We start from the raw sequence: 72,089 nt of genomic DNA, 5'->3' as shown, positions 1-72,089 counted from the left end.
GATTTTTTCGCCCCTTGCTTGATGAATCAACCATGGGGGTTGCATACAACCCATAGAGCAGGCATTGGTCCCTCATTCCCCTCTGTATGCTGATCTTATCGCCGTCCTTCGCCCGTCAATTGATGGCCTGAATGCTGAGATAGAAAATCAGTCTTTCTCTCTCCTCCCTCTCTTTCTTCTAAAGGCAAGTTCATGTGGGAAGAAGAAGGAAGAAGAAAGAATGGTGGAGGCTTGTCCGGCATGGATCGGATTGCTCCACGGGCTGGAAATGGTGATTTGTGATCGTCATGAGCATGAAGTGCTGCTGATTTTTAGATTTGCAGCCATGGACATGAAACCCGAAACATGCAAATAAGCGGTAATTCAAAATTTTCAAAGGAAATTTGAGATTTCATGGCTTTTGATTGATAAAATGTTGTTCATGTGGGCTAAAAAATGTTTATGTTGCTGTTTTCCATGAGTACTTGTTGATCATAATTAAAAAATCAGAAAAATATGCATCTTGTGGGTCAAAATAATACACTAAAACACGTAAAATATGGAAAATCAAGAAAAAATGATGTTTTTGGGCATAAAAATGGAAAAATGAATAGGAACACCAACTAAATTTTCATTTTTGCTGCAAGAAGGAACTAAGGGCCACAACCCATAATCTATTTTGAATTTTTAGTAATTAAGTAATGTAGAAAATAAGGAAAAATACAAGGAAAATAGAGAAAAATCACTCAAAATAGGGAAAAAATGCATATTGGGTGTGGAAAATTAATGAAAATTAAGAACAATGTTTGTGAATGTTTGTGGGGACTGAAGCATGAGGATTTTCCTCAGTTCATCCTCACCTTCCTGTTCTAGTGTGTTTTTCCCGCTTTCTACACATAAAATGATGGCAAAATGCCCTATAAATCCATACCACAATGCAACATTTGATCGATGGGAGGGTAGAGTGGTTAAAATGTGTCCAAATGTGGAGTCAAATGATGAAAAGACTGCTGTTTTGTTTGCGTGCCATATAGGTCAGTGAAAATTTATAAAATAAGAGCTTAGTAGCACGAGGGTTTCCTTGGTGCTAGGTTTGTGCAATGCCGCATAAGAACAGTAGTTGAAAATCATTGAAAATAATGTTTTTGCACATGTGCACAATATTGATTTTATAATTGTTTGAGCACTTGGCATCCACACTATGCATAAATCATGGAAATATTTAAAGGTATCAGAAATCCTGGATGCACAGCAATTGTTTTCATTAGGACCTTGACCCACGTTGAGTGAGAGACAGGACACCCTAAGCCATAGGCTAGTCGTGGGGTCTAGGGAAAAGAGAAGTAAGGACATTAGTACATTTCTGTATACGATTAAATGGTACCTTGAGTGGATTTTGTGCGAAATGTTTATATGTTGAGCGACGCATCGAGGGGCCAATCCCCAAGGTGTAGGAGAGTCACAGAGGGGTGGTGGCACTCAGCCGTTGGAGGACCCTCTATGTCTGTGCTTCGTGCCATTAGGCAATGTGTAAGGGAATCCCTTTGAGGAGTAGTGGGTGAGAGAAAAGTGGACTACAAATGACGTAATACAAACGCAAGACATTTAGGAAGGCAAAGTATGTGTCATCAACGCTCCTGGCCGTGAGGCCGTGGGGTTGTTGAGCGCGTGAGATAGAGGTCCGGCTAGTGTATGAGCCAGTGCTGGCCCGTTTTTAGGTCCATTAAAGTCGTACCCCAAAGATCAATACTTCATGGCATATATCCAAGACATAGGCCAGACCCAATAGGCATAACCCAAAGCATGTAAAATAGCTTCAGCCCGCTTTTATTACAGCATGAAATGACTGTAAAAATTGAGAAATTTCAGTTCCAAATAAGTGCCAAAATGATGGCGTAACATGTGCAATCCATCCCCAAGTCAATCGGCATCTAATAGGCATCAAACCGGTTGACTATGTATGCCTAGACAAGCATAGCATTTACTGTCAATGTAGCATCAGCATAACATGACTGTGAATTGCTGTAAACAGTCCCAAACAGTGTTTGAATCAACCCCAAATCAATGTCCAATGCTCAAGCCTACAAGACCAAGCATTAAGCATGTGCAAATGCCTCAAATGAAGCTTGTGAAAGTGCCCAATGGCGTGGAGCTTGAGGAGGACCGGTGTAGAGCAGATATGGATCAGCCTAAAACAAGCGCAAACAATGTGTTGCTATCTTGGGGGGCTTGCAGCCCACGTGGTATACCTGGGGTGGAGTAGAGGCTCAAGTAGGTGCCCAAGGAGGCACACACCAAGCCTCAATGGTTCTTGAGCAGGGGCAATGAAGATGTGAAGCACTGGAGCTTCAATGGTGGCTGCCCCAAACTGTTCACAGCCTGTGTGACCAGAGAACTGAAGTAAAAACCTGAAGAAAATGATCAAATACCTCTGATGTAATGCCCTAAAGGTGCCCAACAATGTCGGAAAGGTGCTCGGGAAGCCGGGGAGTGAGGGGAGCTCGAAGGAGTCGGATATGGCTTCTGAGAAGGAGACCCAATGCAAGTAGGGAGTTGATGGGATGCTGAGAATGCTGCGAACCAAGCTCAGGAGTCAGAAAGCAAAGCTCTGATACCAGTTGAAAGGGAGTGATGGATCGAAGGTTGGACTCGAGAGCTATGGCGGGAGAGCAAGAGCAAGAAAGGGAGAGACTAGAAATGGGAACTCCAACCATCACAATGTGTGACCGGGTCTTCCTTTATTCAAACTGTCACTAAAAGAATAAAGAATAAAGTGATGGTGATGGATGCCCGCCACCTGCAGTGTGCAGTGGCAGTGACTATCATGTCAAGATTGTGGGAGAGAAGGAAGGAGTCTCACTTGTAGCTTTCTTGCTTGCACAATGGGGGAATACACACAAGGGTGGACGCTGAAAACAATTTTCCTCTTCTTAATTGTGTAAGCCAAAAAGAACTCACGTACATAGAAATAGAAGAATCCTATATATGGGTCTCAAACCAAACTCAACTAACTAAGGTGGCATACTAACTGGGCCATGAACTAGAGTAGATAAGGATAGCTGTCATCTAGCTATTATTCATGGGCGGTGTACCAACCGCATCTACAACTGACAAGTCGGTGACATAAATACACAACGGTCACCCTGGCGTATCACGAGTGGAGCTCGATATCTCAACACTCCCCCTCGAGTTCAATCCCAATTCCTGCACACCAAACAGGTCTATGAACTTGCGCAGCTTCTCTATGCCCAATGCCTTCGTGAATATGTCAGCTACCAGATCCTCTGTGCTGACATAAACTAGATCAATAAGACCTAGTAAAACCCTCTCCCGCACATAGTGATAATGCACCTCAATGTGCTTTGTTCTAGCATGATAGACTGGGTTATTTGCCAAGTGTATACTACTCATGTTGTCACAATAAATGACAACTGGCCCATCTATAGGCTGATGCATATCATAAAGTAGCTTATGCAACCAAGCTACCTCACATGCAGCCATTGCTACACCCCTGTACTCAGCCTCTATGCTGGACAAGGCAACTGTAGGCTATTTCTTGCTGCTCCAAGTGATTGCAGCACTCCCAAAAGAGAACACATATCCACTGGTAGATCGTCTATCAAAAATGCTACCAACCCAATCAATATCAGTGTATCCATGCAACTGTATTTGAACCCAATCTCATAAAATAGTCCATACTGCAATGTGGACTTCACATACCTGAGTATGCGTCTAGCCGCATCCAAATGCGGTTTCCTTGGAGCTTGCATAAACTGACTTACCAATCCAACAGCATAGCTCAAATCTGGCCTGGTAATAGTCATATAAATAAAGCTTCCTACTATGCGTCTGTACATAGTAGGGTCTTCCAGAAGCTCACCTGCATCTGCGCTCAACTTCACATTCTGCTCCAAAGGAACTGAAATAGGCTTACAGCCTGTCATCCCATATTTGGATAGCATGTCCAATCCATACTGCCTCTGCAAGAGCTGTATCCCACTTGGTGATCTAATCATCTCAATGCCCAAGAAATAACGCAGCTCTCCCAAATCCTTCATCTCAAACTTCTACTTCAATAGCATTTTCACATGAAGGATATCTTCATCACTATCACCTGTCATAATCAAATCATCAACATAAATGACAAGTAGCATAATACCTTTCTCTGTTTTTCTCACATAAAGTGAGAAATCTGCCTTGGAAATCTGAAAGCCAATAGTGACAAGATACTGTCCTATCTTGTTAGACCATGCTCTAGGTGCTTGCTTCAAGCCATACAAGGCTTTCTTCAACCTGCAAACAAACTCAGGATGAACATCATGCACATAACCTGGTGGCTACTCCATATAGACCTCTTCTTGAAAATCACCATGCAAGAAGGCATTCTTTACATCCATCTGATGTAAAGACCATCCCTTTGATGCAGCCATAGCAATGACTGCTCTTACGGTTGCCATCCTTGCAACCGGACTGAATGTTTCTTCATAGTCAATGCCATATATTTGTGCATACCCCTTGACTACTAATCTTGCCTTGTATCTGTTCACAGAACCATCTACATTGTGCTTCACCTTATAAACCCACTTACAGCCAATTGCATTCTTACCTTTAGGCAAAGGTACCAATTCCCATGTAGCATTTGCTTCCAAGGTATCCATTTCTTCATCCATGGCTTTCTCCCATTTTTCTTTTCCCATGGCTTGCTCAAAAGAAGTGGGTTTTGGTTCCTGTATCACTTTGACCATATATGCATAGTGAATGGCTATAAATCCATTATATTTTAGCCTATCCACAGGATACCTAGCTCTCGTAGACCTGCGCAAAATAGGTTCACTCCCAGGTGCTCTCAAAACATCCCTGGTCTTCCTTACTCCAGGTGTAACAATAGAAGGAATACCCAACTCATCATCAATGCTCTGTTCTGAGCCACTGGATTCACCATCCACATAAGAGTGACCTGCATTCACATCAAACATGGGCTGATCAACCTTCTCTTTTCCTTTTCGTGATACCTGAATACCGCTATCTGCATTGCTTTGAGAAGATTCTCCTGATCTCAATCTGCCTGTCCATGGCGAAGAATGTGAACCACTGCTAGAGGACGCTCCAGGTCCACTAATATTTTGTGACTGCTACTGTGAATTCTGTGCAGCATTACCATTTTGTGCATCTACATCATCAATCACATTTACTGGTTTATACCAGCTACTCATCTCATCAAAAACAACATCTCTGCTCACTGTAAACTTACGAGTAGAAGGATTATAGCATCTATACCCTTTTTGCTGCAGAGAGTAACCAATAAAGATGCACTTCTCAGCTTTTGGATCCGACTTGGATCTCAACTCATCTGGCACATGTACATAGGCAATGCAACCAAAAATTTTCAAATGAGAAATATTTGGTTTCCTACCAGTATACCTCTCCTCTGGAGTCATCCCATGTATTGCTGCAGTGGGAGTCCTGTTCATTATGTAGACTACTGTAGCAACTGCTTCAGCCCAATAAAAATCTGGCAGGTCTTTTTCATTGAGCATGGCACGAGATACCTCTCCAATATGCTTGTTTTTCCTTTCTGCAATTCCATTTTGTTGTGGGGTATGACTGCATGAATATTGCTGCTTTATGCCATGCTCCTGCAGGAACCTTGCAAACTCATTTGAGAGGTACTCTCCCCCTCCATCTGACCTTAGGTATTTTATTTGCAGGCCTGTTTCTTTTTTAGCCATAGCTTTAAGAGTTTTGAAATGCCCAAAAACTTCACTTTTCTTTTTCATAAAATATACCCAAACTTTTCTGCTATAGTCATCAATAAAAGTGACAAATTAATGACAGCCTCCAAGAGATGCAGCTTTAGTAGTCCACACATCAGAGTGGATTAATTCCAATGGCTTCTTACTCTCTTGAACATGTCTAGGAAATGGTTTCCTTACCTGTTTTCCAAATTGACAGGCTTCACATACCTTATGCATTTCTGCAACCTTGAATTTAGGCAATCCAGCAACAATATTTTGGGCCTGCATTGATTTAAGTCGTTGTACATTAACATGACCAATGCATTTATGCCAGATATCAATATCTGCAACTACACTGGTCCCATGTGCGATTGCTGCACTCAATTCAGGCATGTCTGCATCCAACATAAACATTCTGCCCTTCTTCTTTCCTTTTGCTATCAAGCGACCTTTATTTTTCATATCCTCAACAAAGCATCCATGAGGATTAAATCTGACCTACAAGCCCTGCTCAACCATTTGACCAACAGAAACCAGATTCTTGGTGATATTCGGGACATGAAATACATCGGACAGGTATTTCTTTTTTCCATCCTACATAGACAAAGGAATTTTTCCAATCTGCACAATAGGATGTGCAGTATCATCACCAGTCTCCACAAATCCTGGTTTTTCTATTTTTCTTGCATCCTCCATCCATTCTGCATGACCTGTCATGTGGTTTGATGCACCTAAGTCAACATACCATACATCATTGCTTTCTTCTGCACTTGTCACAGAATTGTTCATGTGCTGCACCATAAACAAATGCTCATTTCTGTCATCACCCTGTCTACTAGAAGATGCATAATTCCCTTGTTGCAATTTCCCATTCATGATGTCATTCTGCTTTTTATAGCAGTCTTTAGCCATATGACCCATTTTACCACAGTAGTAGCATTCAACATTGCTATTTGCATTTTGGTCTCTTTGCCATCCACCACGACCTCTTTGGCTCCCCCTGCCTCTAGAGTTACCACGTCCTCCTCCATAGGACTAGTTTTTTTGAGTTTGCTGCATATTCTGATTTCTACCATGGCCTCGAAATCGGCCTCCTCTACCTCTGCCTCTACCTTTCCCTCTACCTCTTCCAGCATTTGAGTAGAAGACAGCTTCTTTTGAAGTTCCTCCTGAAGAAGATGCACCACCATTTCTCTGCTCCTCAGAAATTAGAAGAGCAATCAACTCCTCAAAATTAGGAAATCTTTCACGGACAGAAATGGATGTTCGGAACTGTGCATAATCCTTTCATAGACCATTCAAGGTCACAGAAACTAAATCATCATCTTCCACTGGCGACCCAATGGAAGCAAGTGCATCTGCAATCTTCTTCACCTTCATGTGGTAGTTGTTGATGCTCATATTTTCTCTTTGCACATTGTGAAACTCTTGCTTGAGCTGCATTTTCCTGGCTTGCGTATTTGTGCTATACATTTTTGACAAAGTATCCCATGCCTCCTTTGGCGTACTTGCATCTTGAATATGCACAATCATAGAGTCTGAAATGCTGATAGACAGTCAGTACATAACTTTCCTGGCTCTCTCATGCCATGCTTTAAATGCCTGCATTTGCTGTTGATTGGGAACATCAGGAAGAACTCTTCTTCTTCATTTCCTGCAACAAATTCCCAATATCCTTTTCCCATAAGGAAATTTGTCATTCTAAACTTCCATGCTTGGAAGTTGTTCTTGTCAAGATTTTGAGTGACAATCTGTGAAAGAGAATTAGATGCCATTACAGAACACTGTAAAAAATTCTGTCATTGCAAAGAACACAGCTTCAGTCTCACAAGGGCGAATCTGCAAAACTGGTGAAAGTGGTATTTGACCACACAGTCACTTCCTAGTGACGATTTTGCATATACAGGAACCAAGGATGGTTCTGTAACTCCCAATGTCTCTGCACACGAGCATACGATGCAATATCTGTGGTAACTTTTCACTGACCTGTAAACAGTGGTCGCACAGCATAAAACGGGTCTTTTTCCTGAGTGCGTGCAGAAAACTTTCGCCTCCAAAACAGGCCCCGAAATGGCCTCAAATAAAAAAAACAAGCATATACTACCCTCTTGCTTCACCGCGAAGGGCGTCTCAACTTGAGACAATGCACTCTTGCAATTTTCGGCTGTGCTGCCTGTAGAGATCTGCTCCCAAAACAGAAAATGAAAGCAACACTGGTCCTCTTACCAGAACACCGCGAGCTTGGCTTGCTTTCTTGAGCTCCTTACCACAAACAAGGCTCTGATACCATGTCAAGATTATGGGAGAGAAGGAAGGAGTCTCACTTGTAGCTTTCTTGCTTGCACAATGGGGGAATACACACAAGGGTGGAGGCTGAAAACAGTTTTCCTCTTCTTAGTTGTGTAAGCCAAAAAGAACTCACGTACATAGAAATAGAAGAACCATATATATGGGTCTCAAACCAAACTCAACTAACTAAGGTGGCATACTAACTGGGCCACGAACTATAGATAAGGATAGCTGTCATCTAGCTATTATTCATGGGCGGTGTACCAACCGCATCTACAACTGACAAGTCAGTGACATAAATACACAACGGTCACCCTGGCATATCACGAGTGGAGCTCGATATCTCAACATATCAGTGTAGTAATACACGGGCGGCTAGGCAGAGGTGCCTTTACCCCCAACACCTTGATCTCATTAGGTATGTTTCTTTAATAATATTTTTGAAGAGTCACAAGATTTTTGGTTGTCCTTGGTAAGATTTTCTTCTTTAGGCCAATTTGTCCTAGGATTCTTTCAGTAGATTGAAGTGGTCCTTTATCACGGAAACTTTGTTTCTAAATTGTCCTCTTTTTAGACCTGGACTGAGGTCCATGGTCAATTGGCTTTGCTTGTAATATTAAAGAATACTTCCAAGATTTGACATTTTGGTAAGACCCAACCCATATTAGTTGATAAGAAATGACTTAAGAGAAATTCATTGCAAGTTATAAGAGTCATTCCTTGTTAGAGTATCACTAATCATTTTCAAGTTTCTAGGTTCAAAATAGATACAACTCATATTACTCAGGTTAACTGAGGTTACAATAATAAATTTTATTTCAATACAAGTTGGGTTACATGTTGGTAGAACTTCTAGGATTTCTAATCATCCTAAAGGCATATAGTGGGCTCTAGGCCTTCGTCTTCATCTGACTCCTCTATATATCCATAGACTACACTTGTGTAGCTTCATTTCCTTGGGGGTTCAATCAATCCATAGACTACACTTTTGTAGCTTCATTTCCTTGGGGGTTCAATCAGCTTGGATGTGTCCTAGCTCATTGCAATGGAAGCATTGACGGTAGGGACACCTCCTATCGATGTGCCCTATTTCTCAGCACGTATGGCATCTCTTGTCTTGATCTTGGGAACCATCTTTGTCACAATTGTCTGAATTAAGTTCTTGGATGATTGGCTTTGCTCAAAGTAATGCATCTTGCAAGTCCGTTGGATGCATTGCTTCAAGATGGTGGTTTAGAGGAGTGTTCAAGCCATGGTAAAATTTGGATACTTGCTGCGTAATATCCATAGGTGATGCATATTTTAGTAGGGTTACAAACTTCAAGTAGTAGGCTTCCAAGGTTAATTATAGCTGCTTGACCTTGAAGAATTCATTTATCTTCAAAGTTTGGTAGGTTGGCGGAAGGTATCGTCCATGTACAACATCTTTCAGCTGAGTCCAAGTGACAGCGGCTTTAGAAACACCTTGATCTTTGCACCATTGCTTCCACCATAATCAAACCTGGCCAACTAACTTAAGTTTGGCTATCATTGCTTGATTGGTAGCAGCAGTTTCTGAAGTAGAGAAATAATCATCCATCATTGACTCAATCCATATCTATGCCTTTGCTGCGATGTCTATCCCTTCTCCATCAGACTCCAGTGCCTTAACCTGCTTGAGAAGGAATTTCTTTTCTTGCATGTCAGAATTCGTAGGTGCAAAGGTGCTTGACAATCAAGCCATGCCACTTAGGTTATTTTGTTTTAGGATATGTCTACGAACCATAAATTAAATCAATCCCATATTATTACGAGGTTTGCCCTAATATAAACTTTAATGTGCCCATATTGGCTATCCAAGAACATTTTTGGTGGTCCATTGAGAAACAAATCTAAGCATCACAGCCCAGCACTCCCATGGAATGTTACGAGGTTTGTCTCCTAGGGTTTCTCGAGTCCACCTCACTCGCAGCTAAACCCACTAGGATTGACCTAAAATCTACCCTCCTAGGGTCAAGATCTCTTGACAGTATTCTAGCATTGGATTCTAGAAATCTCATTTTACATAGAGGTACCCAATCCGAAGTAGACCCACGTCACACTTGGTTCAAAGAAAATGGGAAATGAGAGGGATGCACCGCTCAATCTCTTTGCCCATAGGTCATAGTCCCATTCCGGTCCCCTAAAATGGCATGAATCAAATTCTAACTTAACAATACCTAACGGTCGAATGATGGTAAAACTTTGTGAGAAGCCTCCTAGCTCTCTGGGACCACCCTGCTGTGTAGGATGGACCCATTGGGGTTCCGCCCATTAGTTTCCCTTGATAGCTTTAGTTGTCTAATTAGGTCCTATTACATTTATGTTCGACATTGAAAATCAGCTTCCTTAACTAAGCCTTTTAGGGAATAGGGTTTGTTCACATAATTTACGACACAGATGCAATTACAGAGTAAGCAGTCTTTTGACAAATAAGTTCCTTAACTTATCTCGAGTTAATCTTTGTCTCTTGCCCATACAGGAGAATTATATATCCCCTTTTGTCCAACAAAAGTACCCAGTCCAAATCACATGGCACCATAATTTCCATCCTTTATCTAGAATAGGATCTTCCAATGCCTTACACGTTGAACTCACAGCAGTCCACAACTCCATTTTGGTCTAGGAAAGGGGTGTCCAGAGCTCCATTGACCCTAGGTGACCTAGAAGTGAGACACAACTTTCCGTGGTTGGCCTTTTCACCACTCGACCTTCGACCTGTGAATCGAGAAACGCCCTCTCGGGTTGAAACACAGCGTGACCTTGGAGATAATCCACCAGCGCAAAATATCCTTCCTTAATTAATCCAATTAAGAATCAAACACAATCAAGGCAATTAACCTAATATCATCTTCCAAGAAAACATTCATTTATTTCCCATGGCAATTTGTCATTATTGACCCCTGCCATGCATTTACCATCAAATATAAACACTTGGAATAATCATCCAAATCACATTCCACAATCAGTTTTAATACAAAAGCATTTAGGATGTTATTTGATCAATGGTTTCCTTTTCCAAACATTACAGAAATAGTCACGATAACCTTTCCATCATGTATTTGCTCTCCCCCTTGGGATCTAAGCAATTCCATGTAAAACCCTCCACTTGGCTAGGACATATGTTGAAGTTGCAACATTTCTCAAGACATGAGTTCTAATAATCCCTTACTTTGATTGATAACTGAATCTTCTTCCTAATGAGTACAAAAGCATCGATTCTTTCCTTTGACTTAGGGTTTCCTAACCCTTGAGCTCTTCATTTGCCTTTGAGGCCTAGAGTTATTTGTATCTATTCTAGTCCCTAAATAGGATTGATAGCATCATAGCTACCAGATGGATCTCAAGGCATCTCAGTTTTAGCCCTCATGATTGTCATTTGTGTTAACTACGCACAACATCAAGACTCCCAATCTATCAAACATAAGCTATTAAAACAAGAGCTTGGACAACGGTCTAGAGCTTCGATAATGATTCTTTTCTAGACTAAATTGTTTGCCATGCAATTCTTCAGGCATGCAAGTTGCAACATCTACCTTCAAAGTGAGAAAAACATACCTACTATTGCGAGGACATGCTTGAAGCCTTAAATGTTGTTTATAAATTCATCACATGGTATCTAAATACAAATGACTTCTTTGGTCACGTGCATTTGGAAAATTCAATCCTTCGAACACTTGGAATGAAATTTATCATTTTTAATGCCCTATTCTCATATGGCATAACATGGGTCTAATGCATCTCATGCAGGAATCAAAGTAAGCATTTATCAATCTGGAAATATGTTACTTATGACTGGTACCGCAGTTGGATGGGCAGTGATGTCCTCGCACGGGGATATTGCTCGTTGTGGGGTTTCCATCCATGCATGTTATTTTCCACTTAGGGGCCATTCTTAATCTTTGTGAGTCACACAAGACTCCCACACCTTATACTCGATTAGTGGGGCCAATTGGGGAGAGAGTTGAGTTTGCGAGTGGGGGATGTGACTACAGGGGAAAAAAGAGGTGCGTGAGGCCACCCTCTTTGAAGAGGAAGGGGAAGAACTCTCTCTTCCTGTCTCTCTCTGTCTTTCCCCCTTCTTCTTCTTTCTCTCTCTCTTCTCCTCCTTCTCTTCTTCTCTCCTCTCTCTCTCCCTCTCTCTTACTCTTCTTCTCCCTCTCTCTCCCTCTCTTCTTCTTCTTCTTCTCTTCTTCTTCTCCTCCTTCTCTTCTTCTTCTCCTCCTTCTCTTCTTCTCTCCTCTCTCTCTCTCACTCTCCTCTTGGTAGCAAAAGGGGGGGAATAAGGTGGCTTTCCCTTCTTTTTTCCCTATACATGGGGGGGTGTTGAGATGACAAGCTCAACACATGCGGGCATTGATGGTGGACCACCTAGTTAGATGGGTTCACACATCTACACTTAGCATGTCGGTGGTCATTATGACTCTCACATGGCCATTGACTCATTACTTATTATATTTAGGTTGTTACACCTATTTTACAGCTGGCATAGTTATAACACCAATCGATTAGTGTAGTCGATTATGCATTGTTTGACTTAGTGGGCCACTTTCCTTTATGTTGTATCTTATCTATACTTTGTGTACATTGTAAAGAGGGAAGAAGAAGAAGAAGAAATCAGCAAGAAAACGTTTTGGCCTCCATCTCTCTTCTTGTCTCTTGAGTGAGCTTCTCCTTGTGCATTTTGTGTGTGTTCGGTGCAGTATCTTGAGCAAGTCCCCCCACCACGCGATTCTTGACATTGTGTTAGAGCCACGCCACTAAGAGAGGCTGATTTTGAAGGTTGAAGTGAAGGAAAAGAAGCAAGGTTTGAGCAAGCAAGCCACTAGTAAGAAGCTCTTCCATTCTTCCACTCTCTCTCTTGGATAGTGCCTGTGGAGGCACCGGAAGCAGGGTCGAGCAAAAATCTTAGATTGCAATGAGATTTGGTGTGCACGAAGAGCGCTGTGTATTCTGCAGATTAGCCCTTTGGGCTTCACCACAGTTATTTTGGGAATCTGAGGCCGTTTCAAGCCCCGTTTTAGAGCCGCAAGGTTGTGAACAGTAGGTTCAGGGTACACTATGATTTCGGTTGTTTTGACCGAAAGCAGGTGTGCAGGTTACATATTGGGAATCTGTGATTCTTGAAGTGTTTCCAGGAAGAAAACATAAGGTTTATCTGCAAATAGGTTGCAGATTGCATGTATTGTTGAGCAAACAATGAAAAAGGCTACCTAGTGTATTGCTGTGCACTATAGGTCGAGGGTTGTAGAAGATCTACTTGTTGTTTGGTATTAGTTTTGTGATAATGGCAGAGAACTGTGGAAGCCCCATCATTGAGAAGCTCGACAAGAACAACTACCCTTCATGGAAGTTCCGTATCACGAATTTCCTTATTGGAAAAGGCCTCTACGAGTTTGTTTCAGGTGAAGAAAAGGAGCCGGAGGTGAGTGATCCTCCAACTGCAGAAGAGACAAAGGCACGGAAGGAATGGGATGCAAAAGACAAGAAGGTTATATATTGGCTGTCTGCAGTAATTGACAATAATATGCTAGGACATATTAGAAATGCAGAGAAATCATATGCAGCTTGGACCATACTTGAAAGTATGTTTTCCGTAAATACAAAGGCACGAAAGATTCAACTCAAGCAAGAGTTGAATACATTGAAGAAAGGGAAGATGTCTATCAATGAGTATGTACTGAAGGTAAGGAGCATTACAGATGCATTGGCAGCGATTGATGTAATGCCCGATGATGATGATTTGGTGTCGTCTACCTTGGGTGGACTTAACAATGAAAAGGCTTGGAAGTCTTTTGTAACTTCTGTATATGTTAGAAAGCCATTTCCAGATTTCGATGAGTTGGTCTCCCTTATGATCACTGAAGAGATCAACATGCAGAGTGAGACATCTGAAAGAAGTGGTGAACAGGTTCAAGCTTTCTACTCCAGTTCAGGAAGGGAGCATGGTAGATTCTCTTCAAGAGGCCGTGGTACAGGACGTGGTAGTGACAACCAGCAAAACAGATTGAATCAACAATTTGGAGATATGCAGGTTTCAGGAGGTTGTGGTAACTTTAGAGGCAGGGGGAGCTTTAGAGGAAGAGGTGGATGGCAGAACAGAGGTTCTAACAACTCTGGTATTGTGTGTCACTACTGTGGCAAAACAGGTCATATTGCAACCCAATGTTATGCTAAGAAAGATGATATTCGCAGTGGTAAGTTGCAGCAAGGAAACTATGCATCGTCTTTACGTCAGAATGAGGAAAAAAATGAACGTCTATTTGTTATACAGCATATGCTGAATGCTCTTACAGGAAAGGGAACACATGATGATGTTTGGTATGTTGATTCAGGTGCATCTAATCATATGACCAGCCATGCAGAATGGTTTGGAGAGATGCAAGGTTTGCAAAATGCAGGTTATGTGCAGATAGATGATGATTCATGTGCAATCTATTACAAAGAACTTGGTGTCAGTCGGTCATATGGTAGAGCAAGGACTGCAAGTCAGATTTAATGCAAAGGGTTGCTTTGTAGAAGACTTCAATGACAAGTGCAGGTTGGTAGCAAAGGGAAGTAGAGTTGGACGTATGTTTACTCTGGATGCTGGAATTCCTACTATGAATGCTACTATGTATGCTAAAGGAAAAGGTGTTGTTGTAGATATTGAAATTTGGCATAAACGCATTGGACATGCAAATGTACAAAGACTGAAATTAATGCAATCCAAAGGGTTGGTTACAGGTTGGTTACAGGTTTGCCTACATTTAGAGTTGCAAAATTTCACAAGGTATATGAAGCATGTCAGTTTGGTAAGCAGGCAAGACAGCCCTTTTCACATGACAGAGATGTAAGCATAAATATCCTTAATGTTGTGCATACAGACATTTGGGGACCTACACAAAATGTATCTCTTGGAGGCAGTTCATACTTTGTCACATTCATTGATGATTGTTCTAGAAAGTTGTGGGTATATTTTATGAAGGAAAATAGTGAATTTTTTGAGCACTTTAGAACTTTCAAGGCTGCAGTTGAAAGAGAAACAGGCTTGAAAGTAAAGTGCTTGAGGTCAGATGGAGGGGGAGAGTAACTCTCGAATGAGTTCATTGATTTTCTGAGGTCTCATGGGATAAAGAGACAGTTCACATGTATATATACTCCATAGAAAAATGGGGTTGCAAAAAGGAAAACCAGGCATATTGTAGAAGCTGCACGCACCTTGATGGCTGAAAAGAATATGCCTAAGCATTTTTGGTCTGAGGCTGTTCATACCGCTATTTATATTATAAACAGAACTCCCATAGCTGCAATCCATGGGATGACTCCTGAAGAATGTTTTATAGGTAATAAGCCTGATGTCTCACACTTGAAAGTGTTTGGCTGCATTGCGTATGTTCATGTGCCAGATGAGTTGTGGAAGAAACTGGATCCAAAGGCTGAAAAGTGTGTCTTTATTGGATACTCTTTAGAGCAGAAAGGGTATCACTGTTACAACCCTATTACATGTAAGTTCAGAGTGAGCAGGGATGTCATCTTTGATGAAATGAGAAGTTGGTATGCATCTAGTGGTGATGCATTGGATGATGATGATGATCATGACACTCATGTGCAGGCTGAAAAGCAAGAATCATGGACTCTTAGTGGACTAGAGACATCATCTGGTAGTCCTTGGTCTGGGAGACTAAGAAGTAGCTCTACATCTTCATGTGCATCTAGTAGCACTATAGGTAAAGACAAAGGAAAGAATAAAGTGTCAGATGGCATTGATACAGTTCTTGATGGAGACTCTAGTGGCTCAGAGAGCTTGGATGATGAGCTTGGCATTCTTTCAGTGAGGACTCCAAGTGTGTAGAGAGCACATGTTAATGCAAAGTCTCCATTGAGTGATCCAATGGTACGCAGGTCTAGCAGGGTGAGATATCCTATTAAAAGATTTGGTTTTGAAGGTTATGCAACTCACCATTATGCTTATATGGTGAAACTAGTTGAGGATGTTGAGCCCACTTGTTTTGAGGATGTCGTTGGTCATACTCATTGGGATGCAGCAATGGATGAGGAGATGGCTGCATTAGAGGCCAATAAGACTTGGGATCTAGTATCATTGCCAAAGGGCAAGAAAGCTATTCGATGTAAGTGGGTTTATAAGATTAAGCACAATGCATATGGTTCTATTGGTAGGTACAAAGCTAGGCTGGTTTTGCAAAAGGCTATGCCCACACATATGGCATAGATTATGATGAAACCTTCAGTCCAGTTGCTAGGATGGAAACTATCAGATGTGTGATTGCTTTGGCAATAGCCAAAGGTTGGAGGTTGTAGCAAATGGATGTGAAGAATGCCTTCTTGCATGGTGATTTGCAGGAAGAGGTGTGTATGGATCATCCAGTAGGTTATGAAGATTTAGAGCATCCCACGTATGTGTGCAGGTTGAAGAAGGCGCTCTATGGGCTCAAGCAAGCACCTAGAGCATGGTTTGACAAGATCAGAGAGTATCTTGTCAATATTGGCTTTTATGTTTCTGATGCTGATCACTCACTTTATGTGAGAAAGGGAGATGCAAGTTTGGTCATCATAGTCATCTATGTGGATGGCTTGATTATTACAGGTGATAGTGATAGTGGGATTGTTGAAGTCAATGACTTTTTGAAGAAGAAGTTTGAGATGAAGGATTTAGGTGAGCTAAAGTACTTCCTTGGCATTGAGGTGATCAGATGTGATGATGGTATATGGCTGTCCCAAAGACAGTATGGCTTGGATATGTTGTCAAAGTATGGTATGACAACATGCAAACCACTTTCAATTCCGTTGGAGCAAAATGTAAAGTTGAGTGCTGATGTTGGGGATGAGATAGAAGACCCTACTATGTTCAGGAGGATAGTGGGGAGTTTGATCTACATGACCATTACAAGGCCAGACTTGAGCTACGCTATTAGTCTTGTGAGTCAGTTTATGCAAGTACCTAGAAAGCCACATTTGGATGCAGTCAAACGTATATTGAGATATGTGAAATCCACATTACATTACAGAATTTTCTATGAGGCAGGTACAGATGTATAGGTGTTTGGATACACAGATGCAGATTGGGCTGGTAGTATGTCTGATAGAAGATCTACTAGTGGATACATCTTCTCTCTTGGTAGTGGAGCAGTTGCTTGGAGCAGCAAAAAGCAATCTACAGTTGCTTTGTGGAGTACAGAGGCTGAGTATAGAGGTGCCACCATTGCAGCATGTGAGGTAGTATGGCTGCAAAAGTTATTGGTTGATTTAGATGTGCAGGTGGAAGGTGCAATTGTCATTTATTGTGACAACATGAGTAGTATACAGTTGGCTAGGAACCTTGTGTTCCATGTGAGGACAAAACATATTGAGGTACACTACCACTTTGTAAGAGAGAAGGTACTAGCAAGTGAGATTGACTTGGTGTATGTCAGTACACAAGATCAGATAGCTGACATCTTCATGAAGGTATTGGGTACAGAGAAGCTTCAAAAGTTTTGAAGCTTACTTGGAGTTGCAGAGATGCAGTTGAGCTTGAGGGGGAGTGTTGAGATGACAAGCTCAACACATGCGGACATTGATGGTGGACCGCTTGGTTAGATGGGTCCACATGTCTACACTTAGCACATCGGTGGTCATTATGAATCTCACATGGCCACTGACTCATTACTTATTATATTTAGGTTGTTACACCTACTGGCATAGTTATAGCGCCAGTCGACTAGTGTAGTCGGTTATGCATTGTTTGACTTAGTGGGCCACCTTGCTTTATGTTGTATCTTATCTATACTTTGTGTACATTGTAAAGAGGGAAGAAGAAGAAGAAGAAATCAGCAAGAAAACGTTTTGGCCTCCATCTCTCTTCTTGTCTCTTGAGTGAGCTTCTCCTTGTGCATTCTGTGTGTATTCGGCGTAGTATCTTGAGCAAGTCCCCCCACCACGCGATTCTTGACAGAGGGGACCTCTCAGCAACAAGGGACAGGGAATTAATGTCCTATCCTCCTTAAGGGGAGGGGGGAGTTTTATAGGGGGGAAACAATAAGGAGGGGTTTAATGGAGGCCCTCTCCTTGCCCTCCATCTAGGTAGCCGGATTAGGCATGTTGCCATGCATTTAACGTGGGGAAGAAAGAGATAGTGGAGGTGTGGTGGTGGCGGTGACCACCACCTTTTGCATGGCAGCGGTGGCTAGCAGCCTCCCAGCTAGCCTTGTTTCTCTCTCATGTCATCGCTTTCATCATCCACGCTGTCTTCTTCTTTTGTGTTGTCATCATCATCTACTTCATCATCTTCTCCATTGACGACTACTCCTTCCTTCTTGTCATCTCCTTCTCGACTTCCTCCCCTACTGGCATCATTTGTCTTTCCTCCCTGCCACCTATCGTGTTCCTCCCCTCGCCACCTGTTTTGTTGGTGACGATCAGAGGGGGGAGTTCTTAATTAGTTGTAATTAAAGTAGGGGGGTTTTCCTATGGAATCTAGATGTTACACATAGATTGAACCATATAAACATACATCAATAGGAGAGAGAGGGAGGAGAGAGAAAGACTAGATTCTAAGATCTCAAACTGGGCAGCCATTTCACACGTGGAAGGTGGTGATGGAGAGAAAAAAATTTAGCAATTCCATGGCATTGATATGTTGGGTGGCTTGCTTTCAGTCCCCAAAATAAAAATTGTGATGGGAGGGGTAGTGTTCACTGATCGACGTTGTTTAAAAAATGCACCTCCCCCAACCAAGGCCATGCCTGTTTAAATTTTGCACTAGTTAGATGGTTGAGAAGTCATCTTACTTCAATTCGACAGTCAAAAAAAGTATGAAAAATCCACAACCATTGCAACATTTGAAATTTTGCACTCCTATCTTTCACTATCACTTAAAATTTTTGAATCCTTATCTTCGGGCTTTGAATTCTACGTAAAATTTGCATTTTTTTGCACCTTTCTGACATGTCTTGGGCATTTAAATTTTGCTCTAATTGGCAACCACACGGGATAGCGTGACTCAGCCCGTCAAATCCATGAACTAATCTACACAAACAACAACCATAAAAAGAATCAAGTTGCCACAAAACAAAGTACACAACAAAGCACAAACATAGCTCTCACCCTACCCCTTAACAAGATCAAGGCATAAAACCCCAAGGGATAGGTCCAACATAATCTAATAGAAATCTAGAGCTAGTTGCTAACCAACTACTCCAACATAGACTAGCTAAAAAGAACTATCAAAGAAGTCATCGTAGGTGGCAGCCTGAACTATCTATCCAACTTAGGACAACTGGACGAGGAACTCCTACTAGGCGAGAACTCCTATAGCCTAGTGAGTATATATTTCCATTTTATGCCATTTTTCCTTCAAATTTCCATGCTTGGGCGTGTAAAAAGGAGGGAGCCGAGTGTAGTGACCCAAGGAGAACAAGGCATCAGCCTCAGGTCATCCTTACTTTGTATCGAAGAACCTACCAAGCTCTCACAAGGCGACACTTAAATCTTTGTTTCTTCTACTCACTTTTATTTTTGCTTCAACCTTTCTTAATATTTTTTCAGCTAGATGCCTACCAGGCCTTTGCAAGGCAATGATCAACTACTCTTAAGATTTTTTTCTTTTTTCCCTATTCTATGTGAGGGGTTAGAACCCCTTTTTACACATCTCTGTACTTTTATATTTCAAGTATATTAAAAATTTTCTCCTCTTTTTAATTTGGTAGCATTCTTTAACTACCTCACTACTAATAAAAGATCTTAGAAACATTTGCCTAGCAGGCTAGCAAAACAGGGTCGCTAGTACTACCTTCTAAAATAGTTCTTAGAATGCCTGACAAGAGGCATGCTCATACCTCCCTCAGACACACCTAACCTAACCCTGGGACTTCATGCAGCGATTGCCCCAACAAAAGAAAAATTCCCTGCAAGTACATAAACACAATTAGCACAAAGTGAAAGTACTCGTAAAGAAAAAATATAACCTCGACTTGTTCACAAGAAGCTTTTGTGCAAAAACCAAATCCCCTAGGTTTTATTGAATCTATATAGCACAGCATTAAAACAAAACCATTAACTGCACCTCCGAGAAGTTACTATATGTATATCCTCTACATCACGTGCGTTCAAGGCCTATTTATAAGTATCCTTATTTATTTATTTTTCTTGAATAAAACATAATCCTTTTATGTTCAATCTATAAATAATCCCTACATAATACACCCTTTTGTATGTAAAAAATGCATAAAAATGGTATTTTTAAAACACCTTATTTTGAACCCACATGATGTACACATATATTCATGAGTAACTTACCCGAGAACTACACCCACACTAGATAAACACTTAGCTCTCTTGGCCTAATGCTATATAGCACTTCACTATAGAATAACTGGTCCTCTTGGCCTAATGAAATAATTCATGAAACAACTATTTAGTGGTCCCAACATAACTCTACTAAAGCATAAGACTAAGGTTGAGGGCTCCTCCAGCCCTACACTAAGTGCATCAAGTTGTTGGCTAACCCTTCTACATAAATAGCAAGGGGTGTCCAACAAATATGGCGGTAAATGATCCTGCATCCATGATAGAATAGAAAGATGATCAACCACTACTTGACTCAGAATCCATACTAACCAGTGGCCAAAATAGGATGTGTTAGCAAGAAATCCCCAAAGTAGCCCTAAACTAATATTAGGAATCACTTGTAAGAGCGCCCCAAGACTATAATTAAAAAATAAATCCTTTAAAAAAGCATAATTGACTAGGGATTCTGCAAAGCAATTCCACTTTCGGGGAATAAGTTGGCAAGTCACTTCCTCAAAAATATGCATCATATCCAAGGCTGCATGGTGGTACATCCATAGAATAGGATCCCTCACACTATAGGTCCCATTCAATTGATTAAGCACTAGCTGCGAGTCACGTTACACTAATAACTGATGGATACCACCATGTTGGGCTACATTCAGTCCCATAATTAAGGCCTTATATTCTGCCAAGTTATTGGTAAAAGCAGTGCCAAGATCTGCTCCCATTTTCATAACAAGTCTATGTGGGGGATCTTATAATGAATAGATCAACACTCCCATGCTTAGCGGGCCCTCTAGAAGCTCTGTCAAAATACAAAGTATAGGCCCAACCTTCATTGATAGACCACACTATACTAATCAGCTCACTCCTACTTATGATAATCAAAGTTGAGCGGAGAGAGAGGATGTGTAACAAGTACAATCTCTCCTTCCTTGCTGAACTCGATAGGAATACTCATAAGAATCCTTTGACAATGGTGGCATTAAACCTTAATATCCCATGTGAAAGATCCGTCTTGCCACTCAATAATCTGATAACCTTTACTCCACTAGATCACTCGACCTTGGTGGTAATGCTACTCTAAATACAGATGGTCAAGATAAGGAATGATTCTTCCCATCCGATTGTCTTGGTACCTACTACAAGTTAAAGCTAAATCCTAAAGGACCTACACAAGCACCAAGCCCAATGTCAGCCCTTATACATAGTAAGGCTTCAACTCATTAAAGTTTACGTTAGTTTTAAACTCTACCCCCTACAAGTTTGCTAAAATGACTTTAGAGCCATTCTTTCTTATATGGACTATTTTACATGTTCCATCCCATTTGGGTTCTAGTTTACCAAGAAATAGCTCACAATGAGCAACATAGTACAACACCACAACTAACTCTTCACAAATTTATATTTCTTAGCCCGAAAGTCATAAAGTACTTTCATTATCTTTTTCTGTACCTCTTGATGTAATAGAGGCTACAATCGAATTTCATCAAGATGCACAAGAGAAATAAATCTTTCTTGCAATGCTTTTTCCTCACCCAATGAATGATTGTACAATGGGTAGCTCTATTTCCAATGGTAAGACACACTCTTCCCCATATACCAGATTAAACAAGGTGTATCCCTGTAGCTCTTTTAAATGTTGTATTATAAGCCCAAGCCACTACATACAATTTCTTTTCCTAATCTTGCTTACTTTTAGACACTATCTTGGATAAGATCCCTATAAGCTGCTTATTCATACTCCCAACTTGACCATTTTCTTACGGATTATATGGGGTGTTTTTATTGTGCTTAATCTTCAAAGATTTTGTTAAGGCTACTATAAACTTATTCAGAAAGTGTGTCCCTCGGTCAAACACTAATTTCTTAGGTGGACCAAAACGGCAAATAATTTGCTCCATAATAAAACTAGCCATCTCCTTAGTATTATCCTTCATCATTGCTTGAGCTTTAGACCACTTTGAAAAGTAGTCCATTGCTACAATGATATAATGCTTCCATGTAGTCGATGTGAATGGTGTATTGGTCTAACAAAATTGATACCCCATTTTTTGAAGGGTAACGTAACTAAAATAGGATTCAGTGGCCGCTTATGATTCTCCCTAGCATCATGTCTTTGATAGACATCACCATGCTTAACATAATTGAAAGCATCCTAGAATTTCGATGGCCACCAATATCCAACACGTAGAGCTTTCTGGGCAATAAGCTACCCTGCAAAATGTCCCCCACATGATGAATCATGGCATTCCTCAAGAATAAATAGTACCTCATTAGGTACTATGCATCGGTGATAAATCTCATCTACACCTTTCTGATACAAGATACCTACTATAATTGAAAAGTGTAGTGAGCAGGCACTTCCTCTTCTCAAACTTTGATAAAGTAGGCACAACCTCTCCTATAGATAGATAATGTGTTATAGCGACATACTAGGAAAGGATGGAAGTTGTATCAATTTTGAATAAACCTTTGATGTCACTTCCTTTAGCTAGAATTTCCTTTGGCTCCCTGAAATCCACAAGACATTCTACAATGCCATGTAGCCTTGCTGGCTTACTCCTAATCTCATAATCAAACTCCTACAAAGTGATTAACCACTTTGCTAAATGGTCAAGTGGATGCAACTTGTTCATCAACATTCTAATTTCTTCTGCCTTCGTAAAAAATACCAAAATATAATGCCTAAATTTATTTGTCATGAAAACCATTCCAAGGCACAATTTCTCTATATAAGTATAATTAATTTCAGATATCCCCAATTTATGGCTAGCAAAGGAAATTGGATGATACCATTTCTCTATTCAAATTTGGGCTAAATAGCAGCTAATACTATGCATTGTTATTGCTAAAAATATATAGGATACCTCACCTCTTTTGGGTGCTTTTAGGATTGGCACTTTCACTCATTTCTACTTAAAATCCTTAAAAAAAACTTGACATGCTTTAGTCCAATTAAACAGATAGTTAAAAGATAACATGTTTGTCAATAGCAATGTTCTTTTTACCAATGCATTGATAAATCTTTGATAATATTCCACTGATGATAGAAAGCTATGTACCTCTATTAGAGTGTGTGGTAGGCTCATAGCGACTATAACCATTATCTTGTCAGGGTTGGTCGCAATACCAGTTGAACTAACCACATGGCCTAGTAACAACCCATAGGGCACCCCAAAGATGAACTTTCATGGATTAAGAGCAATGAAAAACTATTAGTAACACTCTAAACATTGCATTAAAATGGTCAACTATCTATCCTTTATGGTGGTTGTCCCCAGATCATCGATGAAAACTTTTAACTCCTATAGGGAGATGTTACCAAAAGTCTTATCAGCTATTCATTGCCAAGAATTAGGCACATTGAATAATCCAAAGCCATCATGTGATATGCAAAGGTGCCAAAAATAGTGATAAACGTTGTTTTCAACTTATCTTCCTCTACAATAGCCATTTGGTTGTATCCAACAAAGCAATCCATAAATGAACAGATTTTTCTTCTCGCTAATTAATCTAAAATTAGATCAATGAATGAAACAAACAGTAATCCTTAACTGTTTGCTTATTAAGCTCCTTGAAATCTATACAAAGCTAAATTTGATTATTCAGGATAGGAGGAATACTCTTAGCTCGTCAAGCAAAAATGTCACGAAATTCCTAAATCAAGGACACATAGTCCTTCCTTTCTTCCAAACTGAGCATGGACCCTAATTTAATTGGCCGTGAATCATTCATTGTCCTAAGGTATAACTTAATTATGTTTGCGTCTCTTATCCTATCCTCAACCCCTATTGGTTCATTCAAAGTTATCTCATAGATATCCTCAATAGTAGTGGACCCCTCATTGGATTCATCACTTGATGACGTCTCACTAGCAAATGGATCATCTAATGTATCTAACCTTGATGAAGATAAAGGAACTCTCTCACTTTGAGGATATTTAGGATAGGCATCTACTACTACACGTTTGGTACCTTTAGCAAAAATCAATCAACCAATGAGTATATCAACCTGACAGTCCACTTGTAAGATCCATGGGCTACCTAACAATACTTGATAGCTAAGCCACCCTGCAAACCTAATAACCCTAAAGTCCAAAATGCATTCCACATTAACGATAGTCACGTGGACTTTAGTGATGAAACCTTCAAGTTTTCTTAAATTGTCATCAACCATTTGGAGAATTGTAGAGGCATCGTTTTGGATTTCCAACCCTAGCCTCTTCATCAATTCCAAACTCATGATATTGACAGACAATCCCGTATCTACAATAGCATGTTCCACTAATATTCAATCAACATATGCTGCTACCCTTGGACAATGCTTTTTAGCATGCTTAAACCAATCATCCCCTATATGTGATATGCCCAAGGGCTCCACGATATACCTAGTGCATAGAATCTTCTTAAACTCTTTACGCACTCCTAAAGACAGCTTGATCAATTGTAGGAGACTTGAAGGAAAATTGCTTATTTTGTGTTTAAGCATGTTATTCTTTCCAAGAAATCATAATCAATTCCTACTTACCTTTCATCAAGAAATTACCTTAAGGACACTAATGGTGAACTATGCTATTATGGTAGGTACCCACAATGGTAGGTCAAGAGAAAAGCAGTAAACTTCCATTATCAAAGGAGAAGCGGGTGAAGTACAACCTCTTGTTGGAAACGAGGGCTTACAATCAATTCAAATTAAGGAATATTCTGAATTTAGAAGACATAGTCATGGAAGAGCCAGCCATCAAGCAATTGGTAAAGCAGTGCAAGCTACAAAAGTATGTGGAGAAGGTAGGCCAAGTCATCAACTATGAGAAGTGCACCAAATTCCTTTAGACCTTCAACAGGAACTACGGCACTATCACGGTGCACCTAGAGAATGAAGCCTACAAAGTAGAAATCAAGTTGATCCCTAAGTTGGTACAGAAAGCACTGGGCCTACCAAAAAAAGTGGAAAGACGACCAAAAAGGGATGTGTACAACATGTTGGGAATGGACAAAGTGATAGTCCACACCAACAATGGCATCAGCCTAGTTGACATCCCAAACCCAGAGGTCCAAATTCAAGCCAAAATGGTGCATGCCCTATTCTATAGCCAAAGGTATAATGCATTGATGAATAGAACCAACATGCCAATGCCAGAGAGCATCAATGTGCCCAGACGAGGTAAACCTAAATGGCTTCATGAGGAAGATGATAGAAACGTCAGAAAAAGCATTGGCCACTGGTGGAAGACCCGTGAGGGGAGAGTCCTCGGCCTCAAAATCCAGGAAATCGTCATCCTCAAAGGCCTCCACGATTTCGTGATGGCCATCGTAAGAGAGGCAATGGGAAAATCACAAGAAGATGAGGCAATCGAAGGCAGGTCCCCTCTACACCAAGGATAGGAGAAATCTAGCGAAAGGACTGTGGGTGAGGAAGAAGGAGAGCGAGAGGCACCATCGGGCCAAGGAAGGGCCAAGAAACCAAAGAAAGAGACTACAAAAGAAGGCCAGAGAAGAGAGGGAGAAGGAAGAGAAAACAGACCTACACGGAGCCCAATGTAAGTCTAAAGCTCAAAAGAACAAAGAAAGAGAGATAAAGGGATGAGGCAAAGAGAATAAAAGAGAAATCTAGGAAAGTTGAGGAGGAAAGAAAGAGAAGAGCTGAGGAGGAAGATGTGGAGGTCAGGAAGAAAGAGGAAGAAGACATAGCCCTAGCTATCCATCTCTCAGTGAAGCAACCTTCAAGGCAAGAAGAGTTGGCAGCCATGAGCCCACCCAAACACTAAAATCCAAGCACCAGATCCAAAGCACCCAAAATCTTGCCACCTCGACTGAGGGAAAGGGAAAGGGTTTGATCAACCCCATCCCACGCGTCCTACTAGTAGCCTGCCACCCTAGTCATTGCACCCACCCAAGTATCCTCTACCATGGTGGATGCCAGTAATCTTGTGGCTTGGGTGTAGTTCCTGGTCAAAAGAGGCAACTCAAGGTTCAAGTGCAAGAATCCATGTGATGGGAGAAAAAATATAGGTAGCTATAGATTTGGAATCCAAACAGAACCCTAAAAGGCAGAAGATAGAGGCTTCTACAACCACTGGTCCAACTGCATTGAGCATTAAAACCTAGTATCTCAAGTAGGCTAAGCAAAGTTACTTTGTTCATGCCTATTAATACATTTGTTGACTTCTTTTCTAATGCTGAAATAAGAAAATAAAAGGTGATGCTTTCAGTGAAGAGACTAATACATGATCATGTTATACAATTTGTTGATGAGGGATAGGACACTAGGATAGAAGGGAAAATTATATGTAAGATAGATCAAGACTCTACAGCTTGTAAATATATGATTACTACTCAAAATTTCATCCTTAGCTTTTATTGCAGTAGATGGCATTATGTTGGCGGTAGTTTGGTTGCTTTAGATCAAAATCTTGATAATTTTAGCCAAGATCCTATAGTAGTGGATCTTGATGTTTGGTACAATGAGGACATTATTGCAATCCTAAAGGTTAGATCATCATGTACTCTACATCAAGTGAGGATGGATTTACAGAATGAAGATATTGAACTACTAGATCGAGTAAGTTACTCATCAATATATGTGTGCATCACGTGGGTTCAAAATAATATATTTTTAAAATACCATTTTTTACATATAGAAGGGTGTATTATAAAGGGGTTATTTACAAATTGAATAGAAAATGGTTATTTTTTATTCAAGAAAAATTCACAGATAAAGATATTTAGAAATAGGCTTTGAACGCACGTGATATAGAGGATATATATATAGTAACTTCCCTGAGACTACCATACCCATTTGTATTCCAACAAACGAGTAAGTTTTTATTTCATATTATGTTCATTTAGGTGCGTATCTGATTGCACTTCTTGATTAATAAACATTTGTAACATTTTTTTTTACAGATATCAACGAGGAGAGAGAAGAATATACAATGCAAGGATATTGAAGAAAATATCTCTTTACTATCAATATAAAATACATGTACAAATTTTTATTAGCCATCTCCTTGACTTATACACGAGGGCTTACAATCTGAAGCAAAGCTACTTCTTTTGACAAGGAACATCCTTTCTAGGAGTCCTTTTGCCTATCTTTGATGCTTTGGTTGTTGAAGGCATAGCTTCACCTGTTGTAGCTACATGCACCTCCTCTCCTTCAATGTCCAAGTCCCCCCGAGAGGTCCACTAGGGTTTACCGTATGATACCACGTGAGTGTAAGGGAGGGGGGTTATTTAAGGGAAGGAATGTACATTTTATAAGATAAGGTCCCATAAATAGGGGGTAGATAAGGGGTATTTTCATATATTTCTTGCATGCAGGTGATGTCTCTTTATTACTACTACTAAATCCCCCATGCCAAGTCCCCCACTTCTTATCGGTTGTATACAATTGATCATTATGTACTTCAAGAGCTTTACTCTTATATACCAAACGTGCTCACTTGTATAAAAATCCCTTGTAAACTTCCATACATTTGTAAAGAAATATTTTTAGTTTATTGTTATTTTTTACAATGGACTATTTTGCAATAAAAATCTATCTTAAAGTTTAGTACATTTCACATTACCTTTATAAGTTTATCATCACTAAGATAAATAAATTGAATCAATCTTCTAGCATTTACAATTACTCTCCAGTTAGAGTAACTATCATCCTATCCTCAGTGCAATCAACAAGAGTAACTTGTTTATGGTAGTTTTTAGAATAAATTTTCTTAGTATGTTCCAACCATATTAATCAAGAACTTACCGCAGCTTGTCTATATTGCATTGTTGCAAGTTTAGAAGGCATGGGAAGCCTTTTCTTTAGCACTTCAATCAATCTTTTGCAAAATCTGTACCAAAAAGGAAATACAATGTAGAGTTATTACAAAAGAAAGATCAAAATATTTAGATTACATGTAGCAAAAAGATCAAAATATCAAGAAGACCCTAGATTCTATAACTTACAACTTGGCATTTCCATGGCTTCCTTTTATAGAATTGATGAGGAAACATTGCTCTCCACACAATCTATTCCAATTAGGCTCCAATGAGAATTGAAAACAAAAATATTTCAATGATCTAGCAAAACAATATCTTATAAAATCTTTAAAAATATGAAATTACTTATTTTTCATTGTATGGAATTAGTAGAAGCTCCAAAGATTCAAAGTCAATTGAATTGAACCAGTGGTCAAAAGCACTTGCATCAAGCTCACTCCTCATATAGTATGAGATGGATGGATCAAGAACCTCAATCTTTTGTTGTATATTGAAGGGGAGCTCATGTATTACACACCTAGCAAAGGAATGAAGATAGTAAGTATCAACATGAAAGTCTATTGCTATAAAAATATGGTGAGTTTACACAAATTTTGGTAAACTATACCTCATCCCAACAAGAAGAATCGAGTCATTTACTTCTCTCACTTTATTTTGGAGAATTTGAACACAATCAGAGTCCAAAAATATCATATAAGATCTCTTGTTAATATTAGCAGGTAAAAAGCAAGAAACATTGAAGCCCTTAGGGTCAACTTGATGGGACCTAAAATGGGCTGACAGTGGCTATAGCACTAGCTGGACCTCTAACATGCACAAGACAACCCCACAGCCTCGCAGTCAGGAGTGTCTACAAGACACATTGCCCTGCCATCGTACATACATTTTTCATTTGTATCGTGTTTATAGTCTAACCCTTAACCTTCTCAAACTCCTCAGAGGGAGACCCTACACATTTTGGTGTAATTCACCACGTAGAACACCATAGGAGGCACCCCTTAGGCTGATTGCCGCAGCCCCACTGCGACCCTCCTACACCTTGGGGATTGGCCCCTCGATGCATCGCTAACACATATAACACATACGAAACAGACTCCACACTTGGTACCAATATTATATCGTTCCAAGAATGTACCAGTCCTCACTACTTGTCCCCTTGGACCCACTGTCTAGACCTATAGCTTGGGTGCCTTACTCTCTCCAATGTGGGTCATTTATAGTTCAACCAATTGCTATGCATGCTTGGAATAGATATCATGTGTATGATTCATGCAATGGTGTATGCCTTATTATGCATAAACAATTATGGTTTAAAATCAACTTATGTGTCGTGCAAAAATAGTCCTTTTAATGAATTTTTGCTAATATATAATGCTTCCTTGTAGGGACCTAGCACCAAGGCGAACCTCGTGCTACTAGATCCATTATTTCTAACTAAACCGCATCCTAAATGTTATGCATGAAGAAAACAATCAGACTTGTTATTATTTCAACATTTAAACAGTTGTATAACATCATCCTCTCCCTCACCGTTTAATTTTTACTACGATGCATAGGTGTAGAGGTTTTTTAATGTCATTTTTTGTATGTAAAAGCAATAAATACGCACTTTATCACAAAGGAAAAGGGAAAAACTGATGCTTAGCCTCATGCTTCAGCCCCGTTAGACATTCACATACATAGATATTATTTGTCCATTTTTTTCGAACGCAAGAAATCCATTTTTTCTCATTTTTCTCTATTTTTTTAATTTATTTTTAATAGAAAATAGCTATTTTTTGGTTTTTTTCTAATGACTGATCATTGGAACTGAAGTTCAGCATTTTTCCTTATTTTATCCCATGTCCACTCATTTTTCCCCACTCAAAATCAAAGAAACTATCAATTTCCATCAAAATTTGTGTTTTTTCGGGTTTTCAAAATTTATAATTGCTGTAAATCAATATTGATTTTGCATAACGATGATTGCAACCCTCAAACATAATGCAAGAAACATTCAAATAAAATTTCAGCCCATGTGTACACCATTTATACCATGAACGATAAAAAATAAGCAAATTCTTTTATAAAATAGAGCATACCGCCTTTTTGCATGTTTCGGGTTTGTGGAATATTTAATTGGGACTATGTATCGACCAATCAGCCATGGATTTTAGCATACATCTTCAGCCTTCAACCTCCTTAGCCTTTTAGAACAATCCGGTGCCTCTCGGACAAGCATCCATCACCCAATTTTCTTCTTGATTCTTGCCACATGAAGTGCCTCTATGCAGGAGAGAGAAAGATTGAATTCTGATCTCCACAACCACGCAGCCATTTGACAAACGGAAGCAAGAGATAGGGAGCAAAGATTTAATGCATCTTAGGCATGAGATTAGTTGGGGGGGTTACTTTTAGGCTCTCAAAACCCCCCCTCCCCCCCCCCCCCCCCAAAACGGATTTTGAGTTTGTTGGGCTCCCAAAGGGAGCCCCCAAAAGTTATGACTTTTGGGCCCCATAAATCCTATTTACACTTGGCCTTTTGGGTCTTGGCCTCCCGGGCACTCCCTCTTCCGCGTTTGATGTCCAATTTGTGTAAAATAGTACACGGCGCAGTGAACAGAATCTGAGAAAGAGATAGAGAGTGCACAACAGATAAGAGGAGAATCAGTAAATTCTTTAACTTCAAACAACTGATACAAAGATGGCTTTGTCCACCCGTGCGCTTCCACTGTGTGAAGCTTAGATGGCGATCTAGACAGAAGATAGGTGAAGAGCTTAAGGCTAGCTGGAACAACAACTCTGACTGGGTGAAAGATAAGTGAGTGATGGCTACGAAGGGGTTTAGCTTTTATCGCCTGCGAAGGTCGTTAGGTCGGCGACCTACCATATGAGCCTCCACTAGTCGACCAAGGAATATTCCAGGGAATATTCCCTTTACCATCGGGCCGGGGGCGCTGCCCCCGGACCCCACAATAGGGGCCCCTTTTAACTCCCTTACCACGCAACTCAATGCAATGTGCCTCGAGTTGCTACCAACTTAACCTCTCCGTCTAACCCAAAGATTAGACCCACAATGGTCACCTTTTTGCCATCCAGTCACATAGACCTCATCTGATATACAAGTCAGGACTCCACCAATGTCCAGGCTCACACTTGGCTTCTCCTCATAATGGGGGCCTTACAACTTTGAGCACCATGGATCATTGGTAGCACCTAATGAGGGTGGGGCATTGATCATATCTAACACCCCTCCTCAATGTCCACCCATAGGTGAACTATCTCCTCGCCCCAATGCCGAGTCTCTGAAGATGAACTTGAAGCAGATCCTTCGTAAGAGCTTTGGTGAAGATATCTGCTCCATTCTCCTCTGTTAGACAGTAGACCAATTCCACTATCCCATCCTCCATCAAATCATGCACATAGTGATACTGGATCTCTATATGTTTGGTGCATGCATGAAACACTGGATTTTTGGCAATGGCGATGCAACTTTGATTGTCATATCTCAGCACAGTTGGTTCTTCATCCTACACTCCCATATGCCATAGAATCCTTCTCAACCATACGGCTTCACATGCAGCAAAACAAGCTGCCTTGTACTCTGCTTCGGTAGAAGACAATGCCACTGCTGGTTGCTTCTTATTAATCCAAGAGAAAATTCCTGAACGCAAAAAGAAACAATAACCAGAAACAGATTTCCAGGAATCAATGTCTCCTGCCCAATCTGAGTCACAATTCCCCATAAGAGAAGTTCTGAAACTGTATGTGATACCATAGTCAAGAGTTTTCTTCAAGTATCTAAGCACCCGCATCGCAGCCTTCCAATGACTCTCATGAGGTTTGTTTGAGAACTTGCTCAAAACACCAACAGCAAAACTGATATCTGGTCTGGTGTTACACAAGTAGATCAGACTGCCGACCAACCTCCTATACCTCCCAATGTCTGCTAGTGCTGATGTATCCTTGATGGATAACTTTGCATTCACCTCCATAGGTGTGGCTATCTCCTTGCACTCGGTCATGCCAAATGCCTTCAAGATCTCCCATGCATACTTCTTCTGAGAGATGAAGATCTTTCTTGGCTCTTGCCAGACTTCAATCCCCAAACAATAGTGCAGCAAGCCCAAGTCTGTCATTTCAAACTCAGAACTCAAAGCCTTTCGAGTTTGGTTGATCATATCTTCATAGTCACCTGTAATAAGAAGGTCGTCCACATATAGGACAATCACTATAGACTTTTTACCATCCCTGTAAACATACAAATTAGCATATGAGGCACATCTTTTGAAGTTTAGGTTTAAAAAGAACTTATCTATCCACTGGTACCATGCTCTGGGGGGGTTGTTTCAGCCCATACAATGCCTTCTTCAGCTTACACACTTTGTTCTTAGAACGGGGGGCCTCAAACCCTGGTGGCTGAGCCACGTACACCTCCTCCTTGAGGTCACCATTTAAGAATGCTAACTTAACATCCATTTTGTACACAAGCCACTTCTTGTGGGCAGCCACTGCAAGTACCGTGCGAATAGTGGTCATTTGGGCAGTGGGGGCAAATGACTCTTGAAAATCAAACCCTTCAACTTGTGAAAATCCTTGGGCGACCAATCTAGCTTTGTACTTTTCTAAGATACCATCAGCCTAGTACTTGACCTTCCAGATCCACTTGGTGCCAATAACCTTTTACTTTACTGGTCGATCCACTAGCTCCCAAGTGTCATTCTTCATTATGCTGTCATACTCCGCTTGCATAGCAGCCTTCCATGATGGATCTGCAAGTGCTTCTTCTAAGTCAGTTGGCTCCTTTACTTCTCTCATAATCTCAACCATCAAGGCCATATTGACTATGTGAGCAGAAGCCCTCCTTTGCTCCTCTATTCTCTGAGACCTCCTTGGTCCATCTGCCTTCTCCTCAACAGATGAAGGCATAGGATTATTGTGGTCATAGAGCTGCTTCACCCAGCGCGGCAATGGCTTTTTCGGTGGGGTGATGTCAGGTTGGTGAACTTTTTCCTCATCATCTGAAGATGATGCTTCCTCCTCCTTAAGGATAGGGATAGCTCTCGGGACAGGTTCATAGTGGACTACTTCTTTGCTTGATGATAAAGTGGAAGAACTTGCCTTCTCCTCCTCCACTATATGCGGCTCCTCCTTGAACACCACATCACGGCTCACAATGATCTTCTTTGCCTCTTGGTCATATAATTTGTAAGCCTTCTACTCATCACTATAACCCAAGAAGATACATTTTCTGCTTTTTGGTTGTAACTTGTTTCTCTTCTCATCTAAAACATGTGCATAACATTCACATCCAAAAATTCTGAAATGTGAGACAGATGGTTTCTTACCAGTGTAAGCCTCATGAGGTGTTTTTCCCTTGAGAGCCTTTGTATAGCTCTGATTTAGAATGTAGACTGCAATATTAACAGCTTCAGCCCAAAAATGGTTAGACAATCCCTTGCCCTTTAGCATGCATCTTGCCATCTCCACAATGGTGCAATTCCTGCGTTCCACAAAATCGTCCTGTTGAGGTGTGCGAGGCATCATCAAAATTGACGCTTGATCCCTTTGCTCTTGCAAAAGCCTTCAAACTCCTTTGAGTTGAACTCACCACCACCATCTATTCTAAATTTCTTCACACTTTTCCCTGTTTCATTCTCAACAAGTATTAGCCATTCTTTAAACTTACCAAAAGCTTGAGCCTTATCATGAAGGAAGTACACCCACATCTTCCTACTGTAGTCGTCGAAAATCAACATAAAATAAGAAGATCCCCCCAAGGCCTGTGTAGGCATCTTACCACACAAGTCAGCATGCACCAACTCTAGAGGAGCCTGTGCTCTATTCTTGCTTTCTTGTGGAAATGCCTTTCTCTGTTGCTTTCCCATCATACAAGCTTCACATGTTTCCTTCAATTCAGTTATTGTAGGTAGGTGAGCAACCATACCTTGCTTTTGCATCTCCTTCAATACTGCAAATGTGATGTGTCCAAACCTTTCATGCCAAAGCTTACTTGTGCCCACTCCAGCGGTGGCTGTAAGAGCACTTAGCTCATACAAGTTGTTCCTTCTTTCTCCTTTGCCAACAATTGTGCCAGCACTATTAATAATTTCTGCACCTGTCTTCTTGAACCTCACTTCATGACCAAGATCAGTTATGGCAACAACAACTAATAAGAGATTTCTCCTGATTTCGGGAACATACAACACATTTGAAAGATTTTTGACTTCACCATTTGTAGCAACAAAAGAAATAGTACCTGTGCCCGCAGTAGGGCATTTAGCATCATTTCCAACCTCACACTAATGGATTCTTGTAGAGGCTGCATAGAACTATATAGACCTTTCTTGTTGATCATGTGACGGGAGGCCCCACTATCCAACACCCATGAGTCAGTGGTAGATTTTTCTTGCGCCGAGGAGCACACTTCCTCAATGGTCGCCATGAATAATTCCAACTTCACTTTAGCCGTATTGGCTGTCTCTTTCCCTTTACTTTTAAGGGTACCATTCTTTTCATCTGCCTTCTTGACACGACAATCTGCAATTGCATGTCCTTTCTTCTTGCAGTAGAAGCACTCTCCTTGAAACTTCTTCTTGCCACCCTTCTTCTTTTTGTCACCATCATTTTTGGTGGAGGAAACACCTTTGCCTTTTGCATTGGCAAAGAATGCAGCATCTCCATTGTTGCTTCCTTCTCGGGCTTTCAGCCTCAACTCCTCCTCCATTAATAATGCACAAAACTCCTCAAAAGTCAAAGCTTGAGGTCTCACCTGAGTATTAAGGGCAGTTACTAGTCCATCAAACTTTTGTGGACAAATCCGAAGACACCTCCGAGCTAGCTCTTCTCTAGTCTTTTGTATCCCAGCGCCAGCGATCTGGTCGCGCAGATTCTTAATCCGAGTGATGAATGCTTCAACCGTCTCTCCTTCAGCAAACTTCTCCCCTGCTAGTTGATTCTCCAAGTTTTGAATCCTTGTTTGGTTTTGTGTTTCATATTGACTCCTTAGTACATTCCAAGCCTCTGACGCTTTGGTTGTCAAAGTCAGAACATTGTCAGAATAGCTTGTAACTAAGGCACACAATGCATCTACATTCCTTCGTTTCCAAGCTTGTAGAAGATTTGCATTCGGAGGAATCATCACACCAGGATTTGATGGGTCGGGGGGTAGGCTGTGGTTCTGTGTCAATCCCCAACACAATCTCCAGAAGCTCGTAAGAATCAAGGATAGTTGTAATTTTGAACTTCCACAAGGTGTAGTTTGTACCATCTAACTTGCCTTCGCTGAAGGCTGGTGGACGAATCCTCAGTGTTTGAATAGCTGGTACAGCAGCATCACCTCCTGCACCGCTTCTTGATGTGCCAGAACCGCTTCTGGGAGTCAACATAGTTTCTCTTTGCTGTTGAAGCCTTTGCCTCTTACATGCTCTCCGATTTGTAGAGCCCCCTGGGCTCTGATATCATGTAAAATATTACACGACGCAGCGAACAAAATCTGAGAAAGAGATAGAGAGTACAAAACAGATAAGAGGAGAATCAGTAAATTCTTTAACTTCAAACAACTGATACAAAGATGGCTCTGTCCACCCGTGCGCTTCCACTTTGTGAAGCTTAGATGGCGATCTAGACAGAAGATAGGTGAAGAGCTTAAGGCTAGCTAGAACAACAACTCTAACTGGGTGAAAGATAAGTGAGTGATGGCTAAGAAGGGGTTTAGCTTTTATAGCCTGCGAAGGTCGTTAGGTCGGCGACCTACCATATGAGCCTCCACTAGTCGACCAAGGAATATTCTAGGGAATATTCCCTTCACCATCGGGCCGGAGGCACTGCCCCCGGACCCCACAATAGGGGCCCCTTTTAACTCCCTTACCACACAACTCAATGCAATGTGCCTCAAGTTGCTACCAACTTAACCTCTCCATCTAACCCAAAGATTAGACCCACAATGGTCACCTTTTTTCCATCCGGTCACATAGACCTCATCTGATATACAAGTTAGGACGCCACCAATGTCCGGGCTCACACTTGGCTTCTCCTCATAATGGGGGCCTTACAACTTTGAGCACCATGGATCATTGGTAGCACCTAATGAGGGTGGGGCATTGATCATATCTAACAATTTGAAGTCTGAAAAAAATTGGCAGTTCCTCTTGAAGTCCCGCACTGCCGCGCATCTCCTAGGGTCTCATTTGACACGGCAAAAAATTATGACAATTCACCAACTGTCGTCTAGTGGATCTTTTAAGCACTTTCGGGCATTGTCGCTTAAAATCGTAGTGATTGCAACCGCCACCTTTGACGAAGTCTATTTTTCCCTTGAAATTCAAAATTTTTGGCTATTTTTAAGCACTTCTCGGCATCAAAAATCATTTATCATTGGGGATCCACGGGATAGGGCGACTCAGCCCGTCGAATCCCATGAACAGATCTGCACATAAACACAACCACAAAGAGCATCAAGCTGATATAAAATAGATATACAACAAAGCACATTATAGCTCTCACTCTACCCTCTACCAAAACCAAGGCATGAAATCCACGAGTAGGCCTAGCATAATCTGGTAGAAAACCCAAGCTAGTGAAATAACCAACTGCTCCAACACAGTCAAGCTAAAAAGAATAAGCAAAGAGGTCATCCTAATTGGTGGTCTGAACTACCTACCTAACTAAGAATAACTCAACTAGGAGCTTCTATTAGGTGAGAACTCCTATAGCCTGATCAAGAAATAGTTTCTTTTAGCACATTGGGTCTTTTAGCCTCTTATTTTCCATACTCGGGCATGTAGAAAGGAGGGTGCTGAGCATAGTGACCCAAGGAGAACATGGCATTGGCCTCAGGTCCTATCTTGGTTACCCAAGAACCTACCAAGCCCTTGCAAGGCAACAATGAATCCTTTTCTAATGCTCACTTTTATTTTCGCTCCAACATTCTTGTATTCTTTATTTTTTAGCTAGATGCTACCCCTCGGAAGAGAAGGCATCGGCCCTGGGTCTTGTCTCATCCCCAGGAACCTACCAGGCCTTCGCAAGGTGATAAAAAACAGCTCAAGGATTTTTTCTTTCATTCCTTTTCTATTTTTATAGGGGTTAGAATCCCTTTTTACACACCTTAGTATATTCATATATTGTCTTTTAGATATTTAGGATTTTACCTATTTTCATCATTATTTTAGTTGGCTTCTCTAACTACCTCACAACTAACAGAAGCTCCTAGAATGACCGCCTAGCAGGTCAGCAGAACAGGGTCACTAGAATTGCCTTCTAAAACAGGTCTTTCAATGTGTGGCAATGCCTTTGCAAGAGGCAATGACTACTCAGACCTCCCCTAGACATATAGAGCCTAAACCTGGGACTTCATGCCTCAAGTGCCGGTCCCCAACAAACAAAATAAAGTAACCCTTACACACACATATATCATTAATTGCTTAAGGGAAAAGACTCGGAAAGGGGACTAAACCACCTAGAATGGCTACAAGAAGCGCCTTAGCAGCAAAGGCTCCCTCCAGCGACTTCGTCAACCTGTATGATGCAATCACTACAACAAAAAACCATTAACTATACCTGCACCAAACAAACACAGGGCCCTCTTGGCCTAAAGAAATAGCACATTTCACTGCAAACTAGCTGGCCCTCTTGGCCTAAAGAAATCAAACATGACACGACAAAAGTAACTGACCCTCTTGGCCTAAGGAAATAGATCATTAAAACCTTAAAATAATTGGGCCTCTTGGCCTAAAGAAATAAAACAAACCAGCTTATATATATCCCTCCTTGGAAGAATGCGGATATATGAAAATACGCTCCATTCCAAGGGGAAAAATAGGGCTCTCGGCCCTAAACTAAATGCATCAAGTTGTGACCTATACCTCTTGCATATATAGCAAGAGGCGTACGCATAACATGTCATCGAATCAACCTATGGGTCCAGGATAATAGTGGTAGATGGGTCTCAGCCACTCCTCTCATTACCCATATCAACCATCGCCTGCCATATAATGCATTGTCGGAGGGTTTTTGTCGAAAGGTTGAATCCACCGGGGATCAGAAGTAGAAGGAAGTAGAGATAGGAGATGGAAGAGAAGATAGAGAATACCCTAGTGGTAAACACTACAAAAACAAATCACTATGAATTGAATCAATATGTATTGAAAGAACTTGGAATCTTCGCATTACTCAGAACCAATCTCCAGGCATTAGATCTCCTGGAGCTTCTTTGTAGGACAAAACATGCAGCAAAATTACATCTCCTTCTCTGCTGCTCGGAACCCAAATCAAACGGCTCCATTGGCTCCGAAAGGGGGGTAAAACTCCAGGACACCTGATCATGGGTCTCCCAGATCACTCCTTCTTCTTCTTTCAATTCAATTAGCAGTTTTCAGTCTGTTTATAGCGATCGCGACACGCACAATTTTTTCAATCTGTCCCTCATGAAAATCCCCTAATTGACTGAAAAAGCAATTAGATTTTTGCATGCCATCCTAATCTAGAAGCTTTTTCTAACTTTTTTGGATTTTTACAATAAATAATATCAAAATAGACTAAAATTATCCAAAAATCTAGTATTTTCGGATAATCCATGCAACTCACACTAGTACTAATGGCTCAGATCACATTGACTCTCTAGATCAATAAAGAAGTCAGATGATGATGCATTCCATACTTTTTCACACTGTGTCCTCATAAAATCACGACATCCACCCCCTCTGAACTTGCATATTCTCCTGTATGTGCCAAAATCCTAGTTGTCACCAGATTCTAAGTCCTCCTCATCCTCTGCAACCATATCCTTTACTTCTTCATCTTCCATGTCTTCTTGGCTAGCCCCTGTATCATGACCACTATTTTCTTCCAATTCTAGCAATTCATAGGTAGTAGATTCCCACCTTTTGAATAATTCAATTACTTTCCTTGCTATCGGAAGTTTGATGGCTATCCCATCCAGCTCATTTAATGCATAAGTAGCATTATCAAACACCTGTCTTACCACATAGGGTCCAAACCATCTTTTGGAAACTTTTCGCATGGCACTATGCTGGTTATCTAAACTACTATCGTAAACCAATATCCAATCCCCATCTTGTATGGTTCTTGGTCTCAGTATATGTCTTTTGTCAAACCATTTCTTATTCTCTATCCTTGCTACCCTTAACTTTGTAGTTGCTGCCTTTATGTCTTCTAACTTTCTTTCCAACTATCTAATGCATAAGGCCAACAACTCCTCTCGATTTAACTCCTCCACCCAAGGTAACACACTCCATGTGATTGTCATCTCTTCTATTGGCATGATAGGTTTTTGACCATACATCGATTCTGTAGGCATATATCCAACTATCTAATGCATAAGGCCAACAACTCGTCTCGATTTGACTCCTCCACCCAAGGTAACACACTCCATGTGACTGTCATCTCTTCTATCGGCATGATAGGTTTTTGACCATACATCAATTCTGCAGGCATATATCTTGTAATAGCACTATGAGTTGTTCTGTCAGCCCACAAAGCATAAGGGAGCAATCGTGGCCACTCTTTTACCTTCTCTCCATATGCTTTTGCTAATGCCTTCACAATAGGTGGATGATCTCTTTCACTTTTTCTATTTCCTTCAGGGTTATAGGTTGATGTAAAGAAATCATGAGCCTCATCTACATCTAGCTCACCCCTATCTGCTGTAATTTTTCCCAGACAACCATGTCGACAAAAGATCTCTTCTAAGAGAAAAGTACATATGGCATTTGTCATCTTAGTACGTAGAGCTCTCCCTTCCACTTCATTAGTCAAGTCTTCACGAGCGAGCACAAGATACCTCATTTTCCAAAGACTTGTAGGCATTGTGACCAAATCCACCACCCACTTAAAATGAAGAGACAATGGATTTGTGGGTTGCAATTCATCCTGATGTCTCACAGTTGAATACATTTGACATATCGTACATGTTTCCACAAAGTGAGCAACATCCTTATACATACCCTACCACCAATATCTTTCTTTGATCTTTGTAAAAGTACCCCAAACACCTCTATGACTAGCCCATAAGCTTTCATGAAATTCTTGCATAATAGTTACTTGTGAAGCTCTATCACCAAAAACTTGCAATGTCATACCCTGTTTCCTTTTAGCATGTTTCCATAAGTATCCATCTTTTAAGAAAAATCCATACGCTTTCCTCTTGATCTTCTTAAACTCCTCATCTGACCATTCATCTCTCTTTGTTAATGTACTGAGATATTGACCAATTCTCAACCACTCTCCTGCATATTTGTCTTCCAGAAACACTTCTACACAAGATGCAAAACATCTAAAGTGTATTCTCTTTGTTATCCAAGCTTCTTTTAATGCTGTAGCAACACCTTGCACTGCTAAATTCACTCTTGCAATATCATTTTCAGCCATAAGAAAGTCATCTTCTTCCTCCTCATCCATCATCCCATCTTCATTCTCATAGCGTGCTCGAGATAACATGTCTGCCCCACTGGGTTATCTCTTCCTGCAATATGCTGAAATTTAGGATTCAAAGATTTGATGTATGAAATCCAACGAAGCATAGCAATGTCTGGAGTAGCACAACTAGTAATCATACCCAATACCGGCAAACAATTGGTCTCAATGACTACATGAGTACCCATAAAATACTCCTTATCACATTTAAGGGCTGCCACAATTCCCCATAATTCTCTTTTAACTTGTGGATATCTTCTCTGTCATTTAGTCAATATTTTAGTACCAAAGGGAATTGCATATCTTTGTCCTTCCTCATCATCTTGCTCAATTACCCATCCAATTTCGATTGGGCTTGTATCAATAGTAATAATGATAGGCTTTCCATGTGAATAGTTAGCCTTTCTCAATGTAGGAGGAAATTTTAAGAGTTGCTTCAATTTCTTCATTGCTTTCTGATGCTTCCTTTCCCAATGAAATTTTTTACCTTTCCTTAGAAGCTGATAAAGAGCATCGGCCACATGTGCAAAGTGAGGAATCCATATTAGAACACACATGCACCCAAGAATCTACGCACCTTTGATACATTCGTGCATACATCTTGCATTCTATCAATCCCATCTATTTTTGCTGGTGATGGCCTTCGCCTATAAGGCCCACACATATGCCCAACAATCAAAACCTCTTCAAATCCAAAGACAAAATTTTGTCCAAAAAGAGTTAAATGCACCTCTTCTAGACGTTTCAAAATCCTCTCACAATCCAAAATGTGATCTACAACAAGCTGTCTGCATCCATGAGCATCCATCTCTTCATTCTTTTCATCCACTGCACACCCTTTGATTGGAACATCATCCAAGAAGGGCATAGTCAATTGTGGTATAAAACCCATGAGTACCCTATTCATAGCATTTGTCATGTGTGCCACTGAGTTTGTTGCACCCTGTGGGAGAGTACACATCCGTACTAACCCCAAAGGAGTCTTCATGGTTGTGATATCCCTGCTTTCAATTGCAAGCTGAAACTGATCATAACCCGAGTAAAGATCACCCAAACAATAGATCGCTCTGCCTGCAAAATCCTTTGCAAATTCATCAACTACAGGACTTGCACCCACATTTCTTATGGTCACTTTATTGATTGGTTTCATGTCCTAAATTAATCTCGAAGCCCCATTCTTTTTGGGCACAGTAAACCAACGATTTTAGTACGGGGCTAAATAAGGCTCCAAGATCTTCATACAAATCTTTTCATTTAGCAAATCCATCAGCTTTGGCAAGTAATATTTAGGCACTGGAATAGGCCTTAAGTTCCATGCTACATGTGGCATAGTAAATATGACCATAGGAGAGACAACATTTGGATCCACACAACCTATTTAGCTTGGCCAAAATGCAAATGCCTTCCCATGTCTAGCCAATATCTACATAAAACAGTCTCTCTCAGCAGGCAAAAGAAACCCTTCTACACCAACTTTCAATTCCTATAATGTTTCAAATGTAAACTGATGACCTATATCTTTAGGATCTTGTAAGCTTGGCTGCCTTGACACTTTTTCATACATACCCTCACTCTCTGGTGGAAGTGGCAAAGAAATTGGTTTCACCTTTTTTTCAATTGTCTTATACTTTGTCTCCACAAGTGCTTCAGCCCATTGTAATCCTTCCTGCTGAGCAAACAATGCTATAACATCATACATACCCAAAGAACATACTGACAACACTCTATTTTTAGCCTCATTTTTTGCATGTATGGTTGCTGAAATTTCAGCCATAGTGTCATTAATATTCATCCCATAAAAGATGCTTGAAATGCCATCATTTTCAGCTAACAGCCCCAATGCTCTCAGTCTCTTAATAGTCCATTTCATAGATATGTGTTCAACCCTACACATAGCTTCCATAGGCTTAAACAAACATGAATTGTTTGTTGTAAACTAAGAATTACCAATAGTAAATACATGCTTTATTTCATCAAAAGGCAAGTATACCCTCTGAATAACACTACTGTAGCCCTGCATTACAACAATGCTTAATGAAAATCTAGGTCTTTGAATTTCCTTGCATTTGGAACCAAAGGAGACTCTTGAAGCGTATCACGATTTCTAGGATGATTAACACAAACAGTAAGAAATTGGACTGCTTTTCTCCCATCCTTGCTTCTAACTCTTGCATAAGCAGAGCCATCATCAAGCACCTTTGTTTCCATACGCACACCTGTAATATAGGGCTGTCCCAAAATCACTGCATATGAGGATTTATCTTGCACAAAGAAGTGTTGCTCTTCCTGTACATCACCAATCATCACTTTTACATTAGGATATGCAGCATAGAGCTCCCCTAAAGAATTATTTATAGGCCTCATTCGCCAACCATATTGATCAGTGCCTATAGGCCATGCACCATTTTCATACAATCCACACTCAATAACATTTATCTCAGACCCATGGTCAAGTAAAGAAACACAAGGAGTTTCACGATCCCCTATTTTCACTACCATTTTAGTGGTAGCTCTAGCCCAATGATTTCTTGTGTAGTGACTTTGAGGAATAAATCCTAGAGTCTCATCTCCATATTGTTGCATTTGCCTTACTCCACCATGCATATTACTACAGGACAATGCATTTTTAGCCACTTTCTTCTCTTTTCCACATTATGTCCATTGATTAGTAGCATCCTGCATAGACAATCCTATACTTAATTCATGCTCATATTCAGCCCGAATACCCAACAAACCAGTTTCCTCTTCAAATTTCAGCAATGCACTAGTGGTATCACCAAGAAACTGAGGCTTCCTTTTAATTATGTCAATGATCTCATCATTAAATTCTCCCTTGGCAATGCCAAGCATCTCTCCCAAGGTAAATTCCACTCAATTGTTTAAGATCCATTCTTCAAAACCTTCTTAAGATCTGTGGGTGGCTGTCTCAATGTGAGATTGCAACTTATATCCTGGCTACTTGCCCTTCTTTTTGCCCTCTTGTTTGTTATCCTGTTTTGACTCTGACCTCTTCCATAACAAGCTTGGGAGGTGGCTGATTTGCAGCTTTAGGCTGATCCACACTTCTTCTTGTCATTATTTTAGATGTCCCTACAATATCTTCATCTCTTTTTTGTTTTTCTTCCACAAGTACATCCGTGTTTTTTACCTTTGCTAAATATGCATACACTAAATATGCATCTACTGGTGATTTCCAACCAGTTATACCACGAATGTCTTGCCCTGCATGAGACATTTCACTATCAGTGACCTTTCTCTTTTCAGCTGCATGTAAAGCATGTGTCCATATTTCAGCCTTTGGACCAACCATCACTTGACCATGCATTCTATCCAACTGTAGACCAAAAGTAGAAGCATGTACCGCCCCATAAGCATTTCGAACAGCCAAGTCTTCCAACAACTTCTGCATACTTCCCTTTCCAAAATTAAAAGCAAGAGGCAATCCCATTTCTTGTGCATGGATCTTTCCATCTTTCCAAAAGATAAGCTGTCGTGCTAAGGCCTCCTAATAGGCAGCACAATCCTTTCTCTCATGCTGCAAACTGTCACACCACTTACATCTTTTTCTAGGCTTAGGGGCTGCTGCCCGCCATCCCCTTTCCTCTTGTCCTTTTTCATCCAATTTTGCGACCTTCAATTGAAGATCCCACATCCCTTTGAGAAATTCATCCAAGACACCTTCCCTAACAGAGGGAACAATAGCAAGTACAGCCATAGGGTTAGCCACAGAAGCGGGTGGCTTACTGGATACTTCAACTGTTTTGCCCGTAACAGTGGGCAAGCTAGAGACATGCAATCTTTCTCTTCTTCTATGTTTCTTCACAAGCGTAGTAACAGATTCCTTGATATGTCTCCACTCTGTTTTCAAACCTGTCTCTATAGTCTGATCTTTCAGCAAATCATCAAGCTTCTCTTGAAGCTCAGGATCAGTTGCCTGTAGAAACAATTCAATTTTTTGACTTGCAAGAGCTTGTTGTTCTGCGAGATCCAACTACTCAAATCGAATTTTAAATTCTCTTAACAATTTTGTAGCCACAAGACCCTTATTGGGTTGTATAACCCACTCCTGAAAAGTCTTGCGTGTAATCAAACTGGTATCCTCAATGTAAAATTCTTCCCTGAGTGTCTTCTTGAAGGCTACCTAGTCTGCATCCTGCAAGTAGAATTCAGTAATCCGTGCTTTCAGTTCATGAACAGTAACACGTACAAAATACCAGCTCCATGTAGATTGGGACACCCCAAAGAATTTCATCTTCTAAGCATAGGTATATACATATGCAGATACATTCTTGCCATTGAATAACTTCACCTCACACTCAACTGCTTGCAAAGCATTCATCACAACACTTTCTGTTTGAGCTGAAGCTTGCATCACCTGTTGTTGTTGTTGTACCTGCATAAGCATATTCATATTTTGCACCAACTGTTGCAAAACATCACTGGAGAATGTATTCAAAGATTCTCCCATCTTGTATTTCCTTCTTCTGATGACCTTTCACGTCGGGTTCACCAATGTCGGAGGGGTTTTCTTCGAAAGGTTGAATCCACCGGGGATCAGAAGTAGAATGAAGTAGAGATAGGGGATGGAAGAGAAGATAGAGAATACCCAAGTGGTAAACACTACAAAAACAAATCACAATGAATTGAATCAATATGTATTGAAAGAACTTAGAATCTTCGTACTACTCAGAAGCAATCTCCAGGCATTAGATCCTCTAGAGCTTCTTTGTAGGACAAAATGTGAATCAAAATTATAGCTCCTTCTCTATTAATCGGAATCCAAATTAGATGGCTCCGTTGGCTCTCTGAAAGGGGCGTAAAACCCATGGACACTTGGTCAGGGATCTCCCAGATCACTCCTTCTTCTTCTTTCAATTCAATCTGCAGTTTTCAACCTATTTACAGCAATCGCAACGCGCGTGATTTTTTCAATCTGTCCCTCTTGTGAAAATCCCCTAATTGGCTGGAAAAGCAACTAACTTTTTGCATGCCATCCTAATCTAGAAGCTTTTTCTAAATTTTTTAGATTTTTACAATAAATAATATAAAAATAGACTAAAATTATCCAAAAATCTAGTATTTTTGGATAATCCATGCAACTCACACTTGTACTAACGAATCAGATCACATTGACTCTCTAGATCAATAAAGAAGTCGAATGATGATGCATTCCATACTTTTTCACACTGTGTCCTTATAACATCATGACAGCGTGGTCTAGTAACATTCCCCACAAGCAACCAGGTCCCATCTTGTTATCAAGAGCGACATCCAAACTAGGACCATAGTTGAAGAAGAGGTCCTCTTTATAAGCAAAATTAGCTAAGGAATCTGCAAATTGATTCCAATAACATGGAATTAGCTGAAGAGATATGCTCTCAAATTCATCAAGTAGGATTATAGCAGTTCAATGATACATACGAAGGATGGGAGTTTGGACTATATATGTCCCATTAAGTTTATTTAAGATCAGTTGGGAATCCCCCTTTACCAATAACCACCGAATACCACCTTTATTGTTGACAATATTCAATCCCATAATCAAGGCTTTATACTCTGCCATGTTAGGGGGTTGGGATGTTTGAATGGTGTGATTTGCGTGCTGATTGCTACTAATTTTCTGATGCATGTCATGACATAGAGTTTGATTATTTTAATTAAGAGGATAGGATCACGAGTGTTGTTTGGATGCTATCCTTGCATCGCTGCAACGGGTTAGGGAATAAGCTTTTGAAAATCCTTGTTGTGCACAACACATTCCTCATTGAAAATTATGTTTGAGCACTTTAGGATCATTCACTTTGCATGTGCATGAAACCATGGTGTCAGAATAAGAAAAACTGGATGCATAGCACTTGTTTTCAATAACAATGAGCTGCATTTGAGTATGGAAAGGCATCCTAAGCCGTAGGATAGATGTTCATTTCTTGGGGGATTATTTAGTAAGGACACATGGTATCTCCTGGAGTTCTTTTGAAAATGAAAGAGTGAAGTTTGTTTGTTTGTTTTATATGTTGAGCAGCGCATCAAGGGGCTATTCCCTGCAATGTAGGAGAGCTGTAGTGGGACCGTGGTGATTCTATCGAGAGGTTGCCTCCCATGTATGTGATTGTCATGGCATTGCCAATGTGTAAGGGTTCTCCCTCTAAGGAGTTAATAGAAAGGGAAATGTTGGACTACAAAACTATAAAACTATAAACACATAGATTAGGCTTTAGGGTAGTTTGTCCTTTAGCAATAGATAGACGCTCCTAGCCCGCGAGGCCATGAGGGTGTGTTTGCCTGTTATGAGCATGAGGTTTGGCTAGTGCCATACCTTGTGCGGGCCCATTTCAGGTCCTGGCCTGTGAGGCTGTGAGGGTGTGTTTGTCTGTTATGGACATGAGGTCTCGCTAGTGCCATAGCCAATGTCGGCCCATTTCATGTCCCATTAGATTTATACCTTTGAAATTGAAGATAAAGTTTCTTGTGTGAAGAGAGGCATATATTTCGATCCATTTTTGAAATTGAATATCGAGTTGGATGGATCCGTTGGTTGCCCCTCCATGGCTACCTTCTCCAGTGCTTTTGCATCTGCCCCTTGCTTTGTTGTACCTCCATGGTGACATGTCACATAGGACAAGGAGTACATTGCATGGATGATGGGGTCTCTGGAGTTGGTGGTTGGGGCCTTTGTTTGTACCCAAAAAGAAAGGAAGATGCACTACATGGGGTGTGTCTGCCTAACCATGGAGTGCATGGTGTTGATGCTTTTAGAACTCGAAGATGGGTCTACCTTGGGCAAAGCCCTTAGTGGTATTCCACTGTAATGTACCCGCCTATCATTTGTCCAAGCATGTTTTAGTGGTCCATCAAGAAACGAATCTACGCATCATCCCTCGGCACTCCCAGGGAATGTTCTGGGGTTTGTCGCCTAGGGTTTCCTAAGTTCGCCTCGCAACAGAAACGTTCATGGACGAATCCACTAGGATCAACCTGAAATCTAGGTTCCTAGGGCCAAGGTCTCCTAATAGCATTCTAGTGTTGGATTTTGGACATTCTACTTTACATAGAGATACCCAATCCTATGAAAATCCATACCACACTTGATTCAAAGAGAATGGAAAACAAGAGGGATGCACCACTCAACCTCTCTGCCCGTAGGGTATAGTCCCATTATGGTCCCCTAAAACAACATGAATTGGGTTCTAACTTAACAATAACTAAAGTCAAATGGTGATATATCCTTATGAGGAGTGTCCTAGCTCTCTCGGACCACTCTACTATAGGACGGACCCTTTGGGGATTCCATCCACCCACTTCCGTTTGATAGCTTTAGTTTTCTAATTAGGTTTTACCACATTTATGTGTGACATTTAAAATCAGCTTCATTAATTAAGACTTTTAGGAAACAGGGTTCATTCATGTAATTTACAGCACAGACACGAAAACAAAACAAGCAGTCTTTTCGACAAACAAGTTGCTTAACTTATCTTCAAGTTAATCTTTGTCTCCTGTCCATACATGAGAACTATGTATCCCTTTTGTCCAATAGAAGTACTCGCTGGTCCAAATCACATGGCACCATAATTTCCATCCTTTATCTAGAATAGGATCTTCCAATGGCCCAGATGTTGGGCCCACGGCACCAGTCTATAGCTCTAACTTGACAAGGGGTGTCCATAGCTCCACTGACCCCAAGCGACCTAGGAGCTCAAGGGGTTCACTAAATATATATTCTCGATATAATGTGCGTTCATGGCCTATTTATAAATATCCTAATCTGTGAAATTTTCTTGAATAAAAAACAACCCTTTTCTATTCAATTTGTAAGTAACCCCTTTATGTGACACCCTTCTATATGTAAAAAATGTATAAAAATAGTGTTTTAAAAACCCCTTATTTTGAACTCACGTTATATATACATATATTCATGAGTGACCCCCCCGACTTTCCATGGTTGGCCTTTTCATCACTCGATCTTCGGCCCATGAATCGAGTAGTACCCTCTCGGGTTGAAACGTGGCATGACCTTGAAGATGATCCACCCGTGCAAAATATCATTCCTTAATTAAGCCAATTAAGAAACATGCACAATCAAGGCAATCAACCTAATTTCATCTTTCAAGAAAACATTTCTTTATTTCCCATGGCAACTTGTCATTAGTGACCCTGCCATGTATTTACCATCAAACACAAGCACTTAGAATAATCATCCAGATCGCATCCCAACAATCAGTTGTTTAATGCAAAAGCATTTAGAATGTTATTCGATTAATCAAAAAAAGCAATGGTGTCCTTTTGATAACTATCCATTGTATATTCGCTCTCCCCCTTGGGATCAAGAGTGATTCCATATAAAAATTATTTAACACACCCTTCTTTCAACTAAGAAATTTGTTAGGGGTATAGTTAACACTATACAAGACATAAGTTCCATTAGTCACTTATATTGATCAATAACCTAGCCTTCTTTCGAAGGAGTAGTGGTCTTTCACTTTGACTCAATCTTCTCAATACCTTGAGATCTCTACTTGCCTTTGGGGACTGGGGCCGTGTTCAGATCTAGTCCAATCCAAATAGGATTGAATAAACATAGTTATAGTCCTAATGAATGTTGTTTATACTAGCTACGCAAGTTCAAGATCCCAATGACTAATAGTTCATGATATTAGCAAGACTCTAATGCAAGATCAATTTTTATACCATGGATGCATGTTTCATATAATCTTCCCCATGCATGTACTACCTACATGCATCTATGAGCCTCAACAATATTGTCCTAAGTACAGAGGAATCAAGGATTTATTGATGCTTATTACTTTAGAAATACTATATGCCGCTTATGATATGCATGGATTTTTTGCATAGCAACTAGGGCAATTAATTTCCCTTGATACAAGTACTTCACAAACTTCATCCTTGAATGTTTGTGATGGACTTTATCCTTTTAGTTAACCTAATCTCGCACAGTATAGTATGGCTTAATGCACTTCGTGTGGAAATCAAAGCTAGTCCTTTAATTCAGAAATATATTACTTATGATTGGAAGTACTGTGGTTGGATGGGCAGAGATGTCCTCACTCAAAGCTTTTGTTGTGGTATTGCCATCTGGGTGTGACAACTTCCGCTTGGGTGCCATCCCCGGTCTCTCATCTTTTAGCCATACTTAGCACAAGACTTTCGTGTCTTGTATTTCAATTAGTGAGGGCCAATTGAAGAGTGAGATGAGCTTGCGCTTGAGGGATAAACATGTGAAAATGGGATTTCAGTCCACGGCCAATGGGAGAGAAGGTATGCATGTGGACACCCTCTATGGAGGGGAAAGGCTCCTTCTCCTTCTTCTCCCTCTCTCTTTCTCCCCCTATCCCTCTCTCTTCTTTTCCTTATTATTCTTCCCTTATTCTCCTCTCTCTCTCCCTCTCTTCTTATCCTCCTCCTCCTCCCTCTCTTCTTCTCTTCCTCTTCTTTGACATAGTTCCGAGAGAGAGGCTTTTCAGATGCCTACTTGATCTGGGGGTGGATGATGACATGATGTGGGGTATTTATGCACTATATGAGCGGGTTACTGGCAGAGTCAGATGTCCGGGAGGTATATCAGATCCCCTTGTGAGCACCATTGGTGTGAAACAAGGATGCCCACTCTCACCGACTCTATTTGGGCTATACATTGATGAGATAGCAGAGTTTATTCAACAGCGAGCCGGTGGAGGTATAGATCTCAGTGGAGCCACAGTTCATATCTTACTATATGCAGATGACATTGTGTTGGTCTCAGACTCAGCTCAAGGATTACAGTAGCATTTATTAGCATTGGATGATTTTTGCATACAGAGAGGCATGACAGTGAACCTTGGTAAAACCAAGGTTCTTATATTCCATACATCAGCTCAGATACGCAGACAGAGTATTTTCATGGCAGCAGGAGGGAGTATTGAGGTCACTGGATCATATGTATATTTGGAAGTCACCTTTATAGCAGCTTCAGGGACTTTCTCGATGACACAGGCAGCACGTGACCGCCTCACTAGAGGATACTCAGCATTGGCTCTTATGGAGCGACAATGTTATCAGGCACACTTCCAGGAGCCCCGCACCAAGGGGTGGCTCTTTGATACTCTAGTCACTCTAGCGCTGATGTATGGAGCAGCTATATGGGGGTCAGGCCTTGCCGATTATGTATGGACATTGATGGAGAGACCTCAAGTGATCATGATATCTAGATTGATTCGCAGCAAGGCCTCAGTCCCACATGACATTGTGCGAGCAGAGCTTGCCACACCGCCCATGCTAGTCGAGGCATTATTTTAGACAGTCTACTTCCTACACAGATTTCAGGATATGGGTAGAGATCGCATTGCATATAGAGCATATATGGCATCTCAGGAGATGGCTCGAGCGGGGGATACCACATCATGGTATGCACAGACTAGAGCTTGGTTTGACAGACATGGGCTGGACATTGATAGACTCCCACCTCTTCTATATGATACTCAGGCTCCCATTTATACCCTCTCTCTCTCTGAGAGGAACAGAGTCATCAGACAGGAGATATGGCATATTTATATACAGAGGACATGGGTCAGCCCTGCACAGCCATTGCCATCGAAGATGGCACATTATTATACACAGTTCTTGAGCATATGAGAGCAGGGATTCATAGAGATTCCGAGATATATGCAGATCTATATGCCACATCGATTGAGAGTTTTTATTGGACAGCTCAGGGTATCATCACATCAGCTTATGATTGAGAGTGGCAGAGCCAGTGGCATCCCACGGGAGGAGAGGATATGCCCCCTTTGCAGATCAAATGTGGAGAGTGAGGAGCATTTTGTTCTCAGATGCCCGGCATACTTAGAGTTGAGATCTAGATACACATTGAGCAGCTCACTTCAGGGATGTATGACTGATATGGATTAGAGATCATTTGGCCATTTTCTGGGAGAGGCATGGCACATTAGAGAGCAGAGCACACAGCGGGTCCCAGTCAGAGAGGGGCCCACCCAGACGACTATTACACAGTTCTTTCAAACAGACAGAGTGAGAGCTACTATACCAGCCTCCAGCCAGACCTCTGGGCTCACACTACAGCAGGCTGAGGACCAGCGTACCCGACGCCGCACGAGGATCCGGGGGTTTCGAACCCCACAGCCACACCGACAGGAGATCCGGAGGATTCTTGATCTACATCAACAGCAGACTGAGATCCGACGACACTCGACGCATTGGATCTCAGATCTCCAGTTTGCTCTTTCTCCACCGCCGATGTACCACATCCTGCATCCAGGAGGGATCACCTGCTATTAGCGACTTCGATGACTGCTACTACATCCCATGATAGTATATCTCTCTGCATCTGTTACATATACACATCGCACCACTTTATCACAGCCGACAGTTGTTCCCCTATCACAGCTGACATTTGTTCCCCTTTTGTAGCCATTATCTGGAGTACCAGAGCTACATACGCACATACACATATACGACACTTATCACACTCACAGCACCGTTTTTTCAGTTTCCAGTTTTTAGCTTTTCATTCAGCACTTTTATTTTGGATAGCTAGACCTCATCAGTTGTATCACAGTTTGTCTCATAGGCCAGTTTTGGTCTTTAGAAGACGTTAATATAACTTTCTTTCTTTCTTTCTTTCTCTCCCTCTCTTCTTCTCTTCTTCTTCTTCTCTTCTTCTCCTCCTTTCCTCTTCTCTTCCTTCTCTTCTTCTCTCTTCTCTCTCCCATTCTTCTTCTTCTTCTTCTTCTCTTCTTCTTCTCCTCCTTCTCTTCTCCTTTCTCTCTCTCCCTCTCCTTCCTTTCCCTATCTCTCCCTCACAGCCAACATAGGTCAATGCCACTCCAAAGCTTCTTACCCCCCCTCCATTTGCTTAAGGGGGAGGGGGGAGAAAGGAAAAAGTAATATTGAGCTAAGCTCTTGCTAAGGGGGGTTTATATAGGCAAGGGGGGGGGGGGTGATGTGGCCATTCTTGTTGGCCACTTGTGTGGTGGCATTGTCAAGGCCAACCACCACCTCTCCTTCTACCAGAGCCATGGGCAAACATGACTGATTTCAACTTTGGCAAAGTGGCATCAAGAGTAAACATTCTACCATTCCTATGACCGCGAGAAATCAACTTGCATCCATTTCCAAACTCTTCAATAAAGCATGCCTATTGAGCCTAACCTGCAAGTTCTGCTCTATCATCAAACCAACAGATAGTAAGTTCATCGTTATCGATGGGACAGTACATCATGCAAATTTTTCTTTCTGTTATCATGAACCACAAGAGGCACTTTGCTTTTATGCTCAATGCTATGTTGCATGTCATCACCTATGCATACATAGCCATGTCTTTCAGCTACCATGTCAGTGAACCAATCACTGTGAGGGATCATGTGGTTCGATGCCCCTGAATGAATGTACCATATTGCATCATCAATGGGTTTTTCAACAGCCCTATCTTTTGCATACTACATGGCAAATAGTCTATCTCCTGAAGCATCAGCTGCTTGATTGGACAAAGAAAAGTGTCCATGTTGTTTGCCCTTATGATTCCCCTACTTCTTCCAGTAGTCCTTTACAATATGACCACACTTTCTGCAGTAATGACAATCCTTATCATTATTTGAATGGTTAGATGGGCGTTGCTGATGCCAAGAGCCTCTACCACAAGAGGTAGATCTCCCCCTACCTCTAAAGTTTCCACTTCCTCTTATATTTGATCCCTACTGGTTATTATTGCCATAGGATGCATTTTGTTGGCCTCCTTTGCCAGAACCATAGCCTCTACCATGATTTCCATGGCTCTGTTGATTGGAATTAAAAACAGCATCCTTACTTTTTGTACTACTAAAGCCTGTGCCCAAGCCAAGTTTAACCTCTTCATGGATAAGCAATGCAGCCAACTCGTTGAAATCTGGCATTTCAGCCCGCACAGACACATAAGTATCAAAAGACTTATACTCTGGACCCAAGCCATTCAAATTCACAGCAACCATATCTTCATCTTCAACTTGAGTACCAATAGATGCCAGCTGATCCACAATGGTCTTGATCTTTGTCACATAGTCTTGTATGGATCTGCCCTTTTTCTCCATGTTGTTAAATTTTTTATTTAACTGTATCTTCCTGGCACTTGTAGTGGTGCCATAGTACTTGATCAAAATGTCCCACACATCCTTAGGAGAGCTCCAATTCATTATTTGCATTACCATGGCATCTGATATACATAGGGACAGCCAATGCAAAACCTTGCATGCTCTCTCTATCCGATGAGCTCACAACTGGTCTTATATCGGATGCCTATCACTTGTAGGCAGCTTGGGCTCAGCCTCAACTCCAGTCACTAGCTCCCAGTAGCCTTTCCCTGTCAAGAAGTTCTCCATGTAGAACTTCCATATGGCATAATTGTTGCTATCAAAAATTCCCCCCACAATCTTGGTAATGTTGTCCATTCTTTCTGCATTTTCCATTTGCAAACTCTTCTTGACTCTATGCAAACCAAGGATTTTTTATTGATAGGTTTCATCCTTCCAATGTAGTGATAGTTCTCAGCAACACTTTGGTCAAAACACTTATTCTATTCAATGTATGTTTAGGATAGTTTTAGTCCTTCTACTTTCAGTAGTAAATTCATTGCAATATACGCATTATCTAAGCTTCCAAACTTGTCAAAACATGTTCCAACATGTATACTCTTAGTTGAGCATCAATACTTAAGCATTGTGATCATCATAGTAACGTAAGCTTCTCGTATTCATGTAAAAAAAAACTTTCAGCAATCTGAAATTGTAGTATTCAACATAACCTTATTTCACACTTTGTGCTCTTAGCAACCCAAATAGTAAGGCATAATCATATAGTAGCATTCATGCATATATGAGCATCAAGGCATGCTGTAGTGACCTATTTTCAGTAAAAAAGACATGTCCAAACTTCCTTATAGCATATGACAAACAAGAGAGTTGCCACCAACGTAAGTTTCCCAATTATCTAGCTACACTCATGCCTCATGCAATGCCTTCTTTGTAGTACTTGAACCCTTTAGCATACTGACTATTCAACCAAGTTGCAGACAGATGACTTTCTCTAGAGTGGCTGAAAGCTCTTCAAGATCATCTGTAGTGATCTCTAGATGAGACTTGGGAAAACCCAAAGTTTTAATACCCGTTTCTATCTTATTTAGTAGCTTGATTATCAGAATCATTGTCACTGCTTGATGATGAGGAGCTAGATGTCAAATTGTCTTTCAACACCAACTATAAAACCTGAATTGGAACCAACGGCTTCAACTTATGATGCAAACTTCTAGAAAGTGAACAAACTGGAGAGTCCCTGCAAGCACTTTTTAACCATACCAAAATAATCACAGGTCATGCAAAAAACTCTATTGGTCTTGTATCATCGAAAAGGATAATATGATATCTTTTATCGTCTCCTGAAATAATCTCTCAGCTACTTGATTTGTCCAAGGGTGACTTTCGTAGTACTGCACCCTTTCTTCCTTTATGACGCTCAATTGCCTTTCCAATTTTCTCAAAGCCTGGGTTTGATTCTCCAAAAATGATATAGGTATTTGGCATGCCAAGAAGATTCATTTGATGCTGCTACATTCCATGACTTACAGACAAAAGCAGCTCTGCCAAGGGAGCAAGCATCTAGAAACTAAAAGGTATGAACCAAAATGTCCCTTGAAGCATCAAAAGACCTGCCTCAAACCCTCTACATTTTCTTTCTCTATGTTGTTGTACAATTGCAATATGCTTGAACTCACTTAAAAACAATGCTTTTTTTGTGTCTAGGAAATACACTATCTGCCGTTTGCACCAATGCATTCACAGTAGATAGCTCTTGTATTATCTCTAGCTCAGGCAGGAAACAAATCTCTTCAGAAGACCTCAATATGCAATCAAGCATTATCACAAGCATGAGTGGAATTGTTGTAAGCAAACTCAGCCAAGTGTGACCAAGAATCCCATGAGGTTTTGACATCATAGCAAAAATGGCGAAGATAAGTCTCCAACCATTTATTAACTCTCTCTGTCTGTCCATCAGTTTGAGGATGATAAGCCATAGATGGAACCAATTTAGTGCCCATAGATGTAAATACCGCCTGCCAAAAGTTACTCATAAACTTTGAGTCCCTATCATGGACAATCACCTGCGGTAATCCATGTAGTCTAAAAATATGCTCCATAAACTGGTTGGCCACTTGAGAAGTAGTAAATTGAATCTTTGTTGGGATAAAATGAGCTGCTTTGGTGAGTCTGTCAACCACCACATAAATACTATTCCACCCCTTCTTAGTAGTAGGTAAGCCAGTAATGAAATCCATAGTAATATGAGTCCATTTACTCGTAGGAATAGGCAATGGCTGTAACAAACCTCGTGGCTTACTGGTGCTATCCTTATTTTGCTGACAAGGCATACAACTCATAACGAAGTCCTTGACATCTTTCCACAGTCCTTTCCAATAAAAGCTTTTGCTGATCTTGTCATAAGTCTTGAAAACTCCCAAGTGTCCAGCTAAAGGCGAAGAATGTAACTCCTCCATAATTTTCCGCTTAAAAGAAGAAGTAGAGGGAATAACAATCTTGCCTTTCCACCAAATAAGACCATTTTTAAGCTGGTAATGCGAGTTTTCTTCCATAAGACCTTGCTGTAATTTTTGAAAGATTTGGCTAAATTCCTCATCTAAAAGATAGGCCTCCTGTAGTTCTTCAATCCAGTCATTATGTAATTTTGTCATAGCTGACACTTTGCAAGCCCACATATGAGAAAGAGAATCAGCCACTATATTATCTTTGCCCCTTGTATGAGTGATGTCAAAATCATAATTCTGTAATGTAGCTACCCAGCGACGTTGCTTTGGAGTGAGATTTGACTGAGTAAGGAAATACTTGAGTACCCGGTGATCACTATGTACTCTGAATCGGCTACCATGTAAGTAATGGTGCCACTTCTTGATTGCATGCAGGATAGCCAATATCTCCTGGTCGTAAACATTCATGGCCATCTCCTTATCTGTAAGCTTACGACTCTCAAATGCAATTACTCCATGCTCCTGAAGCAAAACAGCCCCAATGCCACGGCCACTAGTATCACATTGTATAGTAAACTCTTTGGAGAAATCCGGGCATACTAAGATAGGAGCAGAAGTAAGGAGTTCCTTTAACTGGTTGAAGCTGCTATCTGCAAGAGCATCTCAAAAGAAAGCCTACTTCTTCGACCTGTCAGTCAAAGGAGCTGCAATTTCCGCATAATGCTTTATAAATCGGCGATAGAATGAAGATAGACCAAGGAATCCTCTAAGAGAGGTAGTAGTAGTTGGAATTGGCCAATCTCTTATGCATTGCACCTTCTTGGGATCAGCCTGTATTCCTTTTTCACTGACTATATGTCCCAAGCATTCCACTTCAGTCTACATGAAAGAGCACTTCTTCTCCTTAGCAAAAAGCCTATGATGTCTCAATACATCAAAAACCCTCCTCACATGTGCCAAGTGATCCTGTAAAGTCTTGCTATAGATCAAAATGTCATCAAAGAAAACCAAGACAAGCTGAAAGAGGAAAGGTTGCAATATCTTATTCATCAGGCTTTGAAAGGTAGCTGGAGCGTTTGTAAGTCCAAATGGCATCACCAAGAAATGATAGAGCCCACGATCAGTCCTGAAAGCAGTCTTGACTTCATCACCCTCTCACATGTGAATCTGATGATACCCTGATCTCAAATCAATCTTCGTGAAGAATCGAGCTCCCTTAAGCTCATCAAGCAAATCATCAATCCTAGGTATAGGATACCTATTCTTCACTGTTATCTTATTGAGATCCCTGTAGTCAATGCACATTCTGAAAGATCCATCTTTCTTTTTGACTAACAGGACTGGAGATGCGTAAGGTGAAGAACTTGGTTCAATGAAACCCATTTCAAGAAGTTCTTTGATTTGCTTGGCTACTTCCTCTCGTTCACACTTTGATAATCTGTAAGGTGGCTTATTGATTGTCTTTGAGTTGGGCTCCAAATCAATGGGGTGATCCACCGCTCTCTTAGGAGGCAATGAAGTAGGTACTTCAAACAAATCTCTATACTCCTCAAGAAGAGCTGTCAAGGCTGGATGGTTTGCTGAATTATTGGGCTGATCCTGTGTTTCTTTGTTCAAATGCAAAACAAATATTTGTGAGTGCTTCTTGTACTCTCTTTTGAGTTGTTGAATGGTGATAAGTTGAAAATCAGATCTACTAGGAATTCCCTGTAAATGGATAAGCTGTCCATTGGAGATAAACTCCATATATAACTGTGAGAAATCCATAGTGATCCTGCCTCGTGTCATCAACCAATCATAACCAAGTACAATATCTATGGGCCCCATTTCCAGAGTAATCAGGTTTACTTTGGCTTCAAAATTTTCAGCCAACTGCAAAGAAACCTGTGGGAAAATCTGTGTGCTGATTTCTTCTTCACCATTAGCCACTTGTACTCTAATGGGCTACTGTAAGTCTGTGGGAACACAATTTAACTTATCCATGATGGACTTATTGACAAAACTATGAGTACTGCCACTGTCTATCAAGATGAACACTAGCTTTCCACGTATGCTTCCCTTCATACGAAGTGTATCAGGGCTCTTAGATCCCGTCCAAGCATCCATAGAGATAGAACAATTAGTGGCAGCAAGCGACTAATCACAAGATCCACCAGGGTCAAACGGAACATGTCCACCTGGATCAAAAGGAAAAGAGTCGGTTGGATCATAAAATTACTCCTGTCCAACTTCCTCCTCAAGATCTTCATTTTCAGCAATAGTTGCCACTGCATTAGCTTCATCTATGTCATCTTCAAAGTCCTCAAAAACTAGCATACTCTGAAGCTTAGGCTTGACATTATTGTATACACACTTTGAAGCATGATTAGTGAGAGCGGAATTTTGGTGCCGGGAATTGCTTAAAAATAGCTAAAAATTATGAATATCAAGGGAAAAATACCCAATGTCAAAGGCGGCGGCTTGCGATTTTAAGCGTCAAAGTGCTCTAAGGATGCCCGGGAAACACTTGCGGATTTTTAGTAATTTTTCCATGCACCTGTGCCGGTCAGTGGAGCTATCAGTCAGTGCACGATGCCGAGATGAGCTCACAAAAATTTTCAGAACTGGATTCGGACACCGTATGCGAGAGAGGCCGAGAAAAGGGCCAAAAGGCTGGTCAAAATTAGGGAGGTGCCCAAAAGGAGAAGTGAAGGGGCGCCTTTGGGGAGGGGCACCCCCTCCCTTAAAAAAAAACGAAATAGAGGGGGGCCGGCGTGCAGCAGCAGGCCGTCGCGAAAAAAACGCCCCCCCCCCCCTCAATGCAAAGATTTGCTGAAGAAGAAGCCATGGAGCCAATCACAGCAGGCAATTACCTTGACTCTCCGCTCCACATCGCTCCGTCCCACACAAGATATGGCAGCTTGTAGAGAGAGAGAGAGAGAAAATCAGTCTTTCTCTCTCCTCCCTCTCTCTCCTCTAAGGGGGGATTCATGTGGGAAGAGAAAGGAAGAAGAAATAATGGTGGAGGCTTGTCCGGCATCGATCGGATCGCTTCACGCGCTGGAAATGGTGACATGTGATCGCCATGAGCATGAAGTGCTGCTAATTTTCAGATTTGCAGCCATGGACATGAAACCCGAGACACGCAAATAAGCGGTAATTCAATTTTTTCAAAGGAAATTTGAGATTTCATGGCTTTTGATTGATAAAATGTTGTTCATGTGGGCTAAAAATTGTTTATGTTGCTGTTTTCCATGAGTATTTGCTGATCATAACTAGAAAATCAGAAAAACATGCATCTTGTGGCCAAAATAATATACTAAAACACGTAAAATATGGAAAATCAAGGAAAAATGATGTTTTTGAGCATAAAAATGGAAGAATAAATAGGAACACCAACTAAATTCTCATTTTTGTTGCAAGAAGGAACTAAGGGCCATAGCCCATAACCTATTGTGAATTTTTAGTAATAAAATAATGCAAAAAATAAGGAAAAATATAAGGAAAATAGAGGAAAACCACTAAAAATAGGGGAAAAATGCATTTTGGATGCGAAAAATTAACGAAAATTAAGAACAATGTTCGTGATGTTTGTGGGGACTGAAGCATGAGGATTTGCCTCAATTCAGCCCCACCTTCTTGTTCTAGTGTGTCTTTTTCCGCTTTTTACACATAAAATGATGGCAAAATGCCTTATAAATCTATACAACAATGCAACATTTGATCGATGGGAGGGTAGAGTGGTTAAAATGTGTCTAAATGCAGAGTAAAATGATGAAAAGATTGCTGGTTTTTGTTTGCATGCCATATAGGTCGGTGAATAATTATAGAATGAGAGCCTAGTAGCACGAGGGTTTCCTCAGTGCTAGGTTCATGCAATGCCGCATAAGAACGGTAGCTGAAAACCATTAAAAGGATGTTTTCCACATGTGCACAATATTGATTTTATAATTTTTTGAGCACTTAGCATCTGCAATATGCATAAACCATGGAAATATTTAAAGGTATCAGAAATCGTGGATGCACAGCAATTGCTTTCATTAGGACCTTGACTCACGTTGAGTGAGAGACAGGACACCCTAAGCCATAGGCTAGGCATGGAGTCTAGGGGAAAGAGAAGTAAGGACAATGATACATTCCTGTATACGATCAATTGGTACCTTGAGTGGATTTTGTACGAAATGTTTATATGTTGAGCGACGCACCGAGGGGCCAATCCCCAAGGTGTAGGAGAGTCGCAGAGGGGTGGCGGCATTCAGCCATTGGAGGACCCCCTATGTCTATACTTCATGCCATTAGGCAATGTGTAAGGAACTCCCTCTGAGGAGTAGGGGGTTGAGAGAAGAGTGGACTACAAGCGACGTAATACAAACGCAAGATGTCTAGGAAGGCAATGTATGTGTCATCAATGCTCCTGGCCGCGAGGCCGTGGGGTTGTTGAGCGCGTGAGATAGAGGTCCGGCTAGTGCACAAGCCAGTGCCGGCCCGTTCTAGGTTCCATCAGTGGTGTATCTGTCGGGAGCCGCTTAAAAGTGGCGGTCCTCGAATCCTGGTTGTCTAGGGACCAACTAGCAGTTTATGCCAAAGGATACTGTGATTGATCCGTTATTTATCGATAAGCATCATCTAGCAGAAATCCAAAAGCAAGAGAGAGATGAAAGAGCTAGGCGACGTGCTGAAATTTTTAGAAGATATTCCCCTAAGCGTAGCGGTGCTGAACCCTTACGGGGGAGTGGATCTAGTGGTCTTGGTGCCACAAGCAGTAAGTTAGGAGAAGGTGGAAGCTCTAGTGCTCCCCTTTCTTCCACAAGCCAGTCTACATCAAGTGCGAGAGGTGTAACCCCACCGTCCCCTATTCCTAGTGCAAATCCAATCCTCATCATGGCGCAACCTATTGCAATTCCTGCAGGAACGACGGATTGGCCGGCTCTAGGTTACCCGCTACCCATTTTTAATGGGCTAGTTGAGGAAGATACGGAACTCCACATTAGGGAGTTTCAAAAGATGATGTTTAACTGTCGCATCCAAGAAGGACATTTAATGATGTTCTTCAATATGACTCTCAAAGGAAGAGCCGCTATATGGTATCATGGTTTAGAAGCCGGAACCATATTGAATATTGATTCATTTTATGGAGCTTTTCGAAGGGAGTTTGCCCCTGAAAGGGGTGGGCAATATTGGTTGCGTGTACTCAACGTGACCCGCCAAGAACCACACGAGGATATTCGTGCTTATGCGAAGAAAATAAAAGAGGTTTTCCGTAAGTTGGACACCTCTATTCCTATCCCCGCAGCTGCCCAATTGCAATATTTCCTACATGGTTTGGACTTTAACATCCAATTGCAGTTGAGTAGTATCCCCTTGGGGGTTATAGATACTGCCATTACACAAGCACAAGAGGTGGAATCCCGACTACAAGCAGCCTATGCTTCTCGAGGCAATTCGAATATGGGTTTAGTATTGGGAAATAATATGGCGATGGCCAATGGCAGTAGTGGCCAAGGGATAGCGATGGCTAACCCTAATGGGAGAGGGAACATGATGCAGAATGTCCCTTTATTACTAGCTCCCCCTAGCATGTCGATGCCTACGGGCAGTCAAATGGCTCCAAATGGTGGAGGCCAGGCGGTCAATTCTAATACCATGCCTGTGGCTCAACAACCAGTGCCTAATCGAATTGTTAGGCCGATGGAACGACATGGTAATGACCAAGGCTATGAGTCTAGCGCTTCTAATGTTCTTGGTGAGGTTAAGGACATGATGAAGCATTATACCGACAAGATTACGGAGCAGTATCGGCAAATAGCCGTTGATGTCAACTTCCTTAAAAAACAACAAAATTTGATAGGAAGTAGATACCCAGATGAGGGTGCACCTTCAAGGTTTAGCTGCAAATGGTGTGGTGGGCAACACTATCCAAGAAATTGCCTAAATGTTAAGTGCGACATCTATGGAAAATCCGGCCATTTAGCAGCTACTTGTTGGAGTAAGATCAATTCCCTCCAGTGAGGTAGTCGGCAACCAGGGCCTGTTAATCATTGTGTGCAAGGAAATGATTCCCAGCGAGAAGACGGGCCTAAACAAATACTTCAACGACCAAAGACTATAGTGGAGGAGCTACCCAGTGGTAGTGGGGTTAGTTTGATTGAGGCTGTACGTGTTAATGATGCTGAAACCTCTAATCTACAAGCTGTTCTTACAAGACGTCAAAAGGGTAGAGAAGCCGACAAGGATAAGCCTGTCGACAAAAACCCTAAACAAGGCGACAAAGGAACGCAAGTTTTGGATCCTGCCATGGAAGGGGGACCTTTGAAGCCCGTGGAAAGTAAAGCTAAGAAGGAATCACCAAAGAAGAAGGTGAAATTTAAAAAAGAGGCAATAAAGCCTGTTCAGCGACCTAAAGAGCGGATGGTTTGGCGTGAAAAGTGAACTCTATCGAACTATCATGAATTCAATTTGGCGAGCTCTCTTTGCGAAGTCAAGCCGGATGTGAATCTTTTACAGCTTATTAAGCTTTCCCCAGGAGTACGCAAGGAATTTAGAAAGATCCTACGTACCGGGTATATCGTAGAACCTTTGGGTATTGCACGAGTTGGTGATGACTGGTTCGAGCATGCTGAGAAGCATTGCCCAAAGGTTGCAGCCTATGTCGATGGGATATTAGTAGATTATGCCATTGTCGACATGGGATCATCTGTTAACATTATGAGTTTTGAACTGATGGAAAGGTTGGGTCTTGCGATCCAGAAAGATACCTCAACAATTCTTAGAATGGCAGATGATAGTTTGAGCCAGCCCGAAGGCTGCATTACTAAGGTCCATGTCACTGTTGCAAATGTAGAATGCCTGTTGGACTTTAGGGTGATTTGTTTTGCAGGCTGTCCAAGCTACCAAGTATTACTCGGACGACCTTGGATCTTGCAAGTGGACTGCCAAGTAGATATACCCATCGATCGACTGATATTCGGCAGAGGTGCCCAGCGTGTGGTGGTTGATGCTTATTCTGAGTCCCCGCAGAGTGAGAGAGCTCCTCTATCTTCTACAGAATTGGAGACATTAGAAGATTTATCTGCCAGTGAGACATCATTGAGTGATGAGTCCAAAGAGGGATCCACCACGGAAGACATCTATCAGATCACTTTGAACGAGCCGATAGAGGGCCAAGATCGTATAAGAGATGCAGATGTTATCGAGCTAGACCTTGGTACACCTGATGATTCCCGGCCAATCAAATTAGGTTCTATGCTCAACACAACAGAAAGGGAGGACTATGTGACCTTGATTCAAGAACTCCGTGATATCTTTGCCTGGAGTTATGATGAGCTGAGAGGCATTCCTCCTAGTCTTGTTGTTCATACAATTCCATTGAAAGAGGGCAGTCGTCTTGTACGACAGAAAGTAAGGCATATGCCTTTCGAACTGAGGGACGGGCTGTTTGAAGAGTTACAGAAGCTTCGGAAAGCAAGTTTGATTTTTCCTGTGCAACACACACAATGGTGTTCGCCAGTTGTGATCAGAAAAAAGAAAAATAATCAAATTCGATTATGTGTAGACTTTAGGGAGTTGAATAAGAAGACAGTTAAGGACTACTACCCGTTGCCATTTATTGACCAAATTTTGGATCAATTAGCGGGTAGGGAGATATATTCGTTTATGGATTGCTTTGCAGGATATAACCAGATGGCAATTGCAGAAGAGGACAAGTTGAAAACAACTTTTATTACTGTATTTGGTACTTTTGTGTACCATGTGATGGCCTTTGGTTTATGCAATGCGCTTGGTTCGTGGCAACGAACAGCAGATAAGACATTCGGTGACATATCCCCTGAAGAGTTGAAGGTGTTTATTGATGACTTAGGGGCCGCCACCGTGAGAGGAAGGCAGTTGATCATTTTAAGAAAATGCTTTGAGCACTGTAGAAAATTTTGCATCGCCCTAAACCCACGGAAGTGTGTTTTTGGAGTACCTTATGGGCTATTGCTGAGTCATGTGGTCAGTTCGGTAGGAATTGTGACAGACCCCGAGAAGGTCAAAGTTATAGTTGCCATGGGTCCACCACGCACTCTAAAAGAAGTTCATAGCTTTCTGTCTTCGGTTGGTTATTACCGTAGATTCATAAACGCCTTGGCAGAAAGAACGTTGCCGCTTACAAATTTATTATCATTTAGCTGTTTGTTTGTATGGGGTGACCCTTGTAAGGTAGCATTCGAGGATGTGAAACAGGAGCTAGCAAGAGCTCCCGTTTTAAAAGCACCTAAAAGAGGTGAGGTGTTCTATATATTCTCAGCAGCCACCATGTATAGTATCACTGCTGTTTAGCCCAAATTTGGGAAGAGAAGTGGTATCATCCGATAGCCTTTGCTAGTCGAAAATTGGGCATTTCAAAGATCAATTATACCTACATGGAGAAGTTGTGTCTAGCGATGGTCTTTGGGACCAAGAAATTCAGGCATTATATTCTCTATGAGAACGTCATGCTTTATACGAAGGTGGAGGGACTTCCATTATTGATGAATAAGCTACAGCCGCCTGATCGTCTAGCGAAGTGGTTAATCACTTTGCAAGAGTTTGATTATGAAATCCGTAGTAAGCCACCAAGGTTGCAAGGCATCGTGGAATGTCTTGTGGACTTTGGGGAGCCGAAAGAATCTGTGGCTGAAGGTAGTGACATGGAGTTATTATTTAAAATAGATACGACATCTATTCCCTCCTGGTATGCTACAATAACGCATTATTTGACGGGAGAGGCGGAATCCGAATTATCTAAAGTTGAGAGAAGGAAAATTAGGCAGTAAGCGTTAAAGTTTGCCTTGATCGCAGGTACATTATATTGGCAAGGGGTTGATGACATCTATCGCCGATGTGTGATGCCTGATGAGGTGCCATTCATTTTGGAAGAGTGCCATGATTTTGCTTGCGGCGGCCATTTTGCTGGATGGCTTACAGCACAAAAGGCTTTAAGAGCAAGTTATTGGTGGCCTGCCATCTTCCAGGATGCGTTTGTGTATATTAAGAGATGCGATATTTGTCAACGACATGATAGTCGAGAGAATAGGAAACGACCACTCACCCCTATTATGGCAATACTTCCATTTGAGAAGTGGGGAATAGACTTTGTGGGTCCTATTACTCCGTCGTCGACTGCGCAAAATAGGTATATCATTGTAGCAACTGACTACTTCACAAAGTGGTCAGAAGCACGTGCAACAAGGAAAGATGATGCTAAAGAAATTGCTAGTTTCCTTTTAGAGCAGATAATATGCCATTTTGGTCCGCCGAAAGAATTAGTGTCAGACCGCGGAACCCATTTCCTAAATAAGGTGATCAAAAGTTTGACAGAGACTTGGCAAATCAAGAATAACAAGACAACCCCATATAACTCGTAAGCCAATGGGCAAGTTGAAAGCACCAACAAGCAGCTTGTGGGCATCCTGTCCAAAATTGTGTCGGAAAAGAAACGGGATTGGGATAAAAAGTTATACCTTGCAGTGTGGGCCTATAATACAACCTTCAAACGAGCCACTGGCCATACCCCGTTCAAGTTAGTATATGGGGAGGAGTGTGTCTTGCCTTTAGAGATTGAGCTGCCGACTATTCAGTTTGCCATTAATCATTCTTTGAGTGATGAAGACGCACTTTTTGAGTGCTTGACGACATTGGCACGTTTAGATGAGCTTAAGCTACAGAGCTTATTGCACCAAGAAGTGGCGAAGCGCCGAATGAAGCAACTACACGACCTTAAAGCCAAGAAATACACCTTCAAGAAAGGAGAGCTTGTTCTGTATTATGACGCACGACGTGAATTATTTCTAGGCAAGCTAGAGCCCAAATGGGACGGGCCCTATAGGATCGTTAGAATAGGAAAGAATAAATCCACAGTCTTGTTAGCTGACCTTGAGGGGATAGAATTTAAAAATAAGGTTAATCTTAATAAGATTAAACCTTATTATTTCTGATTGCACTAATATTATGACTGCCTTGTAGGTCTAGGCGAGATCGATCAAATATCTGCAAGGAAATCGTGATAGAGGTTGATGGGTCATCTGATCCCTTATTTAGAACACCCATATTTAGAACAGAGGTATCATCAGGGAAAGCTCATTTGGTGGAGCAAAGGATATAAGGTGACTGAGCAAGAAGGCGGGACATTTATTTGGGAGATCAAGGTCTTCTGCCATCACTGCCTACAAATTTTGATGAGCATCCTTGTTGAATTCAATGATGATGGAGGGATGGAGCCTACAGTCCACCCGTTGAATATGCTGAATTTCGATTACCATAATTACGAGTAGAGTTCCGGATGGCGGGATATGTAACCCCTTTATGGACGTACACCTTGTACTTTGATGGGGTGTCCAGGGGTGCATGCAAAAAAGGCAGTGTAGGAGTTGTCATCCGAGACCCGACGATGCATTGTCATGAAGTTAGCTGCTTATCTCGGGGTGAATTTTACCAATAATATGGCAAAATACAAAGCCCTGATTATGGGTTTGAATATTGCAAAGAAGGGTGGTATCCGCTAGTTATTGGTGAAAGGGGACTCTCAGTTGGTTTTAAATCAACTCAATGGGACGTACATGGTACGAAACCCCATCCTTTGCATGTACCATCATACTGCCATAGCCCTGCTAAACGAGTTTGATAGAGTGTCTTTTCAGTTTATTCCACGAGATTGGAATTAGTTTGCCGATTCATTGGCTAATTTTGCGTATGAAGAAGACCTATTCTTTAATTGTGGCCCTTGTCCCGATATATTTATTGACGATGAGACATAACTTGGTCGTTTGTGGGGTATGCTTTCTGAGCATGCCCTCTTTGGCAGACGATGGTTGATCTGGGTGATGCAGAGGGTAGGCGAGACTCATCTGCCTTTATTATCCTGGAGCCACAGACTGATTAGACGACATGTGATGCGAACACCTCTTGCGATATACGCAGGAGGGATGGGTCATAATTTAATGCACCTAGTTTAGGGCTACGAGCCTCTGTTCCCTTGGGAATGGTATGCTTTGATGTCTATCATAGTTGTTTCCAAGAGGATGTTATGCGAAGTCATGTTTGATTTCATTAGGCCAAGAGGGCCATTTCCCTGTCTAGTGCGGGCGCATTTAATTGGGTTTTTGTTTTAAGTGTTGTACTGGATAGGTTTTGTGATTCGTGGAATTTGGTGGAGCCTGGAGGAGCCTTTGCTGCGATGGAAGCTTCTTGTGGCCAATCCAGGTGATACCTCTCCTTTATGAGAGTACCTTTCTTTCCTGTTATATGTGTATTTGTACTTGTCGAGGGGATATATTTTTGTTGGGGATCGGCAACCAAGGCATGAAGTCCCAGGTTTAGGCTAAGTATGTTTGAGGGAGGTCGGAGTAGTCATTGCCTCCTGTAAAGACATTGTCAGGCATCGAAAGACCTATTTTAGAAGGAAGTCCTAGTGGCCCTGTTCTGCTAGCCTGCTAGGCAGCCGTTCTAGGAGTTCTTGTTAGTAGTGAGGCAGTTAGAGAAGCCTGCCAGAAGATAATAATGATGATGCCAAGAAACCCTGAACATCCTAAAAGATGAATATAAATACGAAGGTGTGTAAAAAGGGGTTCTAACCCCTATCAAAGAAAAGAAAAGGAATGAAAATGTATAGGCAATTGATCATCGCCTTGCGAAGGCCTGGTAGGTTCCTGGGGACAAGTCAGACCCGGGGCCGATATCTTGTCTTCCTAGGGGTGGCTTCTTACTGGGGGGAAAAAAAATAACAAACCAAGGAAGGTTGGAGCGAAAATAAAAGTGAGCGTTAGAAAAGGATTAAGTGTCGCCTTGCGAGGGCTTGGTAGGTTCTTGGGTGCCGAGACATGTTCTGAGGCCGATGCCCTGTTCTCCTTGGGTCACTACGCTCAGCTCCCTCCGTTTTACATGCCTAAGTATGTTAATAAAATAAAAACCCTAAACGAAGAAATGTACTGACAGAAAATACTCCTTGATCAGGCTATAGGAGTCCTTGCCTTGTAGGAGCTCCTAGTAGTGTTGTCTTTTGTTGGTGGGTAGTTCAGACCACCACTTCGGGCAACCTCTTTGACAATTCTTTTTAGTTTGATTGTGTTGAAGCAGTTGGTTAGTGACTCGCTTCGGATCTTCTATTAGATGATGCTAGGCCTACTCCTTGTGGATGTCATGCCTTGGTTCTGTCAGGGAGTAGAGTGAGCGTTGTGTTGAGTTTTATCGCATATTTGTTTTGTATCAGCTTGATGCTTCTCTGGTTGTTTTGTGCAGATCTATTGTGGAATTCGACGGGCTGAGTCACCCTATCCCGTGGTCGCCAATGAGAGTAGAATTTTGGTGCTGGAAATTGCTTAAAAATAGGTAAAAATTATGAATATCAAGGGAAAAATACCCAATGTCAAAGGTGGCAACTCGACCTAGGACAATTTTAAGCGGGCGTCAAAGTGCTCTAAGGATGCCTGGGCAACACTTGAGGATTTTTAGTAATTTTTCCATGTACCTGTGCTGGTCAGTGGAGCTGTCAGTCAGTGCGGGATGCCGAGACGAGCTCACAGAAATTTTCAGAACTGGATTCGGACACCGTATGCGAGAGAGGCTGAGAAAAGGGCCAAAAGGCCGGTCAAAATTAGGGAGGTGCCCAAAAGGAGAAGTGAAGGGGTGCCTTTGGGGAGGGGCACCCCCTCCCTTAAAAAAAAACGAAATAGAGAGGGGGCGGCGTGTAGCAGCAGGCCGTCGCGAAAAAAACGCCCCCCCCCCCCCCCCTCAATGCAAAGATTTATTGAAGAAGAAGCCATGGAGCCAATCACAGCAGGCAATTACCTTGACTCTCTGCTCCACATTGCTCCGTCTCATGCGAGATATGGCAGCTTGTAGAGAGAGAGAGAAAATCAGTATTTCTCTCTTCTCCCTCTCTCTCCTCTAAGGGGGGATTCATGTGGGAAGAGAAAGGAAGAAGAAATAATGGTGCAGGCTTGTCCGGCATCGATCGGATCACTTCACGGGCTGGAAATGGTGACGTGTGATCGCCATGAGCATGAAGTGCTTCTGATTTTCAGATTTGCAGCCATGGACATGAAACCCGAGTCACGCAAATAAGCGGTAATTCAATTTTTTCAAAGGAAATTTGAGATTTCATGGCTTTTGATTGATAAAATGTTGTTCATGTGGGCTAAAAATTGTTTATGTTGCTGTTTTCCATCAGTATTTGTTGATCATAATCAAAAAATCAGAAAAACATGCATCTTGTGGCCCAAAATAATACACTAAAACACGTAAAATATGGAAAATCAAGGGAAAATGATGTTTTTGAGCATAAAAATGGAAGAATAAATAGGAACACCAACTAAATTTTCATTTTTGTTGCAAGAAGGAACTAAGGGCCATAGCCCATAACCTATTGTGAATTTTCAGTAATAAAATAATGCAAAAAATAAGGGAAAATACAAGAAAAATAGAGGAAAACCGCTAAAAATAGGGGAAAAATGCATTTTGGGTGCGGAAAATTAATGAAAATTAAGAACAATGTTTGTGAATGTTTGTGGGGACTGAAGCATGAGGATTTGCCTCAGTTCAGCCTCACCTTCTTGTTCTAGTGTGTCTTTTTCCGCTTTTTACACATAAAATGATGGCAAAATGCCTTATAAATCTATACAACAATGCAACATTTGATCGATGGGAGGGAAGAGTGGTTAAAATGTGTCTAAATGCGGAGTAAAATGATGAAAAGATTGCTGGTTTTTGTTTGCATGCCATATAGGTCGGTGAATAATTATAGAATGAGAGCCTAGTAGCACGAGGGTTTCCTCGGTGCTAGGTTCATGCAACGCCGCATAAGAACGGTAGCTGAAAACCATTAAAAGGATGTTTTCCACATGTGCACAATATTGATTTTCTAATTGTTTGAGCACTTAGCATCCACAATATGCATAAACCATGGAAATATTTAAAGGTATTAGAAATCCTGGATGCACAGCAATTGCTTTCATTAGGACCTTGACCCACGTTAAGTGAGAGACAGGATACCCTAATCCATAGGCTAGGCATGGGGTCTAGGGGAAAGAGAAGTAAGGACAATGGTACATTCCTGTATACGATCAATTGGTACCTTGAGTGGATTTTGTACCAAATGTTTATAGGTTGAGCGACGCACCGAGGGGCCAATCCCCAAGGTGTAGGAGAGTCGCAGAGGGGTGGCGGCATTCAGCCGTTGGAGGACCCCCTATGTCTGTGCTTCGTGCCATTGGGCAATGTGTAAGGGACTCCCTCTGAGGAGTAATGGGTGAGAGAAGAGTGGACTACAAGCGACGTAATACAAACGCAAGATGTCTAGCAAGGCAATGTATATGTCATCAACGCTCCTGGCCGCGAGGCCGTGGGGTTGTTGAGCGCGTGAGATAGAGGTCCGGCTAGTGCACGAGCCAGTGCCGGCCTGTTCTAGGTTCCATCAATTAGGTGTATACTTTTCTCCACACTTGAAACATAAGCCCTTGTCCTTCCTTTCCTTGTAAAGATCCATGGGAATAGATTTGGGATTTGTATTAGATGAAATGGACTTAGGCTTGTTGTCCCCCTGTTTGAATTCAACCTTTGGACTGTTTGCTATCCTGAAATTACTTTGAGGCCTAGAAGTTTTAAATGGAGGATAAGTTGGTACCCGTAAGGTCCCATTAGGCAAATGATAGCTGCCATAAGTATTACCAACTTATCCCTGCTTTAAAACAGTCCTTGGCTGTCCATAACTAGACTGAAATGAAGATTCTTTCCTATACTTTCTTCATAGCGCTCCGCAAGCTCAATAGCCTTGAAAAGTGAAGTAGGATTTTGCGCCATAACATCAACTGACAAAGATGGCTACAAACCATACATAAACTTGTGAAGCTTAGCCTCATCACTGATGCTTTCCACATACATGGTCAAGTTGAGGAATTGGTTTGTATACTCTCTTACACTTAGGCCCATTTGTTCCAAACCATACCATCTTCGTGCTAACTTCTCTTTCTCAAGAGGCGAAACAAAGACTTCAACCATAAGTGCCTTGAAAGCTTCCCAATTCTCTACAAGTATATTCTCTTTCTTGATATACCTCCACCAAGTATGTGCAAATCCTTCTAGATGCAAGGAAGCAAAGTGAATCTTCATATCATCAGTTTTAGGGTATATATCAAAGTAGGACTCCATCTTAGAGGTCCATTCCTCTAAATCTGATGGTGAAGATGACTGGCCATTAAATTTGGCTAAAATAATTTTGTCCTTAAACTCCCTTTCATGAAAGGGTTGCTGTCCCAAAATTGGCTGATCAGGATTACCAAGTACAGAACCTCCAAATTGAGACTGAAATCTTCCAACAGGTGGCTGTGAATTACTATGTAATCTTCCTGTTGGTAGAGTACCCTTGGAATTTTGAGTATGCAGTCCAAAAGCTTGAGTATTGGTCCATTTAAACTGCCCAAATAGTCATCATGCCTTTGTGAAGCTTCTCCTACTTCATACTGACTATTTGGAATGCCTCTTCTTCCAATAATCCCATTTCCATGACCATTTTGGTTAGTTGGCTGAAGTGGAGTTGAAGGGCCACTGTTTGAACAAGCCTTCTCATTAAGTTCTCTTGATGCCATTTGCAACTGCATGAATTTAGAGATTTGTGCCATGAGTTGTTCATTGGATTCCACCAACTTATCAATAGAAGCCTTGGTCTGATCAGTAGATAGAACCATCTGCTCCATTCTTGACAAGATGGCCTCATGTCATTCCCTATGTCTTTGTTCATGGGCACACAAAGTATTATTGAGTATACTAACTTCTCCTTGTTGTTGAACCACTTCAGGGTTCTCTTGAAGTGTCCTATCCATCATGGAATTCCTCATTTGCTGAGCATAATCCTCTTGGACCTTATTTTTGCCTTTATGTCCTGCCATATTAGTGCAGTCCTGCAGTACCCCCGTCAGAAAAACAGCTATAACTTTGGCTAGAAAGCTCCGATTTCAGAAATTTTTTGTGCAAATCAAAGCTAAGAATGCCCTCTTTGAGATGATCTATAGCCCGCTATAACAAGTTTAGGACAGAAAATTCTGTAGTTGGATTTCAGAGTCTAAACTGTCCAGCCCTACACCTTGTCTAGACCTGTAAGTGCCC

This window comes from Lygodium microphyllum, chromosome 14 (assembly GCF_053477565.2).
Source record: "Lygodium microphyllum isolate KBCC chromosome 14, Lygodium_microphyllum_v1.1.10, whole genome shotgun sequence".
In the NCBI taxonomy this organism is placed as follows: domain Eukaryota; kingdom Viridiplantae; phylum Streptophyta; class Polypodiopsida; order Schizaeales; family Lygodiaceae; genus Lygodium; species Lygodium microphyllum.
This window is presented reverse-complemented; position numbering follows the sequence as displayed.